Here is a 72089-nt window from a genome sequence, read left to right on the forward strand (position 1 = left end):
GCATAAGTTAAAGATGCTACTTTCATAATATTATCAGAAAGCAGGGAACAAAGCGAGAAAGAGTACTGAAAGACTAATTCCTCTCCCAGGAAAACAAGACAAAACACTGTATACTAAGAGAATAGTCTGTACTCATTGTGATCCTTTATCCTTCGTAGCAATGCGAGAGCAGTCAGCAAAGGCTCAGTGGGCAATATTACATTGCATGTAACTCTTCTGAAGTTCAAGATAGCACACCAGAGATTAACACAGCCCATATCAGACTCAAAACTGTGTTTGCATTTTATTTATTGTGATTTATTGAACTGCAGTAGCCCCTAGAGGCTCTTAGTAGGACTGCTGTCCCATTGTGCTCCATGTGCTAACGGGAAAGGACAATGACAGGACACTTGGGCACTCACTTGGACTTCACAGAGGTCTGGCACAAGCTCAGAAGTTTTCTGTACCTCCTTTCCAGAGATCAGCTTGGTGTCCTCTTTTGTATGAATCACTGAGTGAGGCACTCTAATAAAGACCCTCAAAGTTGGTGGTGTTACTAGCACAAACAGTTTGCTGTTTGCACCGACTCATCCTCACCTTTTGCAAACAAAAACTTCTTTGCTGGAGGGAAACAATGACCCTGACCTGTTGTAGGTGGGCTTCACAGCAGAGATCTTCTATTACCCAATCCCAAGGGCAAAGGGAAAACAGTAACAACAACAAAAAAAGATAAGAAGGCAAAGCTAGCAGTACAGCTGTCAGAAAAGCACTGGGATAGCCAAACAGGAGCTTCAGTCATTCCCTCTGGGCTGGGAAGAGACATATCTTGTCCCATGGAGCTGTTAAGAGAAAAGTAATTAAAAAGTAAGGAAAAAAATAAAAGGAGACCAGCAGGAGTAACCCCTTTAGAACAGATGTTTTAAATTTACAGACTTATTTTTCTTTATGTGGGGAAAAATATTTTTTCTTTTTTTTTGAGGAGGGTACCAGTGTTTCTTCTTTTGCTTTGCCTAAGTCTTGAAGCTATAGAATTGCTCAAAAGAGGATCTTCACTACTAAACAGACTTTATACAGTATGAAAACACCACTATATACTGCAGGGACAGGCAAAGGATGGAAGTAGATATGACAGTAATGCTGGATCCCTGCCCATTAAATACATCTGAAAACAGCCTCTGGTACAACTGGCACTGGCTAAAAGGCAGTTTAACTTTCTCAGCACACTGTTGAGTCCTAAATCTGCTTTGAGCACAGTAAATGGCTCTTCCCTCCATGGCATCCTGTGTGTTTTATATAAGTAACATTTTCTTTTTATGCTAAGTTTCTTTGAAGGATGTTAAAAAGTTTAAAAAACTTTCCAAAGCTCATTAAAGTCTTGGAAAATCAGTATATATACTTTAAATTATGTTCAATGCAATTATTGAAAGCAGTATTGCTGCTATCATGGAGATTCATCCCATGGTGGTGTTGCTGTAATATATTTAAAATCCAGAGTAGGTCTGAAATTATAAAACAACACTACTCAATCAGTTGGGAAAGGATGTGCATGACAAAATCATGTGTGTCGAAAGGACAGCAAAGAAGGCTCTTGTATTCAGAAGATAATCTTCAAAAATAAGAATGTCTTGTAAAGACAAGTCTTTCTGATGAATCTAGTTTGTGTGCAACAAGCAAGGAATTTTGGCAAGAATCATAATTTTCTCCATAAAGCAAAGACTGATCTGTTCAGTATGGCTGTGTCCTGATCCAAAGGGATTAGGGCATCCTAGTCACCTGCCAACATCATCTCTGTAGAGCTTTCCTCAGTGACTTCTTCTATTGCAAGTCTTTGCCCATCAACACTCACTGAGGGGCTGGATGGAGCTCGTGCCTCAAGATACTCAGTTATGGCAATTTAGTGCCGGTTCCTCGGCTGGCTGTGACATGAGGTCCTCAGAGGGAGATGTAGAAGGCACATCTTTGTGTGTTTTTCACAGTAGGAAGCCAAGACTGGTTTCTGCTCCTCAAAGATAAGTACTCAAAGAAGAGGACATGGCAAACAGGAATGAGCAGGAAAAATCATCCAAACACATCCATGGGAAGGCCATAGTAAATGAGTAGAAAATGGAAAGGGCTTTAAGAGTAAAGTCTGACTTAGCAGTGTTTGTTAATGTGTTGCTGCTGCAGACCTGATATAGACACACAGGAGATTAAGGAGGTAGAATATAATCCAACCACACTATTTTTCTGTAGCTCTTTTTCCTTTCAGTTAAAGAAATCCAAATAAACTCACTTTTCAACATTTAAGCTCTCTAGTAGAGGCTCAGCAGTGGAGGGGAGGCAGGAACCCCTGTCAGTCTGCTGGGGGCCAGACCACCCTGCTAGTCGTGGAAGGGAGCATACACATTGCCTGGCAGGGATGCTCCTTGTGTACACGTTGCACAAAGCCCACTGCTTTCGGCAAAATGGACCAAATTTCATACCTTGAACTATGGGCTCAGCCAGGCATTTGTCCATGCTGGGAATATGATTATTCAGCTTTTCTTTGGGTTTGATCTAAAAAGATCTAAAGGGACTCAAGGCAGTAATGCTTAGAGGTTTCACTTATATAAAAACTGGGACAGAATATAAAATCACACAGAAGGTAATCAGTACAAAAAAGAATTTATCACATCAACATGTGAAATGTGTGGTATTAATAGTATGCCTAATATTTTTGTTAACTCAGAAAAGATGCCCCAGGGTGATACTGCTATTGACAGCAGTGCATTCTTACATAGATGAAACTTTGAGCCAAAAAGCGGAGTAGTACTGTTCATACTACATTTTCGTTAAACAAAGACAAATCTAGCTTTGCTTTTAGCATCTCTCTAGGACTAACATTTTGTATCCATAAGATCCAGAACAATTGGGGCTACCCTTCTGCCGGATATGACCAATAAAAATTTAGCAAGAACAGTTGCAACATATTTGGAGATGTTGGGACAACCTTAGGGTCCAGCCTCTCTGGATCCATTCTCATCTGCCTACCACAGAAGGAAATCTAGCTTGACATAGTTTTTGCATATAAACTGAGCAAATCCTAAACGTTACAGTTGTACCCCCACCACTACCCTAGTGCCTCTACTAAACTCCTTAAATATAGTTCTTTCAGAGAAATGCTGTCAATATGAGCAGAAACCATTTCCTGTAGTGTGCACTTAGAACTAGCCCAGAGCTAACCAAAATATCCCCAGCACCTGGTGAGCACTTAGGACCTGCATAATTTCCAGCTCAGAGGGAATTCACAGAGCTCCAAGACTGTACCAATTGTTTTGCTGGGCCACTGCAACTTGAAGCTGAGATCAGCCTGCAGTATATAATATAATAATGTGCTTTCCTTGGGGAGTTAAAATTTTCCTTCAGCCAAGGCTCTGTAGCTAGTTTGCACAATGCAAGTAACAGAATTTGTTGCTGCAATTGGAGTTTGCAATAGTGCTTCAATCAGGATATGTGAGGCATAATCGAATCTAATTCATTTTTTCCTGACTGTATGGACTCCTCAATGCTACTGCAAGTAAAGCATTGTAAAATTCCAATTTTTTTGTCATCACAGTAAAAGCTCTGCCTCTGAATACATACACAAAGCATGCCAGGTGTAAAAACACCAGCCTTTTTACATGGTCACTTCTAGAAAAGCATTTAACTTCACAGAGTGAGAGAATGCAACATGGGACAGTTGTGGATTTAATTCAGATGAATTATCTTCTGTGATAAAGTAGTGGGTGTAATCCTTAGAGAGGGGTTCTAACATTTTAATCATAGCAGTGGCGTGGTAGGACTCTGTGTGTAGGCAAGCAATAAAATAAATTTTGAGATCCTGTTCTGAGCCATCACATTCCTGTGTTCTCACTTTATACTTCTTTCTGCAGTCCTTCATGAATTAGGATGAGTCATTACATAATGTTTACTTAGATGAAGACAGAACTTTCAGGCAGGGCATGCAAAAAGAGGTTTGTGTGTTTCGGGTGGGTACTCTGTAGTTCAGATCCGTTCCTTCACTTCTGACTTGTAAATAGCAAAAAACATTTGTTATTCAGTTTTCAAAGACAGCATAATGTGTTGGTCTATCACACTGTAAGTTGGCTGTCAATAGGAACTTCTGAAACAGCCCACCCCTTCATGGCTGGAAAAAACTAAGTAGCAACTATCAAAATGTAAATGCTTGCCTTTTGTGTTTTTCAGGAAACAAGAAAGAAAAAAAATTTGAGCATTACTTTTTCCAATAGAGACTCTTTTGTGTGCTGACACTTACAAACTTTTTGAATATTACCACCTTCTAGCATCATTCACTATATCATCATTAGCTTTGTGGTCTGAATAGCATGGTTAAATCATTGTGAACACTGTAGTTAAATTATTAATGTTGCCTTGGTTGCTAATCCAGTGCTGACTGCTTGTTACTTTGGATTGTGAGGCTGGCTACAGCTCATTGCCTTTTGTCCCTGTCTTCCCAGGATACCATCTCTAACCAATTACCTAGCCTGATGCTTTCTTCTTATTCTTGCTAGCTTTTCTTTTGGCATCACAGCAATAGTGCTAATAAAACCTGGATTGGGCCTGGAACAGGGAAGCTACATTTTTATCCATGGAGCAAGCCCAGCTCAGTCTGGAGCACAGTTGACTTCCCTGCTCTGTCATGTCAGACCTTGGCTGAGATACTTAGGTGGACTAATTAATGCTATTTCTGTTACTGTCACCTACACCCAGGGAGGTAAACTCATACCACATAGCTGAGGTCATGCTATCAACAATTCCTTGCATCCATGTAGGTCCTCTGGATTTGAACCAGCAACCCACAACTGAGTCTATAGCCTGCACAAATTCCTAGAGCTATTTAACGACTTTGCCATGGATTGTTTCTGCAGCGTCCAAAATAAGTCACTTAAATCAGTGGAAAGATCCAGCTGGGAACTGAATTTTTTTCTGGTGGACTATTCTGCATTTCAATAATTCTAGTTCCCAGTTAGAATGAAAAACCTTTCCTAAAATAACTCTTTCCTACAATTGCCAATTCTTAAAAAAAAAATTTAAAAGTCAGTAATGGATAATTTTAAAGTATTTTCCTCTGAATCATTTCATTTTGTTTTTTATGACATTCAGTGTTGCAATTCTAAATCTTTAGTATACCTAATATTATACACAGATAGTATGTAGGAATTGTTTACAATACTTTAGGCAACCCATCAAAATTAAATGCCCCAGCATTGTATTTTGAATTTGCTCTGTAAAAAGTAAACAAATTGAACTGCAAAATACTCTGATTTATGTGAAAGAACATGTTTAATGGAGAGTTGGTATTCATCTACTGCTACCAATAGCTAGAGGCACTACTGTGATACATTTATTTGGCATATCATAATACACTTGGATGTTGGTTATTTTAGAAATATCAGTTAGTGTCTTAGTTAACATTCAAAGGTTAACCTGACATACCCAGAGCATCAAAGGCTACTTACTACGTGGGTCTGGATCTTCTCTCTCTTCTATGGTATCCTCAGGCTTGATTTAGCTGTTCTCTGGCTGTGCTGGATCACAGAACCATAGAATGTTAAGGGGTTGGAACGGCCCTTAGAGGTTTCCTAGTCCCAACACCCATTCCATGGGCAGGGGTGCCTTCCACTAGACCAGGCTGCTCAAGGCCCCATCCAATCTGGCTGTGACCACTGCCAGGGTAGGTGCATCCACAACCTCCCTGGCCAACCTGTTCCAGTGCCTAACCACCCCCACAGTAAAGAATTTCTTTCTAATATTTAAGCTAAATTTCCCTCCTTTCAGCTTGTACCCATTATTCCTTGTCCTTTCACTACTGAGAAAGAGCCCCACTCTTGCTTCCCTTCAGACACTAGAAGGCTGCTATGAGGTCTCCACACAATCTTCTCTTCTCCGGCTGAACAGCCCCAACCTTGCTGTTAGCTCAGTAGGTTGGAACATTGCACTAGTAGTGTCAAGGTTGTGGGTTTAAACCCTGTTCAGGCAATGCACGTGGGAATTTGACTCAAATGTCCATGTGGGTCCCTTTTAACTTAGAATATTTGATGATTCTTTCCTAGCCTGTTGTTTTAGATTACATGCTCCAGTCCTCTTATCAACTTCATGGCCCTCCTCTGGATTGGCTCCATGTCCTTCTTGTGTTGGTGGCACCGGAAATGTGTGCAGTACTTCAGGTGGGGTCACACAAGAGCAGAATAGAGGTGCAGAATCACCTCCTTTGACATTTTGGCCACGTTGCTTTTGATGCAGCCCAGGATGTGGTTGGCTTTCTGGGCTGTGAGCACACTGCTGGCTCATATTGAATTTTTCATCAACCATCACCAAGACTTTTTTCTCAGAGCTGCTCTCAATCATTTCTCTGCCCACCTGTAGATGTGTCTGTGATTACACCAAGGACACTAGGTAGGAACCTGCATGTCTCTTTTGAACTTCATGATGTTTGCCGTGGCCCATCTCTCAAGCATGTCCAGGTCTCTCTGGATGGCATCCCTTGTCTCCAGCGTGGCGACTGCACAACAGAGCGTGATGTCTTCAGCAAACTCGCTGAGGATGCACTTGATCCCACTGTCCATGTCACCAAAGAAGATGTTGAACATTTCTGGCACCAGTACTGACCCCAAGGCACACCACTCATCACTGGTCTCCATATGGGCAATAAGCTGTTGACCACAACTCTGGATATCGTGGCCCATGCCTACTATCCAAACCTTGGGAAGCAGCAGCACAGATGTGCTTTGATGAGACTCAGTCACCATGAGGCACTGGAGTCCAGGAGAGCATAGCAATAAGAGCTCACAACAGTGATCTCCCCTTTGCATGGATGTGCTCATGCTAAGAGGGTTGCTTGTGTTTCATGGCCCCACATAATGCCTGCTTTTTCCTTTCATGTGTCAGAAACTCATAAGCTAAGTGGAAGAGGCCTACGCTGAAGTGATTTTTCTATATACGTATGACGTATGTATTTTTTATTTATCTATACCTATATAAATGTATTGATATAAAATCCTCATTGTATTTAGATGGTTTTACCCATATTTGAGGGAAAAGATGTTATAGTGAAACACTAAGCTCTCTTATTTGCTTTCCCAGATAATGATGTAGTTCCTTGGTATAATCGGGAAATAAAAACTAGCAGCCTTTGTCAAACTGAGGACAGCCAAAGTGCCAGGAAGGAGAACAAGCCACATCTTCCAGAGCAAAGAACACAAGGCTGCCTATCACCACCATCTCTGCAGAAAGCCACTGCAAAGCAGCCTGTACCAGCCTAGCAGAGGCAGCACTCTCTCCTTACCAGCCTACTTGCGATCCCTCTGGGGAGGGCTGATCTCCTGTACACTCTTGGCAGGAGTCTCAGCAGGGGAAGCTTTTGTACCAAGTGTGTCGGGCAAACCAGGCTGCTTGATTTCTGAGTTTGACCTAAAAAGAAAATTAGCAAAAAGCAGCAGACAGATGTATTGCCTCCAGCTACTATCAAAGATCCCCGACTTGACATCTGTGTCCGTACAAAGGTCTTTGCTGTAGACATTGGAACAGATGCCAGGCCTTCTTGGATCTTTTGCAAGACAGAAGACCTTTAAACTTGACTGCCTGCTATGTCTTAGATGCACTTCTTTATCATCTTGCCTCTGTAACTATTTGTTACTTAAAAAGTATGATAGTACCAGTAAGTCAACTAGCTCTTTGCTTTGGCTTTCTTGTGGAGCATCTGTCATGTGAAGACCATTGCTTTCAGCAATCTTATCAGAACAACTTTCTGTGCTGGGAGAGAGTGAGGGGAGCATTTACTTGTTGAGAGGCAGGAGCAGGGATTCATCCCAGAGGGAATATTTGTTTTGCCTACAGCACGGAGAAAAGCCATCATTGAAAAAATAGCTTACAAGAAATAGTTGAATTAGTGGTGAACTAAGTTTTTCTCAGTGACAGGCAAAAGAAAATGATATTTTCTATATCTCAATGTTATTTGCCATCTGGTAGTAAAGAGTTCATTTCTATTTGTACTGACAGTCCAAGTCCAGGAGTCATCCTGATCTCTGCAGCAAAAGCCGTGAAGAGCTTCTCACTGGTGCCAATGAGAGCTCTGAACTGAGGCTCCTCAGTAGCCCATTATATGCTAGGTCAACTCAGGACAGGCCAAACAAAAGATCTGCTTTGGGACCTGAGGAGAGAGGAACATTTCTTTGACCCTCTTTCTTAAAAAAGAGCAGATGACAGAAGGACAAAAAAATCACTAATACATAGCATTCCCTTATATTTTGTCTAAATTTTGCAAGAAACCTGAAGCAAAACTGAAACACTGAGTGCCATCAATGAAAAAAAAAATTTAATTTCTATCAATGAAAATTCATGGTTTAAAGAACCATGAGTGCTGCTTGCACATCGATTTGTGTCTTGCTTCCTCAAATTTGTATCTCTTGCTGGAATTAAGTGAAAGATATAGAATCCTCAGAAATAAGAAAAGCTCTGCAGATTTCTTGGCTATCTCCAGAACAGACTTTGGAACGTTGAGCTGGAAGAGTAAGACCCTGTCAGTGCCTCTCTGGAGAAGAGACAGCAATGTATATTCACCCATTTACACATCAAAGAGTTCATGAAAGAAATAAACACTTTAAAATGTTCCAGCACTTAGGGATTTTCCATCAGAGCTCTAAACAACCACAAATCCATAGGAAAACCAAAACACTATATCAACAGCCTACAGAATGGCTTTTCTGTTTTCATTACACTTTTTTTCCTTCCTTCCCATGTATTGCAAAAATGAAGTGCTTATAATGTCTCGTTTCTCCCAATTTTTTCTTTCTTTCTTTCTTGCTTATTTACTTCCTTTCTTTCTCTACTCATAGTTTTCAAAACTCAGCCCAGGGACAAATTAAAAGATCATAAAGGTCTTTCACCGGTGCTTGCTAATTTTTCTGAAAATAAGGATTGCCTTGACAAGAAGGCTTAGTAAAACTGAGATTTCACATACAGGGAATCTTTCTTCAGAGTAGGAAAAAGATAAAATTTCTAAGAGAAAGAGGAAAATAAAAAGTTTTATTTCCAACACATTCATATGAATTTCCTGACTGAAAGTAATTGATAATTTCTCTGTTTTGATGTTTCAGGTAACATGACTGAAAGGTCCAAGAAATGTGGTCATTAAGTGAATGTCCCATTTCATATTCAAATGTGAAAACATCCCCTACAGTATATTTCCTGTGATAGGCTGCTTTTTTTACATATATAGTTATCAGTGACACCTGAAATATGTGAGTACAGCTTTCAGGCCCTGAAGGCAGTTTGTTACAAGTATGCATGTTGATAATGGCTAACATGTATTTATATCTTACTTCCCAGTGCCCAAAAGGCACCTTAGTCTTTCCCTATAAACAACACTTAAATACAGTTAATGGATGCTAGCAGCTGCTTTACCATTAACTTCTCTTGGGCCAAGAAGGCAATGCAGACTTTAATTATACAGGTCACTGTGGAAAGCATTCCAAGAGCCTGGCAAGATATGTCTTGCTTATTGGAAATTTTGTGTTTTCACACATCGGAATATGACCCAAGGTTGTTTCCCCCTGCTATGAGGATGGATCATTCACATCTGGGCCAAGGCATGAACTGGGGTATTTTATTAACAGTATACCCAACTCCCATTTTTCTGTTCTTCTGAGCATTGTTTTTTCTTCCTTCCTTTTTTCTCCTCCTTAGGGAATAAGAATATCTCTTGTCTTGAAAATAACCTCAGTTTTCCAAGACCAGCTAATCTGGGTAAATTGGTGAGTTTATTTTCAAGAGAACAACGAAAAGTAGAGCGCAAATGGAATTGCTTTAAGAGCTAGCATGACAGAATCTGTGTGAAATTTTCCCCACTGTCTCAGCTGTTCTCACTTTATGCCAAATCACACATTAAGATGGCTGAAATAAATTAATCTTTCCAGTCTTTGATTTGGTTGCTACAGGACTCCATACTTCACAAAAAAAAAAAAATAAAAAAAAATAAAAAAAAATAAAAAAAATAAAAAAAAATTTAAAAAAGCAAGCTTCTTCCACAGTCTTATGCAAATTCCAGAGAATTTGGATTTAGAGATTAAAAGCATACAAAGTTTCAGAAAACAAGGGTATATATAAACAAAAAAAATGGGTATATGTTATCAAAATATTATTATATATAATCATAGTCCTGTGCCAACTAACATTGTTCCTGTCAAGAAATGTTTTTTGGGAAAGCACACAGTATAATCCCATGGTTGACTCAGAAGTCCCCTCACTCTGATTTTGCACTGATAGGGAAAAAAAGTATAAATTTGAACCTCTTAGTGTCAGGCATAAGCAGTTCATCTGTCCAATCTGAGTACATTTAAGCCTTACAGATTTTATTCTAAAGTACATCTTCTGGTAGCCTACTGAAGTGCTGACTGGCATTGCTGAAGTGATGCCCTGGAGGTGCCCTTCCACTCACATGAGCCTTCTCTGCACCCACCTCTGGGATAACTTAAACACTATAAACCACAGGGGCACTGGCACCTCCAGTTGCCTCTTGTAGCCTGAAACTCCAGGCTGGTGATGGACAACTTTAGCCTTCACACCGCTGCATGGTGTCACACCTGACACTCAGGAAGCCCACAGGATAAAGCATGCCCTGTCTTTACCAGCTTGTGGAGGATAGCTGGGCATTAGAGAGCTCCCAGAGCCTGTGACTTTGACAATCTCCTCAAGATGAGTGTGGAGGAGTGGTGTTCCATGGGTCCACCTAGACAGAAACTAGAGCACCAGGCCAGAGCTGGAATTGCAGGGGAGTAGCATGGACTTCCCAGTAGTGTGTAACCTTTGGTTCAGGAGGCATCACAAGTGATTGTCTCCGCAGAGCCCTCTTTCACAAGCTCAGAAGCGTGTCCCTGGAGTGACAGATATGCACCAGTTTCACTTCAGCAACTACGAGCAACCCACAGCCAGCACCAGTAAGTCTCTGAAGTTTGTTTGCTGGCTATAAAGTGTGTGATTTTTCCAGCTATTCTAGGTTTTGGGGTGGTTTGTTTTGCAGTGTCCCTTCACCTGTTCCATTTCAAAAGGTTCATCTCAGAGCCCTCAAATAACAGTGACTTCTAATTACTATCTATCCATATTGATTTGAACCGGTGGCCCAGAGATTGGATTTGAACCAGTGACAAAGAGATTAAAGGAACCATTCCTGATCCCATGACCCATCTCCTGAGTCCAGCAGTCCCTGAAGAATGTGATTCATTAACTGAACTGCTTTTGCTGACTCTATTTTTCCAGTGCCTCATAACCTACATGAAATTACAATATTTTTCCCATTCTCACTATGTGTATGTCAGATACATACTTCAGTTATTTTCCTAGCTAGCCTTATAGGAGTTGTGTAAATGGCATTATCAAAATTGCATCTCCCTGATTCATTATTTCCAATTTTAAAAAATAGCTGAGTTAGTAAAGACACTATCAAAGGGGTTTTTAAATAAACATTCTTAATCTTCTGGAGATTAAAAGAGATAGTATGGGTGGCATATAATGATTATTTCACCCCAAAGCCATCAGAAATACAACGTTCAAGAAAAACACATCAAACAAATAGACACAATAGAGAGCATTTCAATGAGAAGATAATCACACTTCAGGATTTGCTTCAACTCAGTGGCCTAAATACTGCCCTATATGTATGATAACATGAAAGAGGAATACTAAAAACCTCTACATTTATACTCACAGTCTGCTTAAAAGAATGAACAGCAACTAGTATCTATAATAATTTATTTTCAAATTAATTCTTAGGAGTTCAATCTGTTCAATAGGCAAAAATAAAAATAATTTAGAAAGCTAGAAAATAAAAAGTAAGGTGATCAATTTTTGGCATGATGAAAATTTTGATTGATAAGAGCAAAATGATTAGGCAATGTGTCTCTAACCAGGTATCAAGAAAATTATACTGACTCTCTGATTAGCATAGTATTTTTCACAGAAAATGTATGATATGCAGAAGAAACACATGGTCTGCCAGTGCAGAAACTCATGGGAGGCAGCATAGATTCAACTTTGTAGAGAAGGAGTTCATCTAATAAATCACAAATCCTCCTGCTATTCATCGTGGCTGCAAAGGGATAGCTGATGCAGAGTAATGCCCAATTTTCATACACCATGCTGGACTATTAGAAATAGAGATGATATTAGGTTCTGTCCAGATCCTCTGTTGGCGTAACTGGCATAAATCAACTGACGTTAATTGAGCTATGCAGATTTACCCCAGTAGCTGGGAGAAAATCATATATTCATTTCCAGCATGCCTGAGAAGCCTGGAGAAGAGTATTTTAAGGCGTACCATGTCCTTTGAAGTTAGGGGCCCGATTAACTCTTTCCAGCAGATGCAGCCACTTTTTGACTAATGGCTTTTCCACTGACTACATATGTGGACTCATATTCCATAGGGCCCTAGTTCCTGCCAGATTTTCACTGAGACAAGATCTCATTTCTACTGTCTAATTATTCTGTTAATTAAGTTTTCACACATTTCAGTCATGTGCACTGTGACATTTCATCAGTCCCCAAATCATTCTATGAGTACAAAGAGACAAAGCACGAAAAAGAATTCAGAAATGGTGCCTGTCTATATAATTGCAGTAAAAATTGTGGATCATAGCTCTTTCCAGCTGATTGTCCATATTGCCACCTGACTAGCACAAAGTCTTAGTAAGACCCAATGTTTTCCAAACAGCTGAGGCCAATGGCCCAAAGGAGCCATGGATTACTCAAAGTACTTGGAAAAAGAAGGGGTTTTATCAATTCCTCTAAAAGAATGGGCTAAAACCCACTCTCTCTGTCAGTCCCTCCCTCGCCAATCACTTTGCTTTAATACATTTTTTCTAAGACAGCTTCAAGCACTGCAATTTCAAATCCACCCCTCTAATAATGTTTGCTTACCTGACAATAAAACCTCACCTCAGGTAAAGAGCCCCACCACAGATCCTCTTATCAATAACCACCTATGAACAGTACATGCTGTGTTCACATCAGCATCAGGAGAGAAGTTAAGTAGTTACGTCCCTTCTGCTTGAAGCTTCAGACAATAGATTTTTACTCTGTTTGACTTCTTTCAGCCCAGGCTGTATGACAAATGCATTACACATCAAGCAGTGGGCAGGCTCACAGCTGCTGCTGGAAAAGCAGTGGTTACTGAGACCATTTCACTCTGGGCCAACACTCAGGTCTGTTTAACAGCTGAGAACATCAAGATTCATCACTGCTGGGCTGCAAGAGTTTCTCCTGTAATCAAGCACAGTATTGACACTGACTGACTGTTGGATCAGGGCCCCAAATATCCAGAATTCACAATGTATATTTAGGCTTAAATACATGGAGAACGCAGGAATATTCCTTGGTTTAGTTCAAAATAATTTAAAAATTTAATTTTGCTATTGTTCTGTACCTGTATAGTACCAATAGTTCTTCTCAGTAGTAAAATACATCATATTCTTGTTTGCATAAAAAAAAAAGAAAAAAAAAAGCCAGAAAGAATACCAGTTGTTTGATATTCAAACACAACATTCACATATTTGCATTGACATGAATGAGCAAGGTTTCTCAGTCATTGCAATGGGAGCTTGGATGAAAGAAACAGATCTAAAGGTTTATTCTACTGCCTTTTTCTAAGACTGCCTGCAAGGTACTTTTCTGCCTTTTTTTTTTAAGCTTATCAATATGTATTTCAGAATTTCTTACTTTTATGTTTAACACATCTATTTTAAAAGGGAGCACAATCACTTTCTAAGGATGCTACTTAGAAATACAGTGGTACAAAAAGGCAGCCAAAGACAGGGGGAAAACTTTTGAAAGCCCACGGGAAGTGACAGGGATGGGAAGCAGAACTTTCCAGAGCAAGTCAGTCCCTGGTGCCTTTCCATTACACCCAGGCAGTGTTTATTGAGGCCTTTCACAGGTGCCAGGTAGTGCTCTGGACTAGGATAGATGAGTGTTAAGGACAAGCCCAACATTGTATAGTATTATAGTCACTCATCAAAATGAGAGCTCTGAGGTCTGTTTTTCCCTGCAGAAAGCACTTGAGTTCATTTATTCCACCTTTTAATCAGGCACCACTTCTCTTTTGACTAAAGCTTAACCTAAGGGAAAATCTGAGTACAAGCTGAAGAGTGGAATCCTACCTTTTTGTCAAAGAAGAGTGGTTTGTTCTTGATTTCAGGCATGAGGCAGTTTGATCTTGATAATATTGTGCCATAACCTCCTCTCAAATTAGGACATTAAGACTTCTTCCACTTTTGTTTCTGCAGGTCTTGAGCATGTGGTTCTGGTTTGAAATATGATTAGCAATCTGTACAAAACCATGGAGCTAAGAATAAAAGAGGCAATTAGGGTTACATTCAGGTGAGAACACTAAAATAGTAAGGATTTTGATAATTATACAGTTCAAGGATAATATGTATCAGTGTCTCCCTTGAGAATCTTCAGTTCATCTCCTGGTCTTTATTTCTAATTAATCCTTGAATCCTTTTGTAGGTTAATACAATTAACAACAGGGATAAAACTGCTGTAGTGTATAGCCAATTAGATTTATAGAGCTTGCTTTTCTTTGCTGTGACCATCAGGGGTCTGAGGAAACCCTCTTAAATCAGTCTTAGTTTCAGCATTAGTCAATGACATGCATGCTCAAACACCTCCTTTTAACCATGCCGAGGGTACCAAAGAGAAAAAATCAGTTTTGTTCAATTTTTTTTTTCAAAAGACTACTACAGAAACCAACATTTGCCACCTCTGAACACTTGCTGTATTCTCATTGCACTGTGACTATCCAAATAGTCAGCATGTCCTTAAAGACATAGACTAATTTTACAAAATCTCAGCCTTAGATATAAACCTAAAAATTAATACATAAAAATAAGGTTTTCCTCACAGAAATATAAAGAGAGAAAGGATCTGTAGGGTGAAACTGTATTTGGCATGATAAGGATTTATTTTCTCTTCACTTCTCACTCTTGTTTTGCCAGACTGCTGCTGTTTCTAGCTTTTCTAGATCTTAACAGCTGGATGTGAACCAAAACACATGGATGCTGCTCTCACTGCTGCAATTTAGATTTTCCTTTTCATCACCCGCAAATATATATTGAAATAAAATAATAAAAAAAATGAAACAGCAAAATGGGACTGGCTATTCTTATAAAAATAATTGGTTATGCATTATAAATACTGAAAACTGAGAAACGAAAGAATTATTTTTAAAGGGTTTTTGATTAAATCTATACTCCCACTGTCCTCTGTTGCTCTATGTCCATGCCTTCTTTGCTTCCTTTCTCTATTTTCAAAAGTATCTGTAGTGCTGTGAAGGACTTAAGAGGTAAACATTTTCATCTGTGTGGTTATATATTCAAAATGTATGACTGCAGAGTGGAAGCCTGAAATGAAAGAGCTTATTAATAACATTTTTTATTCATACAGCAGTAAGAAAAGGCTTCATTTCTTCACCCCTTGATTGTCTTTTCCTTTTCAATTACCTCTTCTAAAAGGAAGTTTAATGTAATTTCTGGATTCCAGAAGGTCTCCAGTTAAAAAGAAAACAAGAGAAAATTCAGGTAGGTTTTCCTCTGACTTGTTCCCCATCATGTTATCTGTTTGTTAATGAGGCAGCTGGTATGCACTAACTTGGATTGAGAAAAGCTAATTCTTGTGTAGGCCTATAAAGCTTATGTTGCCTAGCCCTGGGGCAAATCTCCCACCCTGGGCTAGCTAATACCAGGATTTCCTTCTGATCTAGGACATCAGGGGGACCTTGCACATGGGCTCACCAGCAGGGCAAGCTGTCATTTGTGGGGCTCTCCTGCAGCCCTAATCTTGTGTGTGCCCCACTGCAGAGTTTGCCCTGGCTGTGGGGCTGTGCCCCCTCTGCCTCACCAGGCTGCCACTGAGGGGGTGGTGCAGAAGGAGGGCACACAGGAGCTCAGTGTGAGTCCCTGGGGCAGGCTTTGTCCTACTCTAGGGGGTCTTTTCACCATTCTCCTCTGTTGTGCTGCTCCTCCCATGGTTTATGCTCCCTAAGTCCACAGCAGTGTTCCCCGAGTTTTTTCTCCAAGACTCCGCTATGTTCCCACAACTCTGATTTCAACCCTTTTTCTTCTGAGACAGGACACAGCACCCCAGATTTTGTGAGGCTGTCACAATGAAATGAGGGCTTATAAACTGAGACAAGCCCCAATGGAAACAGGAATGCAAACTCCAACTAGAATTCAGCAGAAGTGCAACAAAGAAAGGAACACATTCCACCTAAATGAGTATTCTTTCCAGACATTCTGTGTGACGAACTGCTAAATGAAAATGGTTCAGAAAATTTAAAACATCTTGCAGTGAAGCAGGTCAAGCACTTCAGGACCCATTGAAAATGTATGGTGCTCCAAAATCTAAAATAAATTAATACCAAATCTTTCCATGATTCTTAGGCCTAGGCTGGTGTCAGCAAGCAGATGAGTAGAAAAAGAGGAATGCCTCCAGATAGTTTTGTACAGATGGTAAATAATTCTTAAACCCATCATTTCAAACTGAACATGAAGCTCGGGGCAGAACTTTCTGGCTATTCCTTTTACTGTAACATTGGAGCAGATCACCAACATTAATTAATTTATCTTTGCAGTTTTTCTTGTCTTGCTCTAGTGTTTACATGACATTGACACTAATACCAGTTTACACATGTATTACAGGAGATCATCAGAAGATTTCAGCTCAGGGACTGTGTTTCTGGTAGTTAGGTTTGCTGAATGCTAATTAACACTAGCATAAAACACTTAGTTAAAAAATGTTCAGTAATAAGGTGTTTGGCTGGTGTAAGAGTAACTGATGTTATTCTTTTAAATAATAATTCTTGGTAAACGAATTGTCAAATGGAAGCTTCTTAAATGTACTTCTAGGAAGGCAAGCATAAAAGAGAGAAAAATAGACAACTACGAACTCCAAAAAGCAGCAATCATTCATGTGGTGCTGTAAGTTCTTCAAAGGCAACTTACCTTTCCTTGTTAAAGAGTTGTAAATGATCTCCTGGGATCCTGGATCTTTGCTGAGATTATTCAAAACATCCATGAGAGACTCAGCACTAGAAAAAGGAATATAGTTTTGCTCTGCAAAATATGTTGTTTCTTGGTTCCTGCACGTCAAGATTAAGAACAGTCCATTTAGAGAACCATAGTTGGATGTTTTTAGTACATTTCAATATCTTGCTGCTTTTCATCCAAAACATAACTGTACTCGTCTAACTTGCCAATGTTGCACCTTTCTCACCCCTTCCAGAAATCTCTGTGATCAGTCTTTAAAATGTCCTGAGGCACAAATAATGGGACAGGAAAAGAAGCATAAAACCAGCTGATTTGTGATGGTTATTTTGTTTCCTCTCTGATTATGTTTTGTTGAATTGTTAAGGGGTCTGTTATGAGAGAACTTTTGATAACTACCTGGCTTTACAGAGACAGTGCAGTTTTTCTCAACTATGGACTTTTTGCAGTAGACTTCGTACCCTGAAGTAGGGAAATAAAGAGTGATTAAGAAGCTTTTTTCAAGGCTCTGTAATTTTATTTCACCTTTTCTTCCTGTGATTTTTTTCTTAAGTCCCATACTTTAACAAGTTACTCACCTCCTCCTTGCAACTCAGAGAGCTGTTATTTTTTAACAAAGCCAACTGATTGCTGCCGGCCTCCTATTTAGCGGCTATTTCAAGTATTTATGCCAGCATATAACATTGTCTGTAAAGAAAGATGTAGCTGCACATTGAGCAGGTCTGTGTCATTGCCTACTCTCTGCAGCTTTGTTTAATACTCCCTTCCTCTTGTGTCTGGTGTGCTTAGGAAACCCAGATTCAACCTTTTGTTCTAGCAGAGATCTGACATGTCCAGCATAAGAGAGAATATCCTTCTTGTCATCAAGCCATGTCTAGGCTGGGCAGGACTACCTTCTGCTTGTCCTTTTGCACACAGACGAAGAGGGCAAACACAGAAGGACAACAATACCACAGAAGGGAGTGCCACTATCCCTTCGCCTGAGTTGCTCATTTCCAAATTTTCCCATGCGTTAGCACAAGTGCTCATCCTGCCACATAAAAACATAGATCACTGAATGAATCTGATGAATAACTGAAATGCTATAAAATGAATAAAACTGGACAGGTTTTCAACGAGGCTATTGTTAATGAGCACTGTTAAACAGAGTATTTGCTTGTGGTGGGTTGACCCTGGCAAGACAACACATATCCACTATCATTTCCCACCTCAGCTGGACAAGACGAGAGAGAATACACCAAAAAGGTTAATGGGTTAAGATAAGGACAGAGAGAGATCACTCACCTGTTACTGTCATGGGCAAAACAGACTTGACTTGGGGAAAAAATAACTTTACCTACTACCAATCAAATTACAATAGGATAAGGAGAAATAATAAAAAAAAAATCTTAAAACATCTTCCCCCTACCCCTACCTTCTTGCCAACCTTAACTTTATTCCTGATTGGGGAATGGGGTCAGTTCATCACAAGTTGTCTTTGCCACTCTGCCCTCCTCAGGGAGAGGACTTCACAGTCTTGCCCTGCTCCAGCATGGGATTCTTCTCACAAAAGACAATCTTCCATGAACTTTTCCAAAGTAAGTCCTTGCCACAGTTCCTTATAACCTGCTCCAGTATGGGACTCTTCCATGGGGTGCAGTCCTTCAGGAACAGGCTGCTCCAGGTTGGGTCCCCTGCAGGGTTACAAGACCTGTTAGCAAACTTGTTCCAGCACAGGCTCCTCTCTCCATGGATCCACAGGTTCTGCTGGAGCCTGTTCCAGTGCAGGCTTCTCCTTTGGGCATCCATCTGATCTTGCATGGGGTCCTCAAGAGGCTGCAGGTGGATCTCTACTTCCTGTGGAACTCCATGGAGTGCAGGGGCACAGCTGCCTCACCATGGTTGGCACCACAGGCTGCAGGGAAATCTCTGCTCCAGCATCTGAAAGAAGCCCTCCCCTCCTTCTTCACTGAGCTTGGTGTCTGCAGTGTTGGTTCTCACATACTCTTACTCCTCTCTTCTTTGGCTGCAGTTGTTGTTTTCCAGGTTTTTTTACCCCCTTCTTAAGTACTTTACCAGTGAGTCACTACCACTGTCATGGAAAGGCTTGGCCTTGGCCACTGGCAAGCCTGTCTTGAAGCCATCTGGAACTGGGTCTGTCAGACACAGGAGGCTTGTCCTGGTTTAGGGCAAATTTGGGAGAAAACTCCTGAAATAGTGTTCCTCTGGAGAGCAAACCCAAATGGCCCCTCTCTCCAGCAGGTCTGGGAAAGAACTTCCTCTGAGAAAAGTGGAAAAAACTATTTATTTAAAAAACAAAGTGCCCACAAGCTTAAAGAATGAATAATATGAAACAATAAAGCCTCTCATTCTGGAGTGAAATGAAAAATTGAGAAAGTCCTTGCTGTGGGTGTAGCTAGACTTGGTCAGACCCTTATTCATCCCTCCAGAGGTCCAGGCCCTGGGGGCCGCAGGTGCAAGCCCTCAGTGCTCCTCTGGGTTTTTCAGTCCAGAGTAGGTTTAAACAGTCCCAAGAAAAAGGAAAAAAAAAAAAAAAAAACAAAAAACCACAGTCCAGGAAGCTTCTCTGCATCTAAACTAACTAAAAGCAAAAAAAGATTTCTGTCCCGCTGCTGTCCGTGCCTCTGACGAACACACAGAGTCCCAAGAAAAAAAAAAAATGCGTAGGAGTGAACGCTGTTTTTGAAAACAACCTGTGTGCTTCTTCTTTCCTTGCTTCACTCTCAGAACCAGTCTTAAAGGCACAGAACTCAATATACAGCACATAGAACAGACGACTATGGATACATGCATCATAAAGTCACCCTAGGACAAAGCTTTAAAGCATCTTCTGTCAGAAGTCACCCCTGGCACCCTTGCTACTAAAAACTTGCCACACTAACTGAATATAGAAATTTCTATGCTTAAAACTACCTTTTAACTTTGGTAAGAAGTCTGTTTGAATACTATTTATATGAGATCTGGTCCTGTGGTTAAGCGCCAGAAGGAATGAAAACGGAACCTTTTGAGTAAAGATTGCATAAAGAAGCCAGTCAGAGAATGATAATATCACCAAAAAATTTCAGCACCTATTTGTTTCCTGACGTTGTGTGTCATTGGAGTTCTGTGTTTACTTTGCTATGTGGGAGCACAGATAAATGACATGGTAACATCAAATTAATTGCTTTGCAGTCAACAATCCATCTGCTAGATGTATTGGATTACTCATTAGCTGACCACCATTTCTAGAAGAGGTTGCTTTCTAAATTACATTCAATTAGCTGCATTTATCCTAATTTGAACCTAGGGCTCCTCTCCTCTAGATATTATCCATTAAAAGAAAAGAAGTTTTGACACTAATCTCCATGCATTTTTTTAATGCGCTATTTCTGCATAATTCAAGCAAGAGTACGTCATTATACTAATCTCAGACACATTGTACTATTTTCAGACACACAAATCTGAATCTACACTGAATGAGCAGGTAAGATTAGTGTGTCTCATTACCACTCATAAACCCTTCTTCAACTGTGTTTTACACTTGGACAGTTAAAGTGCCAACCTTTTTGAAAGGAAAACAGTTTAAATACCAATCAAAGAATTTGACATAATTAATGTAGTTTGAACACCTTGGCAAGATCATCAAAAATGGAATTAGTCGCTGAGTGATAGCACAAATGTGGTACTCTAAGAATTCAACATTTCTGGAGTTTATCTCATGCTCCACTGAAATTCCATAATGTATCTACATTGAATGCTGTGATTTCAGAGAAACTAAAATTAAGATTTTGCATGGCTATTTACATGCAAATTATTGCAAAGAAATTGAACTACCAGTTCTTCAAAAAAATTAATTTTGGCCAGGTGTTCTTAAGCAAGGTAAATAAATATACCTGTGGTGTGTTCTATGCAAAACCAAGGGAGTTTTATATCAGAGATTTTCCGGAAAACTCAGATTACTACCTTAAATCTCAGAGTAAAGGGATTAAGATTTAATTCCATGGAAAGGATTAGGAACCTGTAATAGATCTTAGTGGTTAGAAATTAGGCATGACAGCATTTACATTTCAAATCCCAGATTCCCATAATCTGTCTGGACTCTGTAGGGGACAGTAGAAAGTAGTAACAAACTAAAAACATGGAATCTTCTCTTGCTGTGGCACTATGCACCAGCAGTGAAGGGGACAATCTATTTGGAGTCTGTAACTGAAGACAGCCTGTCATTTTCTTTCTCAGAATCCATTCATGTCTCTGACCATTCATTCATTTGATGCCATTCATTCATTTAATGACAGGCAAAAGGAAAAGAAAATGTTTTGGTAACAGTGGTGATGATGAGAGTGGCACATATTATTCACTTTGCATTTAACACAAAATACAGAAACATCCTGTAGAGTAAGCACTTGTGTCCCCTTTCACTGTTGCCCCGCTTTTCTCAACTCTAGTGTTAGGTCCTATTTTTATTTGTGTTTCTCTCCCTCTTTCTTTGACTCTCAGTAAATTTTCTGGAGTTTTCCTTTCTGCAGGAAAATAACTTCACTATGACATGCAGAAAGTGCCTTTTACTCCTGTATGGTATTTAGGACACCTTCCTTGGAAGTAGCAAATGTAGTTTTGAATGTCCTCTGATCCAGGAGTGAGTCAAAGCCAATTCCCAGTTCTATCAATGAGATTCTGCAGTTTCACCATTGAAATTGAGCTGTAGTTTGTGTTTTGTGTGAGCCCAACACTCCTGGTGTACCCTAAATAAATCATGAGGATCTCTATTGGTCAGAACCACTGAGAACGCTGAGATAAAATCTGGAGTTTCCCACATAGATATTCCTATTTTCCTTGTACCTCTGAGACACATTTACATCCCAAGGAACACACAATGCTGCTGTCTTTTGAAAAGCTACCAGTTCATTAATCATTTCTGATTAACATTGTGGAGTTCCAAAAATCACTTTTAAGGATGGAGAACATATTGCCAAAGGAAATAATGAGACAGATTTTTTTTCCCCCTCAGCTGTTTACTAACAAATCACAGTAAAAATGAAGCAGTATTGCACACTGTGTTTCACCTCAGAGTGGGTGGAGACACGGATAAATGAAATAGCTTGAGTACACTCACACAGGAAGTACAAGTAAACACTGGAAAATTCAGCAAAAGTTGAAGGACCTGGTGGTGCCTTGGCCTCTACTCTTATCTCATCTGTTGGACCGACCTTTTCTGAACCAAAGAAAAATTTTCCAATGCTGAGCCAAAGATTGTAGAAAACAGCCTAGGGACAGAGAGATCCTGCCTCTAGAATCCATTCCCAATTTCAGGTGGATGCTGAAAGATCACCTGCAGCCTAGGATTCAAATTCTTGCCTCTCCCTATTTCAGGAGTAGGAAAGCTAGTCGAGACCTGGGTGAGACGACCCAGTTGGGGTGGCTGTCGGTGTGAGGGGCAGTGATGAACTCAGTTCTGCCCATGCTCTGTCCCACCCCCTTTGTGCAGGAAATGACACCCAGTAGTGACCCTCCAAGTCATCTCTGTGCTGACACTTACCACATTAGGAATGAATGCACTGGAAACGCTGCTTGCCACAGAACACTCTTTCCCTTCCTTTGCTTGTGCTTCACTTTTCCCTTTTCTTTGGAGCACAGAAGCGACCCTCAGATTGATGCTGACATATATGAAATTATATAAACTTTTTCAATCTGTAACATAGACATATATATACATACACATACACATATATATGCTCTTATTATCAAAGTGCTTTAATTTATTCTACTTAATATTTCTTTTGCACTGTACACATTTCTAAATCTACTCTCTAATGTTTTATACCTAAGTTTCAATGTCACCTTAAATTCAAATGTCAGTGTATTTGTCCAGGCCTGCTTACAGAACCAGCCAGCTGAGAAATAGGGCACGAATTCATTAGCAAATCATACCTACCAGAACTGACCTTACAACCTGTATGAATCAAAAGGAAAGACTTAGCTTGGCTGACTTCTGTGAAAAAGCAGTGGCTAACCAGCATAGTCAAAGTGAGCAAGATTTGTAAAGCACAAAATATTGTTATCAATCATGTAACATCAAATCAAAAACAATGAAAAATAAAATAGAAATAAGTCTCTGAGACTATTCCAGTGAATTTGGTAGTTGCTTTAAAAAAATAAAGGCACAGGTAGCCTTTATCAGTGTGGAACTGTAGAGTCACATAATGACAGCCTATGCATTTTCACTCCAGAGAAGTAAACATTTACAGCATGGAAGAAATTGCTGTAGTGACCCAGGGGTGCTACCAATGTTTCTTGGATGAGGACAATTAACCAAACCAATATAGTTAATTTTGCCACAGGTTTTAAATGATCTATAAACCAGACTACACACTTTGCCTCAGTAGACTTAACTTAGATACTGCAACAGAAGAAAATTTCAGTAAAATCCCACAGCGGCCAGGGCTGCAAATGAGAAGCCAAGACACCTGCAGAAATAGATTTGCATGGATCTTAGCAACACCACTGAATTTCTGTTAGCTGCGTTCAGCAAGGACCAGCTGAGACCAGCACAGACCAGCACTGTGATACACCCTGGTTGTCACCTCTGTCACCACTAGAACTGTGGAGAGCCAGACACAGCCATAATCGCCTGTGTGCAGTGCCTTCCCTCCCTAGAAGGGTCTCCTGATGTACACTTCTGCATCAAAACAGGCTGTGCCTTAAGTAAATATTAGCTCCATACCACGGATTAGGAAGTAGAGGTCCATGGCTTATCCCTGCTAGTACCACAGCACATTCATGCAGCTAGTCTCCAAAAAAAGTCCCTACTGAATCTTGATTCCCACACAGCTGTGCTTACAATGATTTTAGAGATAAGCACCTTTGTGAACCACTCACCCACAGAAGCAGTGAAGGAGAAGCACCCATGGCTGCCCACAGCATGCAGGCAGGTGGCACCCCAAATCTGTGCCATAGTGGCTGAGGCACGTGCACACCAGGCTGGTTATAATGGTAGGGTTTTAGGCATGTACTGTGCCAAGGTGCTGTGGCCTTCTGCTGCCCTGTGCTGTGGGGGACAAGGCTGTGATAGATACATGCACCCCATGCTAGCCAGCCAGCACACAGCAGAGCTACAGCACCAAAACACCACTTGCACAGAGGCTGTGCCTTTGTCAGGAGCATTTCTTTCCTCCTTTTTAACTAGATGACAGGGACCAATTAAACTAATGAGCCTCACAAAGTATTTCCCCTGGCTAACAACAGCCTGTATTAATGTTTGCAGAAGTGCAGCATTTGGACCATAAGCTTTCTTATTAAATGTTAACACTTTGCAAGATGCTTAAACACCCTATGAAATTCTCCATCTCTTAGACCAGTACCTTTGTCAGGTGTAGGAGCTCCCTCTCATTTCCCATGGCTGACTGTATCCCAGCACCCTTTAGATGTGGGCATCCAAGCAGCACAGCTGTTCCTGCCCAAGACCCAGTTTCTCATGAAAGAGTCACAGAGGACTATATGAATCCCAGCCAGGCATTTTCTCTTCTGTGAAAAAAGCCCAGTTTTGCAATTGTGTCATCTAGTTGTTTTGGTTTGTGGAGTGTTGGGTTTAGTGGTTTTTTATTGGGTTTTTTTTGTTTGGTTGGTTTTTTTGTTTGCTTGTTTTTTGTTTTGTTTTTTTTTTTTTTTTTTCCTTGGGGAAACCTTGAGTTAAAAATATAATCCCTTTCAGTTTAATCCCCCTCAACCTACTAAATCAGGTTTGGAAAGAAAAATGCAGGTTTACTCTTTCAAGATATTTTGGGTTTATAACTTTTGTAATAAATTATAACGAAGAAAACTTCTTTGTTGGACAAGCTTCTGCTTAGAAGAGAAAAAGCAAAATAGGCAACTATTGACTTTGGCTTGGATTCTTTCAGCTTGCTTTAATTACCGATCTTCTTGTATTCCTGTAAAATACCAGACTTTCAAATGTGTTGTAAATGCAAACACTGAAGAGAAACTAAACATGGATATAACACCAGTAAAAAAGAGTTTATTAACTTTTTCAGTTCCTATTTCAGTGCTCCATCAAGCACATGCCATATTGCAATGGATACAGGCCCTGGAATTTAGATCTAGACCTGAGTCTGGTTGCCTTTCAAATCAGGGCCTTTCCAGAACTGTGGCTGCTCCCCAGACTCATTGCTGAAACTAAAACCAAGGTACCATTGCACATTCTAGACTAAATTTTTGTAACCTGGGCAATATTTTTCAAACTTTTTGCTCCTTATTAAACTCTTGGAGTGATAAGCAATCATCACTCAGGCTGCAAGTCTGTAACAGATTAGCTACCTCAGGCTCTCCAAGTAGACCTGTGCTGTAACTTTTCAACTTAAGACTAGGGTCTCTATGTCATTACAATGTGTTTTGGTCAGCATTGCTGCCAGGGAAAACTGCCTGGGCATTTTGGTGGGAAGTTAGTACAAGCATGATCCAAGCCTCCCCCTTGGTGTCTTTGTTCAAGGACCACGTGAGAACCAGGGTGGACAAACAAGCAGACATACAAGCAGAGCTCTCCATTTATGTGGAAGGGAAGCAAAAGAGCACTTTCAGAATAGTCTACTATTTTATGCAAGGAATTCAATCTAAAGAGAAAAGAGGCAAGAGCTCAGCATACCCTTGGATATGGGCACAACCACAAACTTCCAAAAGGGCTATGATCAGAATGAAGGTGGAATAAGGCAGGATTTTTGCTCTTTAGACGAGGCTTGTAGCTTATGCAGTTAATAGATTGAATCAACACACTTCTTCAGAGCAGGAACTTCCAACTCTGGAAGAAAACTGTTAGCTGAAATCAGGTTTCAGACTCCAAGAATGCAAAACCAATACAAACAAGGCACTTTAGCAAATTTAAGAACTGCACTAATCACTCCAGCTTTTCATCTTACCTTAAGGTGCATATGTAATCCTCTATTAATCACCATCTTTTCCTTGTTTCACTCCTGCTCAGCTGTAGACAGAGACTTCTAAGCACTTTGAGTGATTGCTGCTGGCAAAACACTACACTGGAATGTTCCCCAGTTGTCCTCCATCTTGTGAAAAAGGGGGTTAGGATTTACATAGAAAGTTCTCAGCACTTAACCAAATAGATCATTTAGAAGTCAATAAAAAAGTCTAAACCAGAGAACTGGCATCCTGGGAAGCCACGTCTTTCACATCTGAAATGATATGCCAATATCACAGGAAACTCTTGTATTTACATATCAGTTCATCTCTAAATACAGCAGAACATATAAAATTATTTAACCCCACAGTATCTGCATTAATTCATCTGTTGTAAAGATGAAGATATTTACCAAGATCATGGACCTGCAAGGAGTTATCCAGATGACATTACCCTGACACTCACAACAAGAATGTCTGGCACTTTGGCAAAACAATGTCCTGACTGATAATGCCAAAGACACAGAGAACAGTGATCAGTGATCAGAATAAAAATTTAATTCCAGAAAGCAGCTGCATTCAGGACATGTCCTTAAATTTGAGCATTTGCTTTTCTGTTCCAGGAACAGGATACAGGGCTTACTAGTCATTTGTTCAAAACATTATTCTCGTAATTAAGTATAATGCTAAAAACTTGAAGGCAATAATTCTTTCAGCTCATTCTAAAGAGCAATTTTGTCTTGCATTTTGATATTGCTACTGAAGTCTGTGAAAGTTTTTCCATTAATTTCAGGATGATAAAGATCAAGCTCTTAATACACATACTAACTTTTAATTGACTAAGGTAAAAGAATTAGGCTGTTGTTTGCTTTGCACTTATGTGTGGTTTTTTGCAAAACAATGCCTTTCATTTTACTTCAGTGACTGCCAGCTGTTCTGAACAGTGTGTGCTTTTCCATCTAAAAGCTAAATATAATGTCAATTACAAAAACTCTCCAAAGGCATTTGCCAGGCTTGAGACTTCTTTTATCAGACAGTCAGTAACAGTTTCAAGTTGCTCACAACACTGAAACCAGCTACAGGCAATGATTGCTTTTATTGAAGAAAATAAAATGACCACAATTATATTATATTGGATTCTCTAATACTTGGAACTTGAAATCGGAGCTGTGCTGAAAGGAACAGATAGTGCACAGACTGTGATTTAATATACACCAATATTTTAAATTAAACCCCACAAACTACAACCATCATCTTCACTTACACACTGGTCACTTAATAACTTCTAATGATCATGCCAAGGGAAGACAACCACATGGCAAACACTGCATTATTGCTGTAGTCCTGTCCCAAATCCCAACTTAGGTAAACAATATCCCACCAGTGTTTTGATGATGGCATGCTGCTTTCTTCACTTCAGCTTACATGCTGTTGATAAGCATTATTGAATACTTTGAGATCCTGTCCTCACATCATAGCTGCTGAGGTTCTCCTTACTGTAAAATAACACCACATTTCTGCTGTCTAGGTAGCTACTCTTCAGGCTGAAAATTTCAGTTGCTTCAGGCTAACAATTTGGCTCACTGGGTTTAGATACATAAAAGACTTAATTGGTGTAATGTAATAGAAATAACAGCAAACAAGTGACAAAAACTCCCAAACCATGCTTTCATAGTTACTCTTTCTGGAACTTGCTGCAAAGATTGGTTCCTAGTGTTTTGGCAAGGTATGCATCAAGAACCTGATTGTAATGCCAGTGTTTGGGGTTTGGTCGCTAGTCACACTGAAAATTACAGCTTTTGTAGAAACTTCGTGGAGAAAGCTTTTTTAAAAAGCAAATAAAATTATATGTATCATATAAGTTTGAGCTGTCATCCTCAGAGCTCACTAGCATATGAACTCCCTGAAAGATGGATCAATTTTGAATCAAGCTTACGCAAGACCCTGCAACTGTGCAAGGCATGGAACACTTTCTGCATGGCCCAAGGGGAAACTAAAGGCACCAATCACCCTGCAGGCATGTTCTATATTAGAGCATAATGAAATGGTATACAGGAAGCTCTACTTCAAGGAAATCACTATCCCACAATCCAGCCTAAACCTTTCCTGTGTATCTCTGCACACACATACACAAACTTGTAAGGTCTTGTCAGCACACTGAGGCACAACTCTACAGCATTTAACTTTTTGTACTGCAGAACATCATATGGCATACAAAGCTTGTCTTTTCTGATTATATTCCCTCCCTGCTTAACTCAACTCTTTCAAAGGTAAATTTCTTCCAAAATTCGAATTCCTTAGCACATTTCTATATTAAGATATTCCAAAAAATGAAAAACCCCCACCCCAAACGAACTCCAAAACCGCAGCAAGACAAACCCTCAAACACACAAAACAAAAGCAAACAACTCCCCATTTTGTTATAAACAGATGATTGAAACTGAGGTGGAAGAGACCTGAGAGCAACAAACAAATCCCCTCCATTTCAGAATGAAATGCAATGAAGCCTACATGTTAAGAGAGGATTCTCCACTATTTTCTGATGCATTTGTCTAATATCCTGCCTTTCCTAGTGCTCCTCTGTATTGTCCCTACTGTCAATGGAGATAAAGAGGCAACAAGCAGAAAGAAACACCTCATCTACTTTAGAAATTTGTGCCAGGAAAAAGGATTGATTGATTTTTAAAGGTGCTTGGCACTCTCTACTGGTCACTGAGGGAGATGAGATAATTTGCTTTGATGAGATGGTCAATTTTTACCAAGCTTCTGAGGGAAGGCCTACTCCTAAATGACTTCCTAAAAAGGTCACTGTTTAGATGTTTAGATGCCTAAGTTTCTTCAAAAAGGTGGTGGATAGATATATTACTTGCAAGTGCACGCAGTCAGCACCACCCCTCAGCTCTGTCTTCTCCCTTTGTGTGTCTGCTTAGGGAGAAGCCCAGTAAGATTTCTTGGTTGAGATAACATTTCAGTGTCTTGGCCATGAGGCTTGGTCCTTCAGAGGATCAGAATATTAAAAAGAGCCTGTTTGCATTGTTTTGTGAAGAAAGGGTGCAGAAAGGGACAATTCTCTCCTAAATACATGTTTGTACCTCAATATAAGTCTTGTAGGAAGGCTTTGCTTACATAATTGACAGACTGAATTATCAAAGGTGAAAATTACACTACTGGTTCCCTTTCAAAAAAATTTCGAGAGGGTAAGAGAGGAAGCCTTCAGAATACATAGACTGTGAAACTCCAATGAAGTAATTTTTTATTATTCAATTTGTTTTGTATCTTACTGGTCTGGGATATATACACCAAGCCACTTCTTGGAAAGAACAAATAGTATGTGACATCAACATGGAAGAAATGACTTGCATAATGCTATTTCCTTTGATTTCCTGCAGAGTCCCTCAAATCTCCCTATTCAAAGGTATCATTTGCAATTGATCTCTGATGCAGCAGAAGGCATATTCTAACACATGTGCTCAAAAAAAGCTGAAAATTAGAGCAGGGTGGTAAACAGGAATTTCTTGAAAATCAGGCTGTGATTTTGCTACTCAAACTTAGCCTTTATCCAGTAAAAGAAAGACAGGAGAAATCTCACCAGCCAATGTTTAAAATCTGCATCTGAGATGCACAAAAGCCAGCCTGAAGTCTCTAGCTGGCCTGCCCACAGCAGCTTTGTGTCTATTGCATACTTTTGCTTGCAAAGCTCTGGCTCCCATTGAATGTGTTACGGATTCAAACACTCTCAGTGCCTCCCATTACAAGTTTTCCACTTCATATAAAAAAATTAACTACTTGGCTCAGACATAGTACTTGGATTTGATCTTTCATCTCCCAAATCACAGGAAAGAGGCTGATCCACCTGGCTGTGGTTCTAGACAGCTTGGACAAGTTTAGTGCAAAGTCCAGAAGAGATTAAGAGAAAGGCTGACTACAGATTGCTGGATAAAGACGCTATTTTCTCAGGAAGATCCAGGTTAAAAAAGTGCCTTTTGTTTTTAGTATTTAATGCCATTTTATTATGTTTCAAAACCTAAACACTGGAGTCCTGGTAATGTTGGAGTGAGTCCATGTCTCTATCCAAGCATCCAGGATAGAGAAATCCAGCATCCACTGAAAAATGTCCTGTTGTGTTTTTCAATGCCTGTTCAAAGTTAAAGAGAACATGATACTAAATTTTTTTGGGCCACCTCAGTACAGTTGTGAGTAGCCTCTTCTGGCAAATAGCTTATTTATATATGTTGCATAGAGGAATACATTGTGAGTTTATTGGCAAATGGCAAAAATTCCATCAGTCTCAAGATTTACATATAAGTCACTCTTCTGTCTCCAGCCTTTAACAAATGGTTTGAGGAAGCCAAGACATTGTGAAAGGAGCTATGCAGTTTATCCAGATGTCCCAACACAAAAAGAGAAGAGCAGCAATTACCATCTGCTGGTGCAGTTTGTTTTGGGAGGAGTTCCTTGAGCTGAGCTGGGCTGAAGACAGACAAGGACAGGAAAAAAATAGCCATAGTAACTTCAAATCCTGACAAAGTGCCTTGGGGAACTTTTGTACCTTGATGAGCAGCACGAATTTTAGAAGGTTTTGTGTTTGTTGTTTGTCTTGTTCAAGATCCCTTTGGATTCTAGTGACTGTGGTTTTATTGAAACGTACCCTGTTGTTGTGAGGGCTCCTGAGCTTCTGGCCTTGGGTTGAATGCATGCCTTTACAAGTGGCTTGAAATCACTCACTGTCACACTGACTCTTCTGTTTCATTTTCTGCTTACTGAGCACAGAGCAGAGATGGATGCTTTCGCTGGGTCTGTCACCTGCAAAGCCTTGGAGGGAGGGCCCAGAAAAAAACATGGTGATTTTTCTTTCTGTCCTACTAACCCCAGTGGAAGTCAACATTTTTGAAATCCTCCTGGAATATTCTGTGGTTAAAGGAAAGGGATCATCTCACCTATCTTTTTGCACATTAACAGCACATGCATACTTTTTCAGTAAAGCTACAGTATAGAGATGGCTCTTTCACTTGAAGGTAGCCAGAAATGAGGCACATTGTGCCATTTCCCATGTCGCTCCAGTGTATGCTCCCACACTACACTTCCAGAATAGTTCATATCCATCCCTCTGACAGTGGGAGAAGAGCCTCACTCAGTGCTACCTTTGCTGTTCCTCAGTATATCTCACATTTTTCTTTAGTTTCTATTATTTCCCTTTGAATCTGCATGATGCCAGTGATCAAAGCTGGCTCCCCTTTTCTTTCTCTGCATGATGTCCTATCAGTGAATGACCCCAGAGGAGTGCAGCTTGCAGAGCATGCACCCTTCAGGTGGCTCCATGAAACCAAGAAAAGCCAAGCAACTTCTTTGGTAGACTTTCATCAGAGGGTTCTTAAGTTCTAAAACAAACAGAGAATAGCAGCTTTGATTTTTGCTGGGTATGTGGAGTTAAAGATCTGAAACTCTATAAAGAAAATAAAAGTGGGAGAGCCCTTCAAAGATGGAAAGAAATGGGAGAACAAAGATGATTTCTCTTAGAAATGTCAAGTGAATAACCTGTTGCTCTGGATAAGACCAGGCTGGAAAAGAGCCACTCTTTACTCTGACATGCTCCTTACCAAAAAGTGCTGAATCCATGGTACCCAGAGGTGGTGCTACCTTTATGTTGTGCCCTCACTGCTGAGTGATGAAGTAAAAACTCTGTTTGAATTTTTTAAGCATGAAGCGCAGTCAGAGGGGCAAATTTCCTGCAGGGTTACGATTGCCTTTTCCCATGTATTCCAATCCATAGAAATTCTAGATGTTTCCTTCATGACAATTCCTCTTTCTAAGTATTTTTTCTTAATTACTTGTTTTACAAAAATTGCATGGATTGTAAGATCTTAAATTCAGGGTAAGTTGAATTCTCTCTTGACCAAAAAAACCCCAAACCCTTCACTTTTCTGACCTTAACAAAAAAGAAGGTAGCTTATTTTCTGACTTGTTCTTTTTCTTCTTCAAGATACCATTTCCTTCTGAGGCAGTTGCTACTGATTGTGATGCAATTTGTTGATTTAGGGATTTCTTTTTGCTGAGATACTTTTTTAAATTAAGATAAAAGCCAAGAAATACTTTCACACTAATCATCAGATAGCTTCCCAGTCTTTTCCCTCATGGGTCAGAATTTAGAAGCACAAACTTAAAAATCTTATGTCCATTCATATGAACTTATGTGTCTCCTAGATATATTAGCACTGTTTTAAAACTGGCCCTTGTCACAGCAACTGCATAACTGATAATCTCTTACAGCAAAGGTTTTGAATTTTTTCATGAAAGAAAACTTTCCTCTTCCAGTTTACCTAGGGAAAAAAACTCATCAAATTTAAATTATAAATTAAGTAATTGGGTAATACCCCACCATTTTTTTTTCTTTGGTAAAGGAAAAATCTCTCTCAAAATTAGTCGTCAGGGATGAGTGGAAATGTTCATATTTTCAGACTGAAGAATGCAGCTCTGCCGAAGTTCTGGAAAACTTGAGAAGAACAGAAATTTGTATGCAGACAGAGGAAAGAGAATCATAGGATCACAGAATCATTTAGGTTGGAATAGACCTTTAAGCTCATCAAATCCAGCCATAAACAGGTCCAACATTGACAGGTCCACCACTAAACTAGGGCCCTAAATGACACATCTACACACCTTTTAAATACCTTCAGGGGACGGTGACTCAACCACTTTTCCCACTTCAACCTTTTTCAATGCCTAACAACCCTTTTCAACAAACTGCATGAGTTTTTCTAATATTCAATTTAATCCTCTTCATGCACAGCTTGAGGCCATTTCCTCTCATCCTGTCGCTTGATACTTGGGAGTCACTGGGTACTTGATCCTTACTTGGCTACAACCTTTTAGACAGGTCTAGAAAGTGCTAAGTTCCTCCCTGAGTCTCCTTCTTTCCAGGCTAAACAATCTCAGCTTCCTCACCTGCTCCCCGTCAGAGTTGTGCTCCAGACCCTTCACAGTTACTGAGCTTGCTCCAGCACCTCAATGTTTTCTTGTTTTAAGGGACCCAGAACTGAAGACCAGGCTCAAGGAGTGGCCTCCCCAGTGCCGAGTTCAGAGGGGAAATCGTTGCCCTACTGGCCGTAGTGCAGAAGGCAAAAATTATGTTCATTGAAACAAGAAAGAATATAGATAGAGAATAAAGATAGAACAGAGTGAAAAGTTGTTGCAGGAGATACCTCTTGGGGCACATCATGTGCAGAGGAATAGAATGGTCAAGAGAAGTTCCGTGACCATTTAGAAATCAAAATCAGCATAGAGCTAGTTTAAATAGTTCCATTTTTTTGGCTTCTATGTAGTCACCTGTTACCTGCTTATTTCAGTTACAAGGAAAAAAAAGCTCCTGCTCCAGTTGCTATCATAGCTCTACTGCAGCCATGGAAGAGCAACTACATTCTCTCTCTATGCACCACTGACAGAGTTGTCAGCTGAGACCCCAGCTGCAGATTCTTTATTGATGGTGATAATGTGAGAAGCAGAAGGGAACACAGCTTGACCTGCAGAACACAGGCTACTGGGTTCCCAGGCTATATGAATTCCTATCCAGAAAAATAATCCCTTTATTCATAATCTGAGCAAAACTGATAATGAGACAATAAAAAACCAATGGGAAGCCCCTGCAGTTAGCCATAAGGGTTTTCATCTGACTCCACAGGATATGCAATAAGGAACAAAGAGATAAAAGGAGGCTTTAGTGGGATCAAATCCAATGGGATTGCACAGCAGGTATGTACTTCCTATATGGCAAAATATTTCAGAAAACTGTGGAAAATCATCAATTCTTAGTGTGCAGTTGGTATGAGATGAAGAAAGATTGGACACAGATGAGTTATTCTGCCTTGCTACTCATCTCAAAAGTTTGCCTCTCTCTGGACATTAGAGAAGCAAAATATCCTTCATGTAGTGAGGTGCCCAAAACTAGACACGGCACTTGAGGTGCGGCCTGACCAGTACTGAAAATCCTATTTTCAGAGATTTGTCATCATGATGGACAAATTATTTCCCACTGTATAAAATACTGTAGAACCTGAATAATGACTTTCATTGTCTAAGTATTCAGGAAGCACACACTCTAAAGATGCATCAGAAGTCCTGAGTGATTTCTGGTGTGTCTATATTGGCATTTTCATTTGTTTCAGCAAAACTTAGTATGTCTTGTTTCACACTGCAGAGCTGTCCTGTCTCTGAATCTCCTGCAGAGGAAACTAAATCAACAGCTATAAGATCCCTCTGTGCATAGACTATAAGGGCAAATAGCCCAGTTTCTCCTTTTTTGGGGGGTCCCTCCCCAGAGGCACCAGCTTGAGATACCATTCTGCTGCTGCACCATGATAAAATTAAAAGAAGTAGGGGTATGAGACTCTGCTATGGGAAATCTGGGATCACCCAATAAGGAAACCTGGCCTGACTGTGTGAGAATGAAGTGTGTAGGAAATCAAGTGGGGCATCCATTGGCTTACTGGAGCCACTCACTGCGAAGTGGCTTCAATCTCAGCTGTTAAAGCCACTGATGGTGGGAGTGTGATTGCCAGAGTGCCTCCTAAATGGTCAGACAGTTTCCTTAAAAGTTCTTATCAAAGATGCTGTTAAAGGCCACAAACATACCTTAGCTTGCAGTTTAAACATGCCTACAGCATTTATACCCAAAATTTGTTCCTTATGCCTGCTCCACATTTTTTCCAGTCCTTCTTAGACTAATACAGAGGTAAATTCTCTAACACTTTAGTGTCACTTCCTTACAAGTGTAGATAACATGTGTTTTAAACTGAATGTTTGGGAAAATGGACTTTATGCTTATAGTTTTCTGTGTTTTGGGCAAGTCACAAAAAATCTATGCATTCTTTTTTCAGTTCTTTAAAATAAAGGCAATCTTTCTTCTAAATCTGTGAAAAGATTTAGCAATCTTTTGCTAAAGCAACAAAGAGATTACCATAGCAATATTAAAGTATCCCAAAGACTTGACATTTCCCCATAAAAAAGTTAACAGATTTTGCATCTTCCTAGCTCTGTCCAAAAACTGCTTCAAGAAAATGACCCGGTAACAATAAATCCATTTTTTCGGTACTGAAACTTTGCCCTGGCTGAAAGACAAAAACACAAAACTGTGCCAAAGTGAAAAATATTTCAGGCTCTAGTAAAATAACTTTTTGGTTTTCCCATGGACATTCTGAAGAGCTACTTTTTTTCCATTTAATCCAGCCAGTTTGCCCATTTCTCTGTCAGTGCAGACACACACAAGATCAATTCACATCTGTGCAGAATGTTTCTACCCACTGTGTTTAATTTTTCTGAACAAGTCATAATTCAACTACATAAATAAACCCCTTTCTTCCTTCATCTGTGTTCCAAGTAACAACTGCTTTCATTAAAAAGAGCAAAGGTTTTTTTGGGTAGTTTGCACCTTTAAACCCAGAAATTAATTACGGGTAGTCACTCCTGCTGTCAAATCACGCTACGTTTCCCCAGCTAAAGCCCAAATAACATAAAATCCAGTCAGAGGCTATTATAAAGCCATGCTTTTATCTCCTCATTGGTGAATGTTTATCTTTTTCAGCTTTAACCAAGTCCTTTATCATTTCGAATGCTTCTCTAAGTCACCTTGAAATCTTCCCTTTTGCAGAGAAAAATCCATCAGCATTTGCTTTTCCTCTCTTCATTTCCCCTGAACAAATATTTCTCATTTATCTCAAACTACCTTTTTCTAACAAGTCTCACAAAAAGTCACTCAAAAAGGTATGGCACAGATTTTCCACAGGAAAATCTTTGTTCAAAGATTTTTTACTTCCTTCTCATATTCTGAGATGATCCTTTTCAGGTCCTTTTCCCAGAGGTATTTTGTGGGTTGGGGTTCTGTGCTGTTGTAGGGATATGTGTGTGTGTGTGTGTATATATATAGATATATAGATAGATAGATAGATAGATATAGATATAGATATAGATATAGATATAGATATAGATATAGATATAGATATAGATATAGATATATGTATATTAATTGTGTAATAAATTTTTAAGTAGGTTCTTGAATGAACTCACTGGAGATTTCTCCCAGTGACTGGCCCTAAGCATTTGCCATTCATTACATTTTCAGTGCCATAACCTGCTAGAAACCTTCCAAGTTAGTTAAGATTTAGCTTAAGGCTTCTTTCACCCATGGCTGTCTCTAAACAAATTATGCATTTTGAATTGCAAGGTGTTCCCTCCCTACAGCCATGCAAATTGTTTCTAATCCTATAACTGCTGTTGGTAGCTAGGAAGATACTCCGTAATTGCTGCTTGTGAACTCCTTTTGTAGACAGTGAGAAAATTATACTTTCAGACGGTAAAAGTCTCACATATATTTGGAAACTTTCAAAAATTTTTCTGAGGGGTTTTGCTAATTTCTTGTTTGTTTTCTTTTGCTAATTTTTATTCTCTCTCTTCTTTCAGTGGGACAATTTGTGCATCATAAACATAGTCCACATGGTTGCATGTGGACACACGCATGCATACACCCCATACTATAGGTACCATTTTAAAAAGTAGCATTTGGATAATGACTGCAACAACCTTCTGTATATAGTGCAGATACTTGTTACTTCTAACATGACTGGGTGGCAAGGATGCCACATTCTAAATGACCACCACCATACATGCGAGCACAAAACAAACTGGATATAATTATAAATGGTTATGTACAATTAAGAAGACTATTTTCATGTCAGGTTATTCCATTTCAGGAATTTGAAATTATATTGCTAACACTTTACAAGTAAGAAACACAGGCAAGCTTCAGAAGATGGTACAAAGTTTTGCTGGCATCTCATTTAGAAGCATGAGACTACTCCTTCCTGTGGTTTCCCAAAGAGGCAGAATAGGCCCTTAAAAGGGGTAGCAGTAGCAGTAATGCAGACTGGGGCTGTGCCAGGTGTCACTCAGATGTGTCACCTCTCTAAGGATCTCTCCAAACTTCCACCACATGCCTGTGGGGACAAGTTTTTGTCTACCACCACAACTGGAGTAGTGGTGTCTCTGTAGTAGTGGAGTAGGAATCTCTGTACACTGCCCCAGAGTCACAGACACCCATGCTAAAAGCTAAGAATAGCTCTCATTGCTGATGACTTGCTGAGCTCTTTATTGAAGATTGTCTTGATAGGAATCATTAATCTTCACATAATTTCTGTTCTGGAAATGGAAACCTACTCTGGAAAAGTCAGTCATATAATTTTTCATCATATGGCTCACTTCAGTCCCTTCCATTTAAACATAACTGGTTCTTAGTACTTTATTTTTTCCTGCTTTTGGTCTTCGTTAGTATACACATGCCCTTTAAGTTAAAAGATTTTCATATTTTTTAAAGTTGAAAAGAAAACAAAACAACAAACTCTCTATTGCCTCTTTTCTCTGATACTGTCTTTTAAAGAGATAATCTCGTCTTTTTAGCTGCTTGTTCAGACTGCTGTCCATTATCGTATGCCCAAAGTGACTTGTGATTTTGTAGGTTGCAATTGCAAAAATGGCAGAAGGAAGCAATCCTTTAAATAACTACGGAAATATGCTCCCCTCGTTAGAGTGCTCACACTTATTATCACGAGCAATGTCCAAGTCATTAAGCCTCATCTGAGATTAAAGCTCTCACCTTACACTTCCTTTATCTCTAAAGACCTTTCTGATAAACATGTCCTAGGTGCTCTGGGGAGATATAGAGGAGTGTCAGCATAGCCTGACTGCATTAATTATCTTGAATTTCCAGCAACCTCTCTACACTCAGGAGAGAGCTAAATTTCATACCTCTTTTCACCTTGCAAATCTCATGATTTATTAGGAGAGCAAGGCAGGCTTTAGTTTTAGACCACATTTCCTTTCCAGGGTATCTTAAAGGTTCTTTGCAACAAGAAGTTGTATGGGGATGATCCAGAATCCATGGCAGAAGATGATTTAGAAATTCAGGCAATGGCTGTATGAGATTCCCAGACCCTGGACCAAAGGTTTTTACTGGAAGCAATACTTGCCATAATATTTTTCCAATATTCTTCTTTCCACAGGGTTTTTAACATCCAGTGAGTTGTGTACAAAAGACACTCAGAAATTAAATCAATTTAACTACACATTGAGAAGATGCAATTTTAGCTGAGCAGTATTCATTACCTGTATTTTTTGGTACTACCACCTTTCAGCAAATCTGTGTCCTAGGATAAAAAAATGAAGTCATGAATCTTCTGTGCGGGAAGGAAGACAACATCAGTAACTCACATAACATCAGTAGCTCAATTTAGACCACTGCTTACATTCTTCTTCTCCTACATTCTCAGCTCATCAAGTCGTTTTTCACACCTGTATAAATCAGTAGATTTCAAGACAATATTGAACTGGGTTCTGTGCAACCTGGTCTAGAGGAAGGTGTCCCTGCCCATGACAGGGGAATTGGAACTAGATTATCTTTAAGGTCCCTTTCAACACAAATCATAGATTCCATGATTCTATGATTAAAGCAGGACATGGCACAGCACCTAATCGTGTCTGGTATTCCAGTCATAACAACCTTATCTTTGAAAATAGATCCTGAACAGCAACTGATCATGAGCACAGCTAGCATGGTTTGATATAACAAAACAGTTTTGCTTCTCCCTATTGACTTCTCATTGGTTTACCTTCTAATAATTTCTTACAATGCTAACCACTGAATACTTTACCAATACCTCTAAATTATCTCTAAAGTATTAATTTTTCCCTCTTAGATAATTATACACTGAATTAAAATCACAGTAGGACATGTATGTCTTTGCTTCTACTTGCTGAGATTTAAGTTGCCTCTCTCATCTGTTGATAGATGCATGTACCACAATGCAAGCAGGATATTAGAAAGTTAATTCTTTTTCTTTCCCCTTTTAAATATCTTAGTTGTTTTTTTTTTTAAGGATCAACTAACTCAAGTAGCTCTTCTATATTCCTTTATTAGCTTGCAGCATGCTTTATAAAGCATGACATGGCAACACAGTTTAAAAATGAACATGATCTTAAAGGTCATTTCCAATCTCAACAAGTCTATGATTCTAAGAATGGCCATGATGGATCTGTTCTTTAAAAAAGACTAATCCACCACTTAGTCTGATTTCCCTATTCTGGTTATAGTTTTTCAGGTTTTTTTTGTTTGTTTGTTTGTTTGTTTTTGGGGTTTTGTTTTGTTTTGTTTTTTAAGCAGGCAAATGGCAAAATGATTTAGAAGATTTCTGGAAAAGCAACAATTCAAATAGCTAGAACTCAGATCATGCCTATAAAAAATACTAGAATGTTTAGGTTGATGTGCACATCCTGAAGTAAAGTATATTTCAAGTGACTGTGTGCTATAGGAAGAATTCAGTTTCATTTGGGCACTAGCTTGATTTCCACTAAAGAAAGTGTGATAAATCTCTTACTCTGCTCCTCTTCCAGCAGGAGAATGTGAGATACAAAACTAATGGTCGTCCACTATTACCATCCATACTGGGTCACCAGTGTTGCACCTGTGCATTGTGAGAGCAAAGTTCTCTCTTTGCTGTCATGTCATCAGTTCACCATGACAGCACATAACATGCTGGGCTCATAGATGGAACTACCCAAAATCATGGTCAGTGCTGGATCAGTCTCTATATTGGTTTGCATTTACACCAACAATTCTCTGGTGTAAAAGTGCTATAGCTGCCTTAGACTTGATTTGAGACTAACAGATCTTCATCAGCAAAGCATCTGACAGGATGAAGTTAAACATGGGAATAAACGAAGGAATCAAGGAACTGATAACATAGGTCATGTTGAAGGTCATCTAGTCATACCTTCTTGCTCATAGCAGATCCTCTAGAGCAGGTCACCCATGAGGTATCAAATATTTTCGAGAATGAAGATGACTGCTCTGGGCAATTTGTTGTGATAGGACATTTTAGGATGGCATCCTGTACATTTGCAAATGTGAGCAAAGACATAGATTAGGCATGGGAATAATTTCCAAGCAGGTACATTCATCCTCTTCTCTGGGAAACTATCCTCATCCAGAATATAAGTCTCAGGCTTAATAGAGACTGTATGGAAATGCCATCACCAATTTGTTCCAGGCCTACAGATCATTTGCAAAGAGTTTGTTCCACTGACTCCCCATTCACAGTTCATAGTTTGATGCCTTGTTACACAATTCAACCTCTTTCTTTCTGGATGATTTGTGTAACTCTTCATCCCAGCACAAAGTCTAAATAGGACATTTTACCCTATGTGAAGCATTCTCCTGCTAAACATTTGTGAATTTCAGGCTGATGTTTCCTTTGCACACTAATAGAAGACCCCAAGCACTCAAATAATTGTGAAAGGCAGACACAAATGACTTGCAATCAAAACCATTAAATCTGAATTCATACCCAAATATGAGTAAGTATTCACAGAAAAGCTTATCCTAACTTTCACTTAGTACTCACTAATCAGTGTTTGGGAGTTGTATTTGCTCATGGTCCTTTCTGGTCGTTGCATGATTTTGAAAAACACCTTGCTTTTCTTCCACTTCTGCTTCTCATAATTTATGCAGACAAGCTCAGTAACAATAGCTGTAGGTTTGCCCCAAGTTGCTCCTACCCCATTTCCCACACAGAGACCTTAGGTCTGCAGTAGCCTCAACTGTCAACACAGGAGCAAAGACGAACAAACAGACAAATACATGTGTAGACCTATGTAAATTCCAATCATCACTAAAAATTCTAACCATCACTAAACTACTGAGTGATGATTAGCTGATGAATGCTCGTGCTCTAATTGACATTAACAGAAGCTGCTAAATGATCTGTGCAAACCTTAGCCTGACTTTGGCTATCTAGTTTTGACATACTTGGCCAAACTCTCCACGAAGAGAGAGAAACAACGTGAACTGAAAAATGTGTTGTGAGCAACTGCTGCATTATTTGCAATAAAAAACAATAGCAGCAACTTCACAACAGGCAGGAAGATTCCTCTCTGTTTAAGGGCTTATAACGAAGAGACAGAAGGACACTTCTTTCATGATTGTGCTTCTCAGAATACAAGTTTCAGAGGGAATTTTTAGAAGGCTTTTACAGTACTACATGACATTACTGGCAATGTTGACTGAGATAATTTAAACTAACTAAATGGGAATTGACTTTTTTTTTTTCTGATTTCTTCCCATAAAGCATAATAACCATGTAGATCAACAGCACTTCCAGAGGAACAGTGAGTACACCACATTTGATACTGGCTGTATGTTCACTGATGATGTTCAAGTATTGTCCTGGACTATCTAAATGTTTTGACAGCGTGACTGAACTGGAAATACGTTTAGGTTAGCATGGCTTGTACAATTTCACATTTCCCTCTTTCTGGTCATTTTGCAAGTAAGCTGTTTTCCTTCATTGCCTATTGAAATCAATGAGATTTACACCTTTCTTTAGGTTAGGAACAGCCCTAGAGTGAGCTTTCTCAGTGATATTTGGACACTTGCGTTTCTGTTCTCAGTACAAAATGGGAATTATAGTCATGTCTTTACAGAGGAAATCATAGAGATAATTTGCATTTTGGAGATTCAGAAAAGCTGTATTCTGGAAGGTGATTGTATCTGGGCTAGGCAGCACATCCCTGAATGAGAGAATGAAGGTGAAGCAAAGACTCCATTTCACACTTCTGTTACTACCTGTAAAATCTACCTGTAGAATCTATGTAGCCAAGTTCAGCTGTTGAAATACATAGAGGTCTAATTGTAATTTACAGCTCTGTCCTGGTGGGACTGAACCATGCAGTAAGTTAGTCTGCAGAGATGGGACTTCTGTCTTGCATCAGCTGCTACAAAAATATACTTAGTTTCTGTAATAACCTTATCTATTTCCTGAGTCCCCACAAGAGAGTGAAGAAATTGCATCTCAGACACTGATCTTGCTAGGTGAACAAGTCCTGAGTCTCCCACATCGCACACAAAGTCTCATGAACTCCACAGCCAGCTGAAGCTAAATTCTCTAGCCAGGCAACCCTGTTATTCTTCCTCGTGGCAACGTGTTGTACCTTGCTTCATATCCCTGCTGTGCCTGCAGGTGTGGGCAGCCCACATCGGTGACTCCTGATCTTAGGCAGTTCTGCCTTGCAAATTGAAAAGACCAATTACCTGTTCTTCTCTTGATTTTTGTTGTTTATTTTTTTCCAGTGCAATCTTACTTCATGTGCTTAATTCATCATTAGAGAGCATATGAAAGCTATTGAGGAAGGAAGGAAGGAAGGAAGGAAGGAAGGAAGGAAGGAAGGAAGGAAGGAAGGAAGGAAGGAAGGAAGGAAGGAAGGAAGGAAGGAAGGAAGGAAGGAAGGAAGGAAGGAAGGAAGGAAGGAAGGAAGGAAGGAAGGAAGGAAGGAAGGAAGGAAGGAAGAAAGGAAAGAAAAGAAAGAAAGAAAGAAAGAAAGAAAGAAAGAAAGAAAGAAAGAAAGAAAGAAAGAAAGAAAGAAAGAAAGAAAGAAAGAAAGAAAGAAAGAAAGAAAGAAAGAAAGAAAGAAAGAAAGAAAGAAAGAAAGAAAGAAAGAAAGAAAGAAAGAAAGAAAGAAAGAAAGAAAGAAAGAAAGAAAGAAAGAAAGAAAGAAAGAAAGAAAGAAAGAAAGAAAGAAAGAAGCAATTAATATGTGGAAAAAAGTAAAGGAGAAGGAAGGGGTTTTTTTAACTTGTTTCAAAAATACAAGGCGAAAAAGACTGAATGGAAAATATAAATCCAAAGCACAAAAGAAAACCTTATCGGGGTAGGCAAAGTATAACTTATTTCCGGAATTCACTGCTACATTAAGTCCACACCTGACTTTTAAAGATTAGTTATTGACTTTTAAAGATTAGTTATTTTGAATTTGGGAGCTTCTCTGAAATGAATCACACTAGTTTCTATGAAAGTTCACACCAGGAAAAGAAAATCAAAAACACAGTGATCTATTAGTAATCATGAATATGAGCTTTAAGACTTTCTACAATGTTGATTTTTCAGGCAAAATCTGTAGATCTATTTCAGATCCTGAACCATTTAGAATATAAAGGAATTATGACCTTCTTTCTTATCGCTTTAGGTGCTAGTATTGTGTGCTAATTTCACATGCTAAAAAATCCTAAGGACATTTTTACTGAGTATAATGATACAGCAATGTAGCCAGAGTAACTGTTTTTTATACCTCAGGGAAAAAAAGCTGCTTAAATTAATTTTATGCAAACAGTACCAGGTATCAAACTTTATTAAACTAATCACACATTTGCATTATCATTCAAATTCACTTTAAGTTACTCAAATATAATTTTAAAACCCTAATCTATATTGCTCCATTTTAATGTATTTATTTATGTAATCAGTGACATTATAAGAGGCTTAAAATTTAAAATTTCAGAGCTGGGTAGATTTCATTTTTACTGGGTAAAAAAATCCTAGGCTTTTTTTTCCTTTCTTTCTTCCTTTGTCAATCACCTTCATATACTACTGCCTTTAAAACAGTAAATGATCTTCCCTTCCTTTTAGACTCAGAATAGATTTTACTCTGTCTTGATCTCATCTAGCTTTCTTTGTGTGGGAATACATGATAAGCAGACTACACACTTCTCCACAGTACAAGAAGAAAGAAAAAAGCCTGAACTGGCATCATGATCAGTCTCCAAAATACCTTCTCCTTCAGGTCCAGAGGGACAAAATGGGCCCGAAAATCTTTCATTTCAGGTGTCTACACTGTTTGCTTTTGTAGATGGATTTAAGGAAGCTTTCTAAGGGGTCAGTAATTACTTTATGCACTGCTATCTTTATTTGAAAGGAAAGATGAACCATCTTAAAAAAAAAGTATTCTTAGTAAGAATTCCCAAGCTTTGTTAAAAAGTCCATGCTGCATGTTGAAGAGAATCAAACAAAATGCAAGGCAAAAGTCTTCTTGGTAAGAGATTGGAATGATACTTTATTTTAAGCAATGGAGAGGATGAGACCTCTTTCATTTTTGTATTATCGTTACTTTTCCCCCAATTTCTTCATATTCTTCTGGAAGAGACTGTAAAGTTCCTGCGGAAATATAACTTAATTTAAAGAACATCGCTTTATAGTATTTTACTCTATTTTGGGTCATGTCACTGACTTCTATGACTCAACATTTATGATAAAAAACAAAATCCAAAATTTTAACTAAATACAGACACCCAAAACATCAATTTTCAGAGAGGCTACCTGATGAGTTTTTTGTGCCCTTGCTGTTCATTCATAAGAAATAAGAAGCATCAGACTTTGTACTCTAATTTGTATTATTCAAGCCACCAAAGATGACAGATATTTTTTAAGCTGTAGTTAGCAAGATAGAATAGATTAAAATGCCTTATTATTATTATTATTATTATTATTATTATTGCTTTTGATGCACACAAATCCTTTAAAAAGAATTTTAGCAATTGTTCTATTATTGAAAGTCCCCTCTCTCCTTCAGATGAATTATTCATATGTTGTTGTCATAGCAATCCTTCCTCTCTCTGAAATGTTTAATAACTGGTCCTGACTCTCAACTAGACAATGAATCAAGGTGTAACAAAAGCTTTATTAACTAATGTGCTTGTGGCAGACATATTGTTTGTCTTCCATCTACACTTGTCTTGAGCTGTTGTCAGTCCAGTCCAGTGCTGTTAGTGATGACAGCAAAGATGCCTGTAAGGAATGCCCCTTACATTAGCTGGTTTCTTGGACAGCGTCCATCTCCTTTGCAGAGTGATGAGCCTCTGCTTTTTCTCTACTCTTTCCAAAGCAGTGGCAGGCAGCCACTGCTCTCTGCAGAGGACACCTTGCTGTGACAGATGGGGATGTGGGATTTAGTGGACATTAAGAATCACATGAAGTGTCAAGTCTTAAAAGCAAAAAGGGTGACAGTGGCCTTTTCACTGTTTTAAGCCTATGTCTACATTACTCACCTGTGCTGATTTATTGTTTAACTACATCCCACAATGCAGACAAAGTAGATGTTGATCTTACTTGTCTATTTGCCCCAGCCATTATCATGATTGGCATGACTGATATTTTGCATCTGACCAAGGTGTTGAAGAACATAATAACCTTTCCATCTACCTTACTCCTTAGGAGTAAAATTCTGAGTGCAAGAAAGTATTCGGAGAATATGGAGATCTGAACTTTTCTACCATTTTTACAATAGTGCCTTTGGGGAATATTACACAGACAGAATCAATAGCCCTTTTAACTTTTAATTTTCCTAGCAGAAAGATGTCTGCTTCCTTAGCAATCACAGAATGGGTCAGGTTGGAAGGGACCACAATGGGTCATCTGGTCCAACCTCCCTGCTCAAGCAGGATCATCCTAGAGCACATTGCAAAGTCTTGTGTACAGGTGGTTCTGGAATGCCTCCAGTGAGAGAAGCTCCACATCTCTGGACAATCTGTTCCGGTGTTTGATCACCTGTACAGTAAAGAAGTTCTTCCTCATATTCAGGTGGAACTTCCTGCGCATCAGTTTCATCCCATGGCTTCTTGTCCTATTGCTTGGCACCAGCAAGAAGAGCCTGGCTGCATCCTCCTGGCAACCCGCACCCAGATACTTAGTGACACCAATGAGGTCCCTTCCCAGTCATCTCTTCTCAAGGCTAAGCAGGCCGGGCTCCCTCAGCCTTATAGGAGAGATGCTCCAGTCCCTTGATCAACTTTGTAGCCCTGCACTGGACCCACTCCAGAAGCTTCATGTCTCTCTTGTACAGAGGAGCCCAAACAACGGTGTCACCTCATCCAACTGAAGACCTAAAGTCACATTAGAGAAGGCACTTTCCCTTTCTTTTGTGGAATTTTGGAAAGTTGACTTGTGTGATGGCCAGCAGCTGGGGGCAATGTTCAGTTGAAATATGGAAGAAAGGAGAGAGAGAAAACTGGTGTGACTTCCTCCTCACCTGTCTGGGTATTCTGGAGCATCTTCCTCTTCCTCATAGCCTCCTTCTTCAGCCACTCAAGGTTTGGGAATGAGAAATACTGTTTTGGAGGGAAAAACAAGGTATGAGTTTGTTGGCTGGGGGTTCTCCTGCCCAAATCCATTTTTAGAAGTTAACAAGCATCTTGTGAACATAAACCCCACAAAAGACTGATTCAGCCACTTCCTCTGCCTCTTCCTCCTGTTCCTCCTCCATCCCTACTCCTCCTCTATACCTCTGCTTTCTGCCCTTGGAATCTCAGCTTCAGTAGATCCTAGCCTCCAAGCCCAGCCTCACTCCATACTAACACAATTCATTCCCTGCACACTTTTTTTTGAGGTCAGCTATAAGATACTTCAAAACTGATTATGAGTTCTCTATGAGCATTCTACAGTCATTTCATTCAGTCTATTATTTCCCTGGCTTCATAGTTTATGGGAGCCCTGGCATGCCATTCCTAAACTTGAGAAGGTGACATTGCCCAAACGAAGACAGAGGTAGCCCTGTTGTTTAAGTTTGGTTCAGTTCAGTGCAGTTATCTTTATAATCCCCATGTGTACTCACGTTTCAGTTTCACACACATTCTGTACGAGTTTCCCCTTGGCAGAAACAATGGACACTGTTGGTTGTTAAGCAGCTGACATACTGGAACTCAACCAGAGCTGTGTATAAGTTGTGGATAAATGATCTGTCTATAGGTTATGTCACATTCTTCTGCAGTGCTCTGAAAGGACAGTGAAACACCCAGCTCATGGTATCAGTATTGGCCAAAAGCCATCTAACACCTAACGAAAGCCATGTTCTAAAAATTCTGTGTTTGGCCTGAAAGAGATAAATCAGTTAATGCAACAGTCTATGAACAGTATTTCTGGATGAAAGACCTGACAGAAGTGTAAATCACTAGATCTTCTGATGATGGTTTCTAATTGAGGAACAGCAGTCTATTTTCTTGAAGTGAGTTCATGGGAATAACAAAGGTTTATATTTTAGGACACCAGCTGCCTTCAAGCTTGGGCAAGGCATGTGGGATGAATGTCTTATTTTTGTCCAGCCTGCTGGGATGACAAAACCTAAAACCCTTGGCCAACAAGGATTTGCTTCCAGGGAGGGATATGGAACCAGTTCTGCTATGCTGGCACAACTCCCATGAGACAAAAGATGTCATTCAGGGAAGTGGTTCCAGAAGCCAACAGACAAATTCCTTTTTTTCACTTCTACTTGCAGGGGAGAAAAAGAGTGACTTTGCCAATACAGGTATTAGAAATACTCCTGGGGAGACAAGTTGTTACCCCAAGAGATAGAGGCACAGCACCTTTTCAAATTTATTCTTTCACATTTTGTTTTACTACTTTACTACTTTATCTTATTTTATTACTTTACCCTGGATTTGGCAGTGTCTACACCTGAATTATTCTTTTTAGTCAGGAAAGGTCCAGCAAGCTTCTCTAGAGAAGGCTCTACCCCTCTAAAACTTCTTTTTTGATTTTCTATCCACATGGTGAGTGGTACATTCAGCATCATTTACTCATCTACAAGCTGGTAAATATATTTGATCTAACAAGCACTTTATCTATTCAATGTCCTATTGAAAAGGTCTCCTGAGTCCCTTCCAGACCTCTGAGATGCAAATATTTAATATAATGCAGAATATGCATGATTGAGTTTGGGAATATTTTTTGACACTAGTACTCATTATATGTGGCTTATGCCAAAAACTCCCTTATTTTGATATTTTTTCATAAATCATCATTTGCTGGTATGCATCTATTTTACTTCATGGATGTGTAATGAATGGTTTCTGGGTTGGACTGTGTTTGACTTTTGTAGCTCATTAATATCAAAAGTGAGGTAAAAGGAGAACAATACTTATTCCTCTGGCTCAGAAAAAATATTGAAAAAGATGCAGAGGTTTAAAAAATTATTTTCTTAATTTAATAGATATTTCAGAATTGTGAAGCAATAGTTTTCCATACAAAATAGAATAAATAATATAGTATGCAATATGTAACTCTGTGTCAATTTGAATAAATGTCATGTTGTTTTCCAAATCATGTAAAAATACAGGTTTTGCCCAGCAAAGCGTACTAGCCTGTATGTTCCCCAGATGAATTCACCTAGTCTATCTAAACCATCTGTCATTACAGGAAGACAAAGTAAAGCTTTGTTGGACTAAGCTTACCTAGGCAGAGTCAACTTTCTCCTTCCAGCCCTGTCCCCTAATTTAATTTTTGATTATTTTTCTTTTTTCTTCTTCCTCTTAGACTTGATTTTTCTCTCTCTCTCTCTCTCTTTGTTTTTCTATTTTATTTTATTATTTTTTTTTTTTAATCTCAAAATCACTTATGGAATAGAGAGCCAGAATGGTTTTGCAATTCAACCCTTACTCCTGTCCCTCAGCATTCAAACATTGCAATACCTTGGTAGACTGAGTGGTTATGAGATTTTTGTGATCCAGTGAATTAAAAGGGTATTTCTCTTCCTTTGAAGTAAGGTTTCCTGTCTCTTCTGTGGACCTTTCAATATCTTGTAGGATCACTATCATGGGAAAGTATTACAAGTAATCGCCTTTGCAGTGTGTTAGATGCAGTCCATCAATATATTGGCCTTTGTTAATCCTCCCAGACAGTTCCTAAGCTGTAAGACTGAGATCAGAACTGAAGCCTGGAAACAAGGTAGTCAATAGTTTCATACTGTTCTTTTGGTACATGTAAAGAGGTGAACATAGGTCCACATTAGAAAACAGACCTTCTGTAGTCTGAAATGCCCTTGCCTTCTAAGACACACCACAAAGTATCTGTTATTCCATTTTTGTTTACAGGTAGCAAAAAAGAATCAAAACTTCCTCCAAAGAAACGGGCTACTTGTAAAAGTGGCACACAGAAAAGCACCACAGACTCAATACCTTTGTACTTGAAAGAAATTTATGTTTTCCTAGCCTGAAGGAGAGGCCCTCATCTGTAGCAGTCCCTTATCTATTATGTGCTGGTTTGGGCTGGGGTTGAGTTGATTTTTGACACAATAGCTGGTGTGGGACTGTGTTTAGAATTTGAGTTGGAAACAGTGCTGATAACACAGGGATGTTGTAGTTCTTGCTGAGCAGGGCTTTCACTGAGTGGAGGCCTTTCCTGCCTCAGCAAGTCGGCTGAGGATGCACAGGGAGTTCTACAGGGACAGGAATGCACAGGGACAGTTGTACAGCCAGGACAGATGAACCCAAGTGACCAAAGAGATATTCAGTAACATACAGAATCACCTTCAGCATATAAAGCTGGGAAAAGAAGAAAGGTAGGGGGCATTTGTGTGATGGCATTTGTATTCCCAACTAATTCTTCCTGCTTTCCTGGGGACAGCTGAACACCTATCTTCCCATGGGAAGCAGTGAATAAATTCCTTGATTTGATTTGCTTGCTTGTGTGACTTCTGCTTTACCCATTGAACTCTCTATCTCAACCCACAAGTATTCTCACTTTTACTTTTGTATTTTCTCCCCTACCCTGGCAGGTGGAAGTGAGCAAGCGGCTGTGTGGGACTTAATTACCAAGTGGAATTAAACCACCCCACTATGGAACAATCTGCTGAAAGAGCTACTGCTGTTTTTGGAAACAAATGTGTCTGGTTCAAAATGGAAAGTTGTACACTCTTTTCCAGGACTTCTGAAAACTTACTAAAGACTTGATTAAAAAAAAAAAATCAGTTTTTTAGGGGAGACAGATGATAGGAACACCTTGATTTTGTTGCCATTTCACACATGCATTTGACATAGTTTAAAACTACCATCTCTGGGACAGCCAGAACACAGCCTGTAAGAGCTGTGTGGACAATTATCAGCATTAGTGACTCTAATCCATGAAGCAATGCTTTGCCATGCGCACTCAAAGAGTCAGCTGTAGGAAGATAATGTCACTGGTTATATTACTAGAGGGCTGTGGATGTTCCGCCCTCAGCTCTCCTGTACTTTTGGAGAACTCAGAAGCATTCTTGAGCCACAGAAGAGGCTGTCAGCAGCAGCAGCAGAGGACAGCAGCAATGCCAAGCTGCTGCTGAGTGCTCTTGAGCCATGATTGCCTCTTGGACCCATCTACATACCTGTCCTCCCACAGAGTTCAGTTATAGCCTTTCTTCTCATTTCCAGTAAAGGAAATGGCTGCAGGCAGAAATATATTCATAAACTTAAGCTTTAGTCCTCAGTCCCTCCTGAACTGACTGTTCTTATGACTTCTTCCTGCAAGACCTCTGCTGTCCCTTCTTTCTTTCTCTTGCCTCAAAGAAAAGCTCAATGTTTTATACTCCTGAGTTAATGAGTCGGCCTGCCTGACCTGACTGTCAGGATGAATCAGCAGTTAGTTCTGCACCTCCATGCCATAATGACGCTCTCTCTCAAGTGGATTTGGCATCATTTAATAATATTTTTTTTTTCTGTATTAGTCCAGCAGAGATTCTCTCATACCTTAGAAGTCTGAGTTGATCATTTACATTGTTTCACCTAAGGTGGGTCTCATAGACCAGCTTCAGCCTAGGTACAAGATGGATTTTGTTCTTTTAGCAGCTACTGGTTGATGGGTAACTTTTTCTGTTCTTTTGCATAACTCTGTAAAGAGGATTCCGGAGTGGAAGCCTAGGTTCAAAACAGATTCTTAATTTAAATTCCACATACATTTATAAGGAAACATATATATAAAAAAACCCCTTAAATACTAGCAACTCACATCCATACCTGCATTTATTATAATTCATGAAAATATTTATATTAAATAAGCATTAGTATTGCTGTAGTACTTGTAAACTGGTAAAGACAAATCTCTGAACCAGGTAATTCAGGAGTTATGGAGTCCTAGATCTGAATCTGCAGATGTTTTCAGTCAGTTAAAAACCTATAGACTCTTCTGCAACTGCAAGGATAATATTTTCTGCATTTTTATTTGTTTAGTTACTTAAATTCAGTGGCTAATTTATTCATAGCTGAGAAAATTTTGCCTGCTGAAAAATGGGATAGCATATTATCCTTCTTCCAATCCATAAATGTAAATGAGGTGTATCAGGATGAGATCAGGTAGTTCTAAAATCATGACAGACATGATGATCAAAAACTATTAGTCCAACTTGTTAACTGTGGACAATACTTCCTTTGTTTAATGAATCAATTAGTTTCAAAACTCATTTAAATAAAGGGATGTTTTACCTAAGAAACTAGCTATTTAGGTGGTTTAATTTAACTAAAACAAACAACTTTATAAAGCTAGGTTTGCACTTTTAATTGATTTGCAAATTCCATCCAATTACACCTTGACAAGAAGCACAAATATGAGCATTCTCATAAAAGGGTAAATAGTAAATGCATCTATCACCATTTTTCTAAATTACTTTCTAATCATAATCCAATTAAATGTATATCATGCTATACCCTGACTAAATGCATATAATATATTCATCTCACTAAAATAAGTACTTTATTTAGCAGATAAGCTGTATTTAGGTGAAAATCAACACTGTCCCATGGTTACTAATCAGGAGGATTCAATAATCCTTTAGGAAGGTGACTAATAAGTAAAAATGCAAACCAAGATTAAAATTGATTATTTAAAACTAATTTTCCTGTTTTCTGGTTTAAATGATGATTAAAATTGGTAATCCACAGTAGTCAACTCCTGCTTTCTATTAGAAACACGGCTTTAATTGTTTTTCTGTTGCAGAATACATCACAAATGAAGAAAAAATCACTTGTGATAATTTATCTGTGGGGTAATTTTGAAGCACAAAGGATCCTTTTACTGTGCTGGGGAAATTTTCCAGACTGGAAGTTAGTGGGTAAGCATCCTTTAGGACTGGCACCAATCCAACATGATATCATTATGCCATAGACTTCCATTTAATTGTAACCCAGCTTTAAGATCATTTACATGCATGTAATTCTTTAATTACCTAGAGCTCTTTGTAACATTAATATAACATCCTGCAATATTATTCACATTTCTTTCATTACTATGGATGCTTACAAATTTCATTGTGTGTGGAAAGCTGCCAGCTTCACTTAAGCCACTGATTTTTTCTGTCCATCATTCAATTTTCTTGGCATGCATTCATAAAATAGAGGCATTTTCAAACAGTAAATGATGGTAACCTGCATTGTACTGCTTGAAAGAAAAACCTCTTTCATCTCAGCTGTCCCCTGATCATCCCCATAAGAGAATCTCCTCAACATCCCTTCTCCCCTTCCCTCTTGCTCTTGTGAAGGGAAAGGCAGCCAAAGTCTTGCCATTAAGATTGAAGTGACACCTCTGAAGATTGCTGAATACTGTAACCTCCTACAAACTCACCTAATAACAATTAGGGTTGTAGGGTTACCAGAATAGGGTTAACAGAAATTCAAAATTATTGTCACAGTCTTAAAAAGAGTCAAAATACGTGGAATGAGTGTCCCCTTCAAATTTCAGCTTCCTTCCTCATGTTGCTCAATGGAGCCATGAAAATGCTTTATCAAGCAGAGATTCTTCATATGGAAGACTGAAAACCCAATACATAAAAGGGGCAAGTTCAGCATACTTCAAAAAGGCAAAATAAACCCCACTGCAAGACAATCAGTACATCTCTGCTATGTATGGAGTGGAGGACATGTTAAATGAAGAAGGTACAGCACCCTATGCGTAGACCCATTTCATGCATGCCCTTTTGCTCTGCCTTTTCCTGTTGGAATGGTGGGGCTTGGATGCAAGAGAATTTGTTATGCGGAACCTTTTACTTTTCTGTCCAAAGCTCACACAGGGGTCCACAGAGACTTCAGTACCATTGCACTCAGGTGCTGCAGAACAAACTCCTACCTGATACTACTCCATGGGCATTCTTCTTTTTCCTGGTAGCTAGCCAGCCTTGGAGAGAGACTTACATCTTGGCACTTCTTGAACAGAACAGGGTAAATGAGAATGCTGTAATGCTGGGGAAAAGAACACAATATCAAAGTCTCCCAGTATTTTCCCCATTGCTCCCAGCAAATGATCAGAAGTCTTGCGTCATCCACTGAGAGAAAACACTGAAGTAATATCACAGTGTTTGTCATGAGCTCCCACTCCATCATAGCCATCTGTACCCAAACTGTACTTAAACTGTCCCTTCATTATATCAATCCCTCTTCTACATAGATGAACATCTCCTACTTTGTAGGAGATAGTTCCTCTTAACCAAGGACTCAAATACAATTCAATGAAGCAAAAAAAAAGGAGGAAATTACACCCTGGATACTAGCTGCTTTAAAATTTCAGAAAAAAAAAATTATAAACATTTAAGTAATCTTGCCCTCTAGGCTATACACAACTGCACTTCAAAGCCAAGTAAACAAGAAGTTGCTCCACAAGTTGCATCTGAATACAAGGAAAGACTAGCATGTGATCTCTGCAGCTCAGTGCTGGTGATATTTAATTTTTCAAGTTGCGGAAAGAGGCATTTTTGTCCACATATACTTATAGCCCAGTCTGGGTCATAAATTAAAAGGCAGCCCCAAATGTCCTTTACAATGCTATTCAGATGGATCTAATAAAAACAGTAATGGCTTTTACAATGATCTGTCTTGGTACAAGAAACAGAAATGTTACTGAAGGTCCTGTATGTGTCTTACCTTATCTAAGAAAAAATTCAGACTGGGAGCTATTTTTTGCAAACTAGCTCATCCCCAGAAAATTCTGCTTTTTCCTCTGTCTCTTCTACCTTCATATCTTCAGTCTAATGTTTAACAGAAATCTAAAAGAAAACTGGAATACTCCTCTGGTGGGAAATTCTAGTATTTTGGTACTAGATTTGTGTATAAATACCTAATGCGCGGACAGGAACAAATAAAAAGGAGGGAGACAGTGGTGCCTAGCAAGAGGAAAAGAGGCAATTGGCACAAACTTACAGACAGGAAATTCTAAGAAAAGAGTTTACTGTGAGAGTGGTCAAACACTGGCTGACTGGCACAGGTTTCCCAGACAAATTGTGGGGTTTCCAGCCTTAGATATGTTCAACACCCAACTGAATGTTACCTCGAGCAACCTGTTCTTGCCTGGACCCTGTTTCTGACCAGAGACCTCTAAGGGTCTCTCCCAGTTTCACCTGGTCCATGATTTCAAAGTCTCAGCAAGTTTTTAAGGCAACAGAGCAAAATATTCCACTGCAAGATTTACAATTGAAATAATCATGTCACTGTTCCTGTTTCGAAGCAGTCTAATTTGTTGAATCTAACTGACAAATTTGTTTTCAAATATTTTTGGTATTAAATTACAAATACCCCTTTACTTGTCGTTATCTTGGGGTAAAGTATTGCTGGCTTTAGCTTTTTTTTACCAATCCATCCTTTATTTTTGTATAATGTGTCTTGTTAACATATGGCACAGCTAAACTGTGGGAGAAAGACATAAGTGATCAAATACCCACATTGTAATTTTAAGAGCTTGAAAAAATCTTCTGTGAGTCAAGAGAAAATATTTCTTTTGTTCAAGAAACTAAAATATTTTAAATTCATCATACAAATGACCAAAGCTATATAATTTCAATTTTCCTGATAGAAGAAAATTTAATATCTGGAAGCATGATTCTATTCCCTGTAGTTTGTAGATACTATGTTTCCCTGAGAAAAAAACCCCACATATATACAAGCTGCTAATAAGAAATGGGATAGCGAAGTGCAACAGGAGACTATCACAATCATTTCTGGAATCTTATTGCCTACTGTGTCGTGGAAAAGGGGTCACTTAACGTTTAACTCCCACAGAGGTCTATGAAGAAAAATATTGGGGGTTGGGGGTGTCAATATCCTAATCCTACTGTCACCTGAAAGAACGTGGTTATGTTGTGTGTGACAGAAGTTAGGAGCTAATAATAAGCTAGATCATCTATTCCATCTTGCAGTTCATATGCAAAATATTTGCTCCTGTCTGCACTGACATTAAATCTAAGAGTCACTGGAGAATACGCATCCTGGTGAATAATGACAATTCAAATAGCTCCAGAGTCAGATTAGTTTTCACAGTCCTGTTTCCTGCTTTGACACTTTGCAGGATGGCACTATCCCTTCTGCTGTAGTAGCACAAAGAGGCCACCCCAGTCAAAAGCAACCCAGCAAAACAAAGAGAGGATCATTTTTCAAGCTGTTCCATTCCCTGAACAGCAACTGCACATTCACAAGGAAGTCAGCAGGACCACACAGCCAGGGAGCACAAGGAACAATGACAGCCTCAAATAGATCAGCCTAAGTGGCCGCTGAGCAGGTCTCTGTCTCACAAAACTCTGTGTGTGTGTTTGTGTAAAGGAGACCTTTATCTTTTCAAAGCAAAGAGCTGTTAATTAACTGGGCAGGTACTGGCACTCGGACTAGAGTGAGAGAACTGGCACCTCTCAGGAAATGATATTTAGTTCAGTTAAGAGGGAAATCGTGGAGAGGAAGATTAAATCTGTGTGTACCTCCTGGAGGACTTCAGATGGACTATAAAAGTTAGCACCCGCTAGGGGTTTTCTCCACAGCATACAACCCCGGGTGTTAAATAGACACAAGCCCAGGATTCCTAATGAGGTGTACATGAGAAAAAGCTGCAGCTGGCTGGTTGAGCTGAGGGACAGAGCCTCCTGATTGACTCTCTGGGAAGGCAAATGACACACAGATCCTCCTCTGTCTTTTAAAACCGTGCTGCTTACCTTGGATGTGCACAGTCCCAGCATTTTTCTTTTACCTTGCCTGAGTCATTCTTGATCTCAGGGCTCCAGCACAGCAATGTATTTCTCACCCAAAGGCATGGTCAAGCTCCAAACTGTGGCACTAAACACCCACATGAGCATCCCTGCTTCTAGCCTCTTTCCTGGAGAGAGCAAAGGGCAGCAGAGAAGCTGCTGCTGCAGTCCTGATGACACAGTGTGTGTCTGAGTATTTTCCCCATCCTTAATGCACAGTATCTTTTTCAAGTAGTAGAATCCCTTATCTTCTGTGTTCAGACATGTATACAGTTTTTTGGAAATGGAATAAAAATCTTTAAGTACCTCAGAGAGACAAAAAATACTCAGCAATTGATATTCTGTGACATTTATGTACACAACTAAAAAGCAGCCACCATATATTAAGGATAATATACATTGGAGATATATATTTATTCCCCTGCTATTTTTGAGGAATGAAGGTGCTTCTGAGGACAAGTGTGAGAAATGAAAAGTGTTTGGATTGTGTAGGGAAAGATGGTTCTGAATAACATTAAATTTTAATAACTTGTGAGTTTTGTCATCAGCAGAGCAGCAGTAGATGTGAGAAAGTAGGAGTAAGAACCACATGGAAATCTTTTTGCACATATCACTCCTGTTTACTTTAATTTTTTCTCCCACCAATCTTTTTGAATGATACTGCTGACTCCAAGTCTTCAGCTGTTGTGAGTCACATTGTGTTGATCACCTACCAGCGTCCAGGAGATCTCTAGGCAAGTGGCATATGGAGTCTGGGAATAAGATCTGTTTGAAAGAAAAATCGAGCTCTCTCTTTTTTCTCCAGCAAAGCAAGCAGAAGCAGTGATGATTTCTCTATGGCAGGGCTACCTAATTCAAAACACACATCACTTTTTTTGCTGCTTAATAATAAAGAAATACAGTACTCCAATAATTCCTAGTAGAAATTCAAACAAAAATAGGTGTGGTTATTGATTGTTCTTGTATAACCAGCTGCTACAATTATCTTCTCTCATCCTGTTAACCTAAAGAGAAAAACAGGCAACTGCCAATTATACAATACTGATACAGGAAATCTACACAACATGGGATGTGATCTTCAGCTCCCACAGCTGGAGTTCACTTGACCAGTTGTGTGCTGAAGATCGGAGCAAGCTGGCAATTGTTTAAACACATCTTCTTGTTCAGCTGGTCAGTTATTCACAGGAACAGCAAAGCAGGAAAATGGTTTCTGTTGTGTGAAGCATGCATACGCATCTATCAAAGGCTTGCAGCAAGACCTGTGGCTATTTCTTCCCTATTTGAGTCCCCACCCTGCCATGGCACCCCTGCAAACATTGGGGCAGCCCACCAAAAATTTGGCCCAAGGTAGCAGGAGATGAGCTTCTCAGCATCTTTTTGGAATCAGTAATTCTTGAAAATAAGAGCAGGAGCAGTAGTTTATCTTTCAGCTCCTGCCCCACCTAACTCCCTTTTAAAAAACAGACATTGTGGGCTGCATTGCTTAACAAAGCTTTTTTAAGTTCATTAGTGTTACAGTGTTCAGCTTCTGCAGTGTTGACAACCAGAGACAAAGTGGCCTGTACAATTTTTTTTGAAGACCTGTTTTGACACAAAAAAATCCCTGTTAATTCACAATAATAATTTATTTTAGTCTCACACCTCAGCAGGAGGTCCTGTCATATTGATAAGACTGAAATCTCACTCATGTTTGTTTGAAGGTTTTGCAAAACTCCTTATCGTTTTAATTTATTATTTGGGGAATATTGTAAGTACAAAAATTTCTTTATGAAATACAGTAGAATACAAGGTTCCTGGCACTAGAAATCCTGTGATCTACTTCAAATACAGTACATGTAACATCAGTTTAGATGCAACTGTGTGCAATGGTGCCAGTTATATGGGAAAGACAATGGACAGATTTTCATTAAAAGACAAAAAATACTTAAATTCTCAGAAGACCTCCACTGATTTTCTTTCCTTTGAAATCGTGCAATGATACATAACTCACAGATCTGTTTTTAAACTAAAGCATTATTGAAAGCTGGCAGCATAGTATATTTTTTGTAGCATTGCACTAAGAGGCCGAAAGTTGAGCCTATTAAAAAGAAGAGAAATCTGTACTGAGGCTACAGATTTCATATTTAAGTGACTTTATATATTAATATATAATCATACTATGATTACAGAAACAAATAAAAAAGACTCCTTATCCTACATGCATACTAGACTTCTGGAGACGAATAGGTTTAACTGCATCTGTTGACTTGAAAGCATGATTTCATGATAGTAACATATTGAAACTGCTATTCTAATTCCACTCTTCCACAAAGCTCTTTTCTTCTGTACTGTCTCCAGACCTGTAATTGTTACTGTGCTTGATAGCTCCCCTTGCTAGAGGTTAGGATTTGCAGGTATGCATATGCTGCTTCTGTTCTTCAGACTATTTTTCATACCACACCACAGTTAATGCTGGTTATTAATTGTGAATGTGCATCCTACATTTAACCCTTAAAGACTGCATGTAGGTATCACAAGATAACATATAATATTTATTATATTATGATATGTAATATATATATATAGTGATATATTTTATAGAGCATCATCACAAGCAATGGGATAACTGACAAACTGTCACATCCTGCAGAACACAGCACAAAAAGGGAAAATCTGGGAGAGAGAAACTGTTCTAATGAACTACTCCTGAATCAGAAAAAATACACCATTGAGTGGCCTGATGTTATATGAAGAGCAATATTAAATTAAAAATTTGGAAAGCTGAAATCCCTTCCCAAGACTGAAAAATAAATATGGCAAATTACTTTTGCCAATGTATCGTTATTTGCTATTAAATGAAAAAAACAGACATCAGAATACCAATGGCTTCATCTCTGATATATTCTTGAGAGTCCCTTTTGTTTGCAGTTAGATAAAAATAAGAGGTTTTGGGAAAAGGCTGCATTTTACTCACTCTTTAGGAGCAGATTTTCCTGGATTTCATATGAATTATCAGGTTATTAGAAATTAAGTTGCTGTGAGCTCCAAAGGTCACAAATATTTCAGTACTTCATTCAAACTAATGACGGACACTGATGCAGACAAATGTATTATAAAAAGAAAAAACACCCAAACCCAAACCAAACCCCTCCACATTTCCCTGCCTTAGAAACAATAATTTTCACTTTGTGTTCAGTAGTGGTGTATCTTCAGTGTTTTTGCATTAGAAATACTGTTTGTTTATTTACTTGCATGGACACCCATGACCAGCTTCTTCTCATTAGAGTGGCAGAGGGTCAATGTTATTCTGTTAAAGTAATTGAAATAACAATAGCATCCCACTGCTGTAACATCCACCCTCCTAATAAGAAAATCTCCTTGTATGTATATTTTTATCTGTTCTCTAAAGTTTAATAGGCAGAAACACATATATTGAAGAAACTTAAATGGTAAGACTAGGTAGTTTAGAAAGAGTCAGTTTTATCTTATATCTAGCAATTATTTTGCTGATCACCAGTGCAGAATTACATGAATGTACAAAGATTTAATTTTGTTCTTACACAGCAGTGGGAAGTTTGCCTGTAAATTAGTATTGCAGAGCATTACTACATGACACAAAATGTGTCAATTAGGCTATTTCAATGCAGCCTGAAGACTGTGATGCAAACCAACATAACACGTCTTTATATCATGTAACTGGACTTTCTGACCCTTTTGTGACAATAATTAGGCTGAACACAACACTGTAAGCAAGGAAGGGAAGGACAGCTGGGATATCATTTTGTATTAGTCTTACTGCAATAATATGTGCAAATATAAACATCTTTTTTTGTATCTGTTCACTTTTATATAAAGATGAACTGTCTGAAAAGTAAGTAAGCTTTGTGGTAGCTACATGGTACCCAATATTTTGAACAAGATCCTGTAAGATATTATTTTTCTTGGTAGAGATCCAAGAAGACACTGAATGTTATTCTTGGCTCTCTGGCATGGAAACAATCCTGATTTGAACTTTTCACATATTTGCTGTTACACACATATCCCTTTGCTTTGCTATTTTAGATGCATCTACAGAGGAAGACAAACTACCTGTTTACCTGGAACCAGCTGTTTGACCAAGAGACTACTAAGGCACCAGACCTTTATAATTCTAAAGTACTATGTCAGATGCACACCCCAGGAGTTCAGACCAGTCCTAAGAGAGATCAGAGATTACTCTTCTGATCTTGAACCATTTCAAAAGAGTAATAATTTACTCCTGATAAGTATTTTCTGCCTGCCTGCTAAACTGTTATAATCAGTTTCTCACTCTCTAATCCTTAATTTTCTTAATAACTTCTTGTGAGAAACTCTGCCTTGTCTTAATGCCATCTATTTCATCAGCACAATTAAGATTAAATTATTAGATTTAATCACATATTACTCACATTACACAGATTTGGATATCATTTATAAGGATCCCTATCAAATCTGAAAACCTTACCAAAATCAATAGGGTTGTGATTTTTATGAGTGATAACAATTAAGGCCACAGGCAGCATTGACTTGCCATGGAACAGCAATAGACACCAACTGGCATTAACCTTCCTGATGCCTTGACCTTCTGTCCTTCTGCATTTTGACTGGCTGGCTATTTTAGTGCTTGTACTATGATTAATGAGGTTGTTAAATAGCAGGAGACTATGCAAAGATGAAGAATTTTGAGAATTTCAGACTTCAGAAAAAACTTTGAAATTTAACTGACAGCTTGGTCTTCTGGGAGAAAAAAGTTAGTAACCAGAAGCAGTCAGGTTAAGACATGACTTGCACAATTCATTTGCTTTGTGACCTCCTTGAGCTTCATCACAAAAATTACAAGAAGACAGTTTTCACAAAATTTTGCAGGTCATAGCCAATGGTTTAAGAGCTTTAGAATTCATGCCTAAAGAATGCTCTATAGGCATAATGAGAAAATCAAACTGGAAAAAAGTTTATAATCTTAGTTGTAAAACCTAAGGAGTGACTTTTTTACGCCTTTATTTCCTTCTAGGACACAAAATAATACTGAAACTAGTGTTTTTTCAAGCATCTTCAAAGGACTGAGTTTGTTAACTTGTTAATATTTATTGTGTAATGAAAGAACAATCTTCATTCTTTGTATCAAGCCTTGCATCTTAAAGAACAACGTGTAGATTTTTAAAAGAAGTCATAAAGACCAGGTCTAGAAATATTTATCATGTTTTAATGTCTCCTTTCAAAATAACATCAGTCATGACATCAGTACTGAAGTGTAATATATTTTTTCTGGTACTTTCATCTTCTATCATGGTAACATAGTTCACTAGTGTTTTAGTACAAAGGAATCCCAGAGACTCATAGTAGCATTTTATCTCAGCAGAAATTCCTGCCAAGAGTAGAATAGCAAAACATAGAATAACATTTCTAATGGCCATGTCTGAACTTTTATTTGATTTTACCATTTCTATGTGTGTTTTAGGGCACATACAGTGCTTACAGAAATGCAGTGCACAAAGCCTCTCTTGTCTGGTGAGAATGGCTCACCGCTCTTGAACAATTCTATACAAAGAACACATACTTACTTTCCTTGAAGTGCCAATTCTAATCTAAGGTCTATATCTTGCTCATCTTCTGGTTAGCTCTGATATATCACAACAGACCAGCAGGTATCACTAAAACACTAAACATCACAAAATATATTTGAAGTTCTGCTTCCCAAAACAGAAGATCCCACAGTGAGATGAAATTTCTATTCTAAATTAGCACATACTCACCATAGATAGCACTGTAATTTGTCATTAAAGTTTTAATCTACGCATTTTATCTTGGTCTTATACAACAACTTGCCCATTGAGAGTGAAGCCCTTATCTCTTAGATGGACAGATTAAGAGAACGACAAAAGGGTGGGCAAGCTCTGTGTTATATCATTACATCAATAACAAGAAGGAAATCAATTGGCTGCAATAATAAAAAAAAATCTTTAGTTAATCATCTCACAGAATTTATGATTCCAAAGAATTTTCTTTGAATTTTCCCATCTTTAAGGTCTCAATTTTTCTTAGGCCAGAGAGAAGAGAATTCTCTTATGTACATTATTTTCAACACAGGAAACTAATCCCAGAACTGCAGAATCAACTACGCTGGAACAGGCCTCTGAGACCATTGAGAACATCTGTGAGCAAACACCACCATGTCAGCGAGACCATGGCACTGAGTGCCACATCCAGTCTTTCCCTAAACACCTCCAGAGACTCCACCACCTCCCCAGACAGCCCATTCCAATGTCTCATCACCCTTTCTTTCTGTAAAGAATTTCCCTCTAATATCCAGCTTAAACCTCCCCTGGCAAAACTTAAGACCATGTCCTCTCATCCTGTCATTGGTTGCCTGGGAGAAGACAATGAACCCCACCTGGCTGCACCCTCTTTTCAGGGGGCTATAGGGAGTGATAAGGTCTCCCCTGAGCCTCCCTCAGCTCTCTCAGCAGCTCCTCATCAGAGGAGCTCCAGACCCTTCACCAGTTTTGTCACCCTTCTCTGGACAAGCTCCTGCATGTCAATGTCCTTTCTGAGTTGAGTGGCCCATAACTGGAGACAGAACTCAAGGGGTGACCTCAGCAGTGCTGGGTATAATGAGCTGTAGAAAACTTCTCCTATTACATTCTCATGAAATTTCCATCTCAGTTTCCAATCCAAATAATTTTAGACAAGTTCAGATACATTAGCTTAGTTATGCTAAACTATATGAACACGGGCTTTTAAGCTCCAGAGAGGAAGGACTAAGACCTCCTTAAAATACAAGTTAAAAAATTGATAAAACTGTCACAGTTCATCTTCCTGAAACTAGCATTTTCTCTTCTACTTAGAAAACTGCCAACATTTTATGATAGGCTATTCAAAAGACAAGATTTTTTCTATTTCTCAGAGACATTAGATATTCTGTCACATTCATTCAGCACATGAAGAGTGCAAAAAATATCCTTTGTAGGCCTTGTATTTCCCTTCCTCCAGCAAACTCTATAGACTGTCCATGTTGTTTGCCTGTGGAGCTGTGTCTCAATTCTTTTCTGTCAATATGGATTTCTTAACCGACTATAACAAAAGCAGTGTTGAGCCTTAGCTTGGGGTGCAGGTAAATAATGTTTGGTGTATGTATATTTAGAGTGGGGGTATATGCACAAAGATTACCCCACCTCTTACCCTCCAAGATATGTCATATATGGCGCTGTACTACGATTTTCAACTTCAAGAGCAAGAAGAAAAAGGAAAATAGTATTGCTTGTACTTTCAATATTTACATCAAAACCAAACAGGCTATGATTTATGGAGAGAAACTGTATTTGTGTACATGACTCCAAAAGTCTTTGAAGTGTTTCTAGCAAACCCTCATGAAAGAGATCAATATTAAGCATCAAAGACAGAATTTTCAGTTCTACGAACGTTTTAAGCTGATAATCCATTTTGGAGAAAAAGCATATCTAAATTTCTGTTCTAGTTAAATAGCCCTCCCCTCTGGCTTTGTAGGGCTCAGGTGCCAGCTGTGCTTACTCCAAATGAGCAAACACACTCCAAACCTAGAAAATTCTCTTAGTCTGCTCTAGATTCCCAGGAATTTGTATTCTGAAAGTTGAATTTTTCATTATTGCTTCATATATATCGCTACAGAAAGCATGCTTCAGGATTAGAGATTTCATTTAAGAACTTACTTTACAAAGAAATTTTTCCTCCACCCCCTGGTTTATATCTCCATGTTTTAGAAACCGCCAGAACCCAAAGTAGAAGAGGGCTTTCATGTTTGCTTACGGCAAGAAAATCTAGTTTGTGAGACCCTGGTGTCCTTTTGCTATTTCTGCTTGCTGTTTAATAAGCAAAACAAAAATCCACTCAGACACCTGGCAGAACTTCTCCATTTATTCCAGATTACAATATTTTTGTTTCTCTTTTCTGCTTGTTTTTGTTTCAAAGACATAAGGACTCACTGAACTTTACTCCTTGACAAGTCAGTTTCTAAACAAACAGGCAGCATTTCTCCCGTTTTCCATCCTATCCTGGAAGAGCAGCCTTCATCCTTGCTGTTTGTGTGACTTACTACAGTTCCCATCACAGAAAACTTCTTTAACAAAACATATTGCATTTATTTAACATCTTCTTACAAAAAACCAAAAGCCTGTAAGCAGACTGGTTTTTCTGTCATGAATTTTCACCCCAAAGACACACAAATGGAAATAATCGCTCTTTGAAAACTCCAGTCCCTAGGATTTAGGATAAACCAAACAGAACACAATATTCTCCTTCAGTTTTCACAAGCGAAATTGAAACAAAACTTGTGATTTTTCTAAAATTGAAACTTTTCTCTTTTTCCAGCCAAAGTGAATTGTTTTTTCTGGCATCAGTTCAGTACTAATCTGCCTGCTTGTCTCCCAGGAGCAGCAGGCTGGTTGTCTGTGGCACATATTCCTTGTCTTTGGTAGTGTTTCCTGTTTGGACTGCTGCTTCTAAGATAAACTGCACTGTCCCATCTGCCTTCTGCACGGACTGAAGTATTTTAATTAGAAAATTATTTAAACCGGCTTTTAAAGATACTCAGTCCACCAAAACACTGAAAATCACTCCTATCACAAAAAGTCAAAAGGCAATTTAGGAAATTAGTAAAAGCAGTCAAGATGCCTAGCTTTAAACTCTTAATTCAGCACTGAATTTTTCCTACAAATAATTAGAAATTATACTGATAGCTTTTCCAAGGATAGCCAGTAGTAACATTATAAAATTTGGTATAAATTTCCTGCCTGAGAAACTGGATTTAAACACTTTCTTGGACAATTTGGTTGACTTGTCAGTCCACAAAATGGGTTTTGAAAAAGTAGAGCTGTTTTATAGCACTGTCATCATTATTTAGTAAAAGTATTCTTTCACTTCTGCTTCATATAATTGTCTGTTTATGTTTTAATATTGACTGCATTAATTTTTCTAGTATTCATTGTGAAAGCGGATGTAGATAAGTCCATGGAGAAAGCAAGCAACTGTTGTTTCATAGAAGTATCCATTTGAATATTCCAGTAGCTTTACAATAAATCTTGGGGGTTTGGCATAAGTCAGCACGTGCACAGGGAACTTCTACCCACCACCCTCCTCTATGTTTGTGTATGAAGGTGTGGATGCATACCTGAACCCCCTCAAAAGAAATTCCATGAGCCAAGCCCCACCATGCTGTCCACCTCAAAAGGAATGGAGACAGAAGTCTTATGGAGTCCTGGACACATTGGTCCTGTCCAGTGCAACAGCTTTAGAGACATTTTAAGATATTAAAAGCTAAATAAGAACTGAAATCCTTCCCCAGGGCCAGCTACAGGGAAGCTGTGTCAGAATGTAGAAACATGAGGTGTGAGTTGGTTGCCCAGATGATGCAATTGTGCTGAGCCTGCAGAGACCAATTGCCTTAGGGGATTTCATGGTAAGACATTGATTTATACTGTTCCATGAAGAAAGATTTAGGGTAAGGTTTCTATTTGAGAGTGAAAACAAATCGGAAAATATATGGCACAGTTTAAAAGATAGAAGATATAATCTGGTGAGTTTACCACTACTCTACAGATAACAACAATATGTTAAATTACAAATAACAAGGAAAATAATTTTCTCCTGAAGAATATTCATTCAGCAGTATATCCAGAGGTTGATCTGACCTCCTTTGAATGAAGGATAATTCCTGGATGGATAGTATACAGTATTTTAGTACATCTTGCAGGAACCATAAAGAGAATACCTTTTTCAGAAAGTCTGAGCAGCTGGTCTGACTCAGGGTTTGAAAGCTCCATCAAACACAAGGTCTGCAAGTTGGGCAGTCACCAGTCAATGAGCATCAAGCATAGGTATTAACTGCATGGACTGAGGACCGATTTTCCCAAAAGTAACCTGTCATCCTCTGCTGCAGTCAGTCAAAAATAATCACATGACAGAAGCATGGTATCACACCATGTCTGTTCTAATAGATGTCCTTTTAAATTATAGGGTAACTTTTTGATTGTCTTTCAAATAATCTAACATCAGAAAATAATTTCGGATCAAGGAATTTTGTGTGCAGGAAGAATCAAGCATGCTCTGTAATCCTTTGGATAACCCCTTCTCTAAAAATGGACATATACACTGAGTATTAGTAATTGCCAGTTACATTTAAGCTGTGCTCAAGATAATTTACATTTGAAGGGCAAGGACTTCCCACTGTGCAGAGGAAATGCATCATATTCCCAGGCCTGAACAAGATTCACCCACCTGAGCAGTAGATGGAAATAAAAAGAGCTGGTTGCTCTCTCACTTTTCTTTCCTCCACTTACCCGAGACTTTCTAATTTCCATCTCTACAATCATGGGGAGTTTGGTCTGATCTCATGTTGGCCATGTGAAAGGAGAAGTGGGCCTTCTTCTATCTGTCATATGATGTATTCACATAAGGCAGGAAGAGTACGGGTAGGAGTGAAGCATATCATCAAGAGATATTGACATTTATGATCAACACTGAAAAATGTGCTGAATGTGAATTTGGTTTGGAGTCTGTTTGAACCTTACCATGCCTCTGTCTTAATTAGCAGAGAAAACATCATGCTTTTACACGTAGGTTCCATTTCACTCACAAAAATTCCTTTTCAAGAAAATGCTTTGTGGTTATATTTAAAATGTATATGTATGTATATTTAAGCAGATGCCTAAAGCATTTATGAGAACTTTAAACTGTCTAAATTCCTGAATGTCCTCTGACTCAATTGGAATTAGAGAGTCAGGAACTTTAAAAAAATAAAAACCCTGTATGATTCTTCTCACATTTGAGAGTACAAAAATTAGAAATCAGGCAAAATATTTTCTGTAGTATAAAAAAAATTAATCACTGAAAGGTCAGAAATAAAAACTTACTGGCTATGGCAATGGCTCAGGAGAAACTCTGGATTCAACTTTCATGGCCTATTGCAGCTGTTTGAGCCACCCTGTTCCACTTTCTATGATCGTATAAGCTATGGCATATGTTATTGTTTCATATGATATGCATGTGTCAGTGTGAGGAAGAGCGACCTGCTCATTTATCTTGATTACTACGCTCATTGCAGAGCTAAAATCAGTAAGTTTAGAGTATTTCTCTTTCTAAGTGGGGAAAGAAAATGTGCCTGAGAAATGCAGAATGAGAGAGGCCATCTCCCTTGCATGTCCATGGCCTTTCTGAGTAAACAGAAACTCACAGCCAGAAGGAAAAAAGGAAGGGAGAATCAGGGAGCCTTATACTAATTGTGAACATTTTTCTATTATAAAAGGAAAACAACAACTAGCTGTTTCAAGTCATTTGCTACCTGTCTTATATCAAAACAAAAATATAATAAACTATTCAAGGGAAATCAGGGACTTTGACACAAAAGAAAATTTTGAAATATTTTCCCCTTAAGAAAATTAAAGGAAAATCTTTCTTTTTGATTTAATCACAACCAATTGCACTTGATGGCATTTTCTTTTTATTTGGCAGGTGAACTAAGAAATCAATTATTGTTCTATATATTGTACAGTACAGTACATTGCTGCACCATTCTGAATACCTTTAAAGTTATGGCCCTTACCTCCTGAGGTAGATTTACAGAAATGGGGGGTTGTATTTTTCTTTCTAAGTCAATAAAATCTCAGTGGGAAAAGGAATGTTTTATGTGACAGAAATTCCCAGATTGAAATCCCTAGACCTTTCCGTTAATATATCAACCAAGCAGAATTTATGAGGTATCTAAATTGGAAATGAGATGTGTATCTTAATGGTCTGTTTCCCTGTAAGCAAATGAATAAATAAATAAATCACACTACTTTAGTAGACAAAATGCAAAGTTACTTCCATGTTTCTATTCAAGCTCTAAACATTTGCGAATCATGATGTGGACATGAGAAAAGAAGGGTGATAGAAAATGTGTCATATACCCATGTGTGCAAGAAAAAAAAATCCATTTGTTTGTAAGATAGAAAGCAATAAAGATCTTTAAAAGGATAAAACACTTTAATGAACAAATCACAGATTTTAGAATCCTCTATGCTGCTTGGCTGAAGATGTAGAGAATATTACTCAGCAAATGTAGAATGCTGCATGCCACACACAATGAAAAAGCAGTGTAACTCACTATTGCCATGGGGCTTTCAGATTTCAGGTCAAAACAACTTGGTGTATTTAGATTTTAATGATAGATTAATATTAGAATCAAAACCCTGAGTTTACAAGGATGCGTGTTACAACCTAACAAAAAAAAAAAAAGATTGCAGGGAACGGTAGCAAGAAATCATGTCACATGTACATCTCCATAACTCAGAAAATTAAAAATGTCATCTACTTTTACACAAAAGTTGCTACTCCAAAATACATTTTATTTTGTAATTTTATTTAATTTTTTAGTGCTGGATTTCTGGGACCATAATCTTTTATGCTGTTGCTGATCAAATGCAAATATGTTTCTGTAACTAGCATGCTTGGAACCTGCTAAGAAAATTGACCTCCAAACCCCATGATTGAAAAGTGGACATGTATGATCGCCCCACATCAACACAAAGCATGTTCAGTTAATGCTTGCATTATAAGTGTTGTGCTAACAACATAAACTGAAATGAAACCTTTTCACTACCCATCTGCATCTGAACCATCATAAATTAAAGTAAGTGTAGAAGACATGCATTCGATTTCAGCTTGAGTCCCTGGTCTGATTATGTTATGCATGTCATTATACATTCTCTTAATTAAAAGTGGTTCAGTGAACATTTGTGGTAAGAAAAATGGAGACTATTGTCCCCTTATTGCTACCCAAGATATTACTAGGAAAAAAGTAAAAAATAAATTAATGGGGGAAAACATCAACTAAAGACAAAGCTGTTATGTTATCATACTGTTCTGCTATGCTAAGAATAGAAGCCGAAAACAAAAATGTCATTATTTTTCCTTTGATGACCAACTGCGGCGCTTAAAACCACACAAAAATGCGTAACTCCTCTGAGGAAAACCAAATGCTACACTTAGCCACGTATCACAAATCATCACAAGCAACAGGAAGGCACCTGCTGGAAAACTGCAGTTTAAGAGTTGAAGAGTAGCATTGAGCCCAAGGCTTTCTACCACCCTTGGTTGTCTCCATTTCACTTGTGCCTGATATGGTTTCTGCACAGCACAGAAGACTTTGTGTTTTGATTAATTTTTTGCTTTCTTTTTCCTTAATTCTCCTCAGTTTCCTTGTCCCTTTCTACCTCTTCCCTAATCAGTCTACCACAGTGACACCCACTGAAGTCATCCCACGGTGGCCACTGGCACGCACAGCACGTAAATGGATTCCACAGGGGAATGTTTTCATCAATATGATTTGGTAGTGAATCCTTACCACACAAAGACTGAGTTTGCAAGGTTGCAAGGCTGCAAAGAGATGATAATTATGTTCAAAAGCTTTAATTACATTTCTGGCAAAGATAGCTTTTCACTCAGGGTAATGCAGATCCTTGGATGAGAGGATGTGATGGACTGGAAGAGTTACTGGGCACTGGCACAGAAACTGAGTCAGGAGGGGAAAAATATTTACAGTTGGCTTGTGTTATTTCTTTTCCCTCTCAGAGTCAGGACATGGATTACAGAGGATTTATGTTTCAGAGGGAATAAAACATTCTCTGGTGCGCTAGCAAGCCTTTGTTTCATTGCACAGGTGAGAGTTAGATAATCCCAGGCATCTGTTTGCACCATAACTGGATGCACGTGGTAGAGAGACTCTTATTTTAGCTCATTTTGATGATTTGATCAATTCTGGGCCTGGGAATAGGAGGACTTGAGAAACTACCAGCCAGTCAGTCTCACCTTCGGTCCTGGAAAGGTGACAGAACAGATCATTATGGAGGTAATCACCAAGCACATACAAGAAAAGAAGGTCATCAGGAGTAGTCAGCATGAATTCACCAAAGAGAAGTCATGCTTGACCAATCTGATAGCTTTCTATGATGGCATGGCAGGATGGATTGCTGGGGGAAGAGCAGTGGATGTTATCTGGCTTCAGCAAGGTTTTTGATGCTGTCTCCCATAGAAACCTCATATGTAAGCTCAGAAAATGTGTGTTGGATGAATGGACAGTGGGGTGGATGAAGAACTGGCTGAATGGAAGAGCTCAGAGAGCTGTGATGAGTAGAGCAGAATCCAGTTGGATCCTGTAGTCAGTGGTGTTCCCCAGGGATCAGTACTGGGTCCAGTGTTATTCAACTTGTTTGTCAACAACCTGGATGAAGGGGTAGGAAGTACCCTAAACAAGTTTGCTGATGACCCAAAACTGGGGGGACTGACTGATCCACCTGAAAGCTGTGCTGCCATTCAGTGGGACCTCGATAGGCTGGAGAGTTGGACAGACAAAAACCTAATGAGGTTCAACAAGGACAAATGCAGGTCCTACATCTGGTGAGGAATAACCCCAAGTACCAGCACAGGCTGGACACTGACATCCTAGAGAGCAGCTCTGCTGAGTAGAACCTGGGAGTCTTGCTGGACGGAAGCTGGCAATGAGCCAGCAGTGCTCTTGTGGTCAGGAGGGCCAATGAGATCCTGGGGTGCATTGGGAACAGAGTCATCAGCAGGTTCAGTCCTAGTAGGGCCATAACTGAGGTATTGTCTACAATTGTGATCTCCACAGTTTAAGAAAAACAAGGGTTAACTGGTAAGGGTGCAGCAGAGGGGTCACAAAGGTGATGAGGGGTCTGAAGCATCTCTCTTATGAGGAGGGGCTGCAGGAGCTCTGCAGTCTAGAGAAAAGAAGACTGAGAGGGGCCTTCATCAATACATACAAGTATAGAGAAAGCAAGTGCTGAGAGGATGATGTCAGACTCTTTAGGTGCTCAGTGACAGGACTAGGAGTAATGTAGACAAGTTAAAGCTCAAGAAGTCCCAGCTCAACATGAGGAAGAACTTGTTTACATCAAGGGTAGCAGAGCACTGGAACAGACTCCTCAGGGATGTTGTGGACTTTCCCTGTCTGGTGACATTCAAAACCCCCCTGGATATTGTATTCTGTAACCAGCTCTAGGTGATCCTGTCTTGGCTGGGGGGTTGGACTGTGATCTCCAGAGGTCCCTTCTAACCCTAACAATTCAATGACTCTGTAATAATATTTAGAAAAACATTTACATTCATCTTCATACACAGAAGCAAATTAAAACAAATTAAAAGTGTTGAAATTATGTTTGGATTAGATCATGTTGGAACACAAATCTGACTCCCTCATGTTGTAGTGACTGCAGTCAGGCTTGTACAGATACATATGATGACAACTGATGGCTCTGGATCTTGCCTTCCAGAAACCTTGCCAAAACCTACTGACACTCTCTGCCCTCTCTCTCCTGGGCTCTTCCAATCTAACAGCCCTGAAATCTAAACAGATTACTGAAGTTTCCATTCCAATCAATTGAAGCATATACATTTTTCTCTCATTTTTGTCTTATTTTTTTTTTAGGTTTTTTTAACATTCATGAATGGTCTTCAGTTAGACTATGACGGTTTCTTGTATAATTCCACAGTAATTTCTTAAGACACATACAAACCTGAGATTTTTCCCAAATTCACAGTGTGATTTTCATTAAATAGCAAGAAAATACATCACTATTTACTTCTAAATGAAACTCAGAAATACGGTCCCCATCGCATCTGGAAAGAGTTGCAAAAAGCAGCACATTTCCAAGAAAACATGATATTATATGTGAAAGAAGAGCCACAGGCAGTGGAAAGTAAATGAGTAAATCTTAGAGTGTACTTATTTTCAATATAGAACTATGTGAAGCAAAAGCACAAACAAATAAATGGGAAAATAAAAATTTCATTAAACTACCATGGGAAGACTTCTTGCCTTTTCATTTTTTTAATAATGACTAATATTTCTTACTTCCATTGTGGAAGATAGAGACCAATATATGGAAGAGAAGGAAGTTAAGTTTCTATTTTAATCAGTGCATATTTCTTTAAGTAAACTTTTATACTGAAATTGACCAAGGCAGAAAAACAGTAGACATCCAAACTGAGATCTGGGAAATTCTAGTTTGAAGCAAAGGAACATGGGGATATACTTGTCTAGCACACCAGTAACATCCACATCTCTACCTTGGCACTTCACCTGCACTGGAGAAGATAGTGAAAAATTATCTAAACCTTCACCATCATCTTACAGGAAAGCCACTCACTACCACAGATTTGACAATAACTTATTTTTTCCAATAGTTCTACTCTGTATTATGGTATGACATCTATTTTTAATTTCCTGTATAAAGGCAGCTGAGTGGTGGGCTTGGGAGGCATAGAAAGGTTCTAGAGAAGACATTCAATGTAATTTTGTTATCTTCTAGCCCTTCTGGGCCTATAGGTTTTCACAATTCAGTTTGTCTCAGTGAAGGCTGAGCAGAAAAGGAGCTACACAAACAGATTACCTGCCCCACTATCTTGTCAGCAACTTTTGGTCTTGCCAGGCACAGGAGAGTCATCAGCAAAGATTAAATACAGATGTAATGTGTAGGAGCATCTGCGGACGGCAGGGAGAGGGAACTCTGCAAACCTGAGACACTTATAGAACCACGTGGTTTTATTGCAAGG

This window comes from Chamaea fasciata, unplaced genomic scaffold, assembly GCF_029207755.1.
Source record: "Chamaea fasciata isolate MVZ Bird 193981 ecotype frontalis unplaced genomic scaffold, bChaFas1.0.hap1 SCAF_3, whole genome shotgun sequence".
Lineage (NCBI taxonomy): Eukaryota > Metazoa > Chordata > Aves > Passeriformes > Sylviidae > Chamaea > Chamaea fasciata.